At 34.4% G+C, this 71565-nt stretch overlaps 7 protein-coding genes and 1 long non-coding RNA gene across 11 annotated transcripts; 6 read left to right on the plus strand and 2 right to left on the minus strand.

The window, feature by feature from the left end:
- Window positions 1-4419: 4419 nt before the first annotated feature.
- Window positions 4420-7828, plus strand: LOC115972338 (epoxide hydrolase A-like). Its single transcript, XM_031092598.1, has 3 exons — window positions 4420-4950; window positions 6851-7092; window positions 7317-7828. Exons 1-3 carry the CDS (start codon window positions 4486-4488, stop codon window positions 7561-7563), a joined length of 954 nt encoding a protein of 317 aa, XP_030948458.1. The 5' UTR covers window positions 4420-4485; the 3' UTR covers window positions 7564-7828.
- An 11563-nt stretch (window positions 7829-19391) lies between these two features.
- LOC115971611 (60S ribosomal protein L18-2-like) lies at window positions 19392-22835 on the minus strand. 2 transcript variants are annotated; one of them, XM_031091610.1, is made up of 5 exons: window positions 22667-22835; window positions 22501-22590; window positions 22291-22419; window positions 21915-22097; window positions 19392-19803 (listed from the first exon to the last, which is right to left on the minus strand). In XM_031091610.1, the coding sequence occupies exons 1-5, from the start codon at window positions 22667-22669 to the stop codon at window positions 19648-19650; spliced, it is 561 nt and encodes a 186-aa protein (XP_030947470.1). In that variant the 5' UTR covers window positions 22670-22835; the 3' UTR covers window positions 19392-19647. The 2 variants fall into 2 exon arrangements, with proteins under 2 accessions (XP_030947470.1, XP_030947469.1); XM_031091609.1 differs by having other exon boundaries at window positions 22291-22590; window positions 22667-22777.
- A 5035-nt stretch (window positions 22836-27870) lies between these two features.
- LOC115971048 lies at window positions 27871-29941 on the plus strand. The gene is made up of 3 exons (XR_004087210.1): window positions 27871-27930; window positions 28824-28885; window positions 29842-29941. It is a non-coding gene; the product is annotated as an uncharacterized LOC115971048 (long non-coding RNA).
- A 5269-nt stretch (window positions 29942-35210) lies between these two features.
- On the plus strand, window positions 35211-40220 carry LOC115971097 (exocyst complex component SEC15B). 3 transcript variants are annotated; one of them, XR_004087231.1, is made up of 3 exons: window positions 35211-37767; window positions 39671-39843; window positions 39941-40220. XR_004087231.1 is itself a non-coding variant. In XM_031090788.1 (2 exons), the coding sequence occupies exon 1, from the start codon at window positions 35298-35300 to the stop codon at window positions 37752-37754; it is 2457 nt and encodes an 818-aa protein (XP_030946648.1). In that variant the 5' UTR covers window positions 35211-35297; the 3' UTR covers window positions 37755-37767; window positions 39941-40220. The 3 variants fall into 3 exon arrangements, 1 of the variants encoding a protein (XP_030946648.1); XR_004087230.1 differs by having other exon boundaries at window positions 39676-39843; XM_031090788.1 differs by lacking the exon at window positions 39671-39843.
- Window positions 40221-45220: 5000 nt separating this feature from the next.
- LOC115971916 (uncharacterized protein At5g01610-like) lies at window positions 45221-46080 on the plus strand. The gene has a single exon (XM_031092018.1). It carries the CDS (start codon window positions 45323-45325, stop codon window positions 45827-45829), a length of 507 nt encoding a protein of 168 aa, XP_030947878.1. The 5' UTR covers window positions 45221-45322; the 3' UTR covers window positions 45830-46080.
- A 2926-nt stretch (window positions 46081-49006) lies between these two features.
- Window positions 49007-49797, plus strand: LOC115971990. The gene has a single exon (XM_031092121.1). It carries the CDS (start codon window positions 49073-49075, stop codon window positions 49604-49606), a length of 534 nt encoding a protein of 177 aa, XP_030947981.1. The 5' UTR covers window positions 49007-49072; the 3' UTR covers window positions 49607-49797.
- A 9566-nt stretch (window positions 49798-59363) lies between these two features.
- Window positions 59364-60208, plus strand: LOC115970780 (uncharacterized protein At5g01610-like). Its single transcript, XM_031090385.1, has one exon. The coding sequence runs from the start codon at window positions 59497-59499 to the stop codon at window positions 60055-60057; it is 561 nt and encodes a 186-aa protein (XP_030946245.1). The 5' UTR covers window positions 59364-59496; the 3' UTR covers window positions 60058-60208.
- An 8130-nt stretch (window positions 60209-68338) lies between these two features.
- LOC115972612 (indole-3-acetic acid-induced protein ARG2) lies at window positions 68339-69582 on the minus strand. The gene is made up of 2 exons (XM_031092942.1): window positions 69299-69582; window positions 68339-68829 (listed from the first exon to the last, which is right to left on the minus strand). The coding sequence occupies exons 1-2, from the start codon at window positions 69370-69372 to the stop codon at window positions 68607-68609; spliced, it is 297 nt and encodes a 98-aa protein (XP_030948802.1). The 5' UTR covers window positions 69373-69582; the 3' UTR covers window positions 68339-68606.
- Between the last annotated feature and the right edge of the window lie 1983 nt (window positions 69583-71565).

Below are 71565 nucleotides of genomic sequence, written 5' to 3' on the forward strand. Positions count from 1 at the left end.
AAGTTTAATAATGATTAGTTTTTTTGTTTGCTTGATTTTGTTCAATATTAGTTTCTGCACTACTAGTTAATCAAATTATAACATCAATAGGGACTAGAGAGAAGGTGGAGGTTTCAAATATTAATAGTATTGCAGTGTTTTTGTACTGTATATAGGCAGGAGGATTGTTTAGTTGTTTTTGCCTCTGGATGACAATGTGTATTGAGAGATTTGGGGAAATTATTGAGTACCGTCTACTTATTTTTGTTTAGATTTTGTTGTTATTTCCGGGAATGTTCAGTTATTTCTGAAAAGCCTTTTTCTATTGTAACTTCTCATTGGCTTATTTTTATGGTTTTGCTAATATGCTTCAACCTCACTGGTTAACTTTATAGATGGGTAAAAACACAACTTCCAACCCCGAGGCAAAAAAGGCTAGAGCATTATGGGATAATAATTCAAGCTGGACAACTACTTTTTGTAACTTTTGTGTGGAACAGATTCAACTCGGGAATAGAAATAAAGGTGTTGCCTTTAGTACCGAAGGTTGGACCAATCTAGTGACCAAATTTTGTGATGAAACCGGTCAAAATTATGATAGGGACCAATTAAAAAGTAGGTGGGATGTATTAAAAGGTGATTGGAGAGTGTGGGAACAATTGAGGAATCTTGACACAGGTTTAGGTTGGGATGCAGTGAAGGGAACAATTCGTGCTACTGATGATTGGTGGGACTGAAAGTTGAAGGTGAGTTGAGTATTTTATTAATATGTAGTTAGTTGGAGATAGTTTTTTTTATATTATTGTTATATGAATGAAATTACAATTACATTTTGTAGGAATTACCCAAAGCTAAAAATTTTTGAGAGAAAGGTCTACAGAATCTAGAACAACTTGATATAATGTTTTGCATGGACCCCTTCTTCAAATACACTTCCTCCAATAATGCCACAAGAGGGTGCTAGTGATTCAGATGGTAGCTCCGAATTTAAGGATGATCAATGTGACATGAGTTTAGACATTGATAGTTTGCAACAAGGACATACTAGTCAATCACGTAGTTTAGGACAAAAGCGAACTAGCGAATCAATACCCTCACAGAAGAAAAAGAAGAAGAAGATAGGAGGAGCTACAATGTTGGACAATCGTATTAGTCAATTAATAACTGTATGTCAGAATAAGTCTGAAGGTACTTCTCGAGAGTTACCAAGTTCAATTGATAATGTCATGACGATTGTGAGAGCACTTCCTGGAGTGGATAGTAAGTTCGTGGTTCAAGCTTCCTTTATCTTACTAAAAATGTCATGTATGGAGATGTTCCTAACTTTCAAAGAGCCAAAGTCACAGCTGGAGTGGCTACAAGGAATGATTTGTTTGAACCAAAAGAAGTGACCAACCTTATGTGGTACTTTGTATTAGCTTAGGACTAATATTAACTCTATGTTGTATTAGCTTACGACTAATATTAGCTTTATGTTGTATTAGCTATGTTGTATTAACTTTAAACTAAGTTATGTAATATTTAGTATTAGTTTTGGACTAATATATGTGTAATGTAAACACATTTGAAGCAACTGTTACAGTGTTATGTACTTGATGTTCTGAATTGTGTTGGTATGCAACTTGTTTCTAGTCAACTGTTACACCTTTGTTACTTTGTTGATTATTATGTTGATTTATATTAAGTATTAGCAATGGTTGATTATTTGTTACTTTGTTGTGTAGCCTAAACCAATATGGATGATTATAATGGTACTCATGAGAGTGGCAATTTTATGGAACTATTAATGGATGGGGATTATAGAAATTATTGTGATTATCATGATAGTGGTGATTATAATAATGCTGACAATAATAATGATAGTGATAACAATGATGATGATGATGGTGATAACAATGATGATGATGATGATGGTGGTGGTGGTGAGAGTAGTGACAGTGATGATGACAGTGACAGTGATTCTAATGATGATGATAGTAATGACGATTCTGATAAGGAGTTTTACCAGCTTGTGGCAGTTACCTGTGAAGTAGTTGTGACATATTTCAATAAGTACATTAATAAGACTCCTTGTTATGATTCTAAACAAACAGGGTGGGCTTGGGTGAGACGTTGTATGGAAGCTAATGAGAAATTGTGTTACAACATGTTTAGAATGAAAAAGGAGGTGTTTCTTAATTTGTGTCAAGTTTTACAACGTGACTTTAAACTTCAACATTCAAGGAATATAAGGTTAGAAGAGTCAGTGGCAATCTGTTTACTGATACTTGGTCATGGAACATGTAACCGAATGGTTCAAGAAATATTTCAGCATTCGGGTGAAACCATAAGTAGACATTTTGAGAAGATGATCACTCTGTTGGGTGCTCGCTTTGCAGCTACATATGTAAAGCCTTCGGATCCAACTTTTAGTGAAGTTCCAACCAAAATACAAGACCATCCAATTTATTGGCCACATTTCAAAGTATGTGTACTATTGTATATTTGAATAAGTGTTATTGTCTATAAGATAATACAATGCATGTGGAACTGAAAACTATTAATGTTTTTATTAGGATTGCATTGGTGCGATTGATAGCACACATATGACAGCGGTTGTACCTACTGAGAAGTCCATTCCAAACTTTGGAAGAAAGGGATATCCAACCCAAAATGTGATGGCTGCATGTGACTTTGATATGTTATTCACATTTGTTTTGTCTGGATGGGAAGGTGCAGCACAAGACACTCACATTTTTCTTGATACTATTCGTAAACAGAGTAACAGCTTTCCGCACCCACCACCAACTTTGTAATTGGTTAATTAATTGTTCATTATAATGACATATTGTATGAGTGTGTTAATACAATTGAATTTTTTTTTCTAGGGAAATATTATGTAGTTGATTCTAGATACCCAATGATGAAAGGCTATTTGGCACCATACAAGGGGATATCATACCATCTTCAAGACTTTCGAAAGAGAGGTGGAAGCCCTAGAACTAGACATGAAAATTTTAATCATGCTCACTCATCTTTTCGATGTATGATTGAGCGCACTTTTGGTGTGTGGAAGAATAAATGAAGAATTATCAGAAACATGCCATCTTTTCCATTCCATATCCAAATACTTATTGTATTTGCTACTATGACTCTTCATAATTTTATTAGACTAAATGATAGGGATGATAGGGGCTTCATAAACGCCAATCGAGATTTAATTTCTAGAAGAGAACATAATAGTGAAGCAAATAGCAGTTATGAGCAGAACTCAGAATCTTTAACAGACCCTGTGATGGTGGTTCTTCATGATTCCATTGCTAATTCCATTTGGGGGGATAATAATTAGTAGTTGTCTTTTTTTTTTTATATATAATATTATGTAGTACAATTTAAACTTGGGTTATTGGTATGTATTTTATCATATTTTTTACATTTTTGTGATGTACAATTTAAACTTGGCTTATTGATATGTATTTTATATGTTTTTACATTTTTATGTAGTACAATTTAAACTTAGATTATTTGTGTATGTTTTACCATCTTTTTACATTTTTATTTTGTGCTTCATGATGATGGAAATTATTTAGATTTAATTAATATTAATAAGAAGTCATTAATAGTAATAACAAATAATTATGACATTAAAAAAGAAAAATTGCCCAAACATTATTAAAATAATACCAATAATATATTATTATTATTATTATTATTATTTAGTAAGTATATGAAATAGATGATTTAATAAGTATGAAATAAACTCACATCCAAACAAAAAAAAAAAAAAAAAAGTATGAAATAAATTCCCTTATATATACATTGTCCTTTTTGGTAATTTATCCCTCAAATTACCACTTTTATAAGTGCTAGCCAAACACTCAGCTTTTTCATTATGTACTTTTTAACAGTTTTTACCAAACACTCAATTTTTTGAAACTCCACTTTTTCATTATGCACTTTTAACAAAACTCCATTTTTTCATTATGCACTTTTACAAAAAGCTGAACCAAACTCACCCTAAGTGCTCGTTTGGATAGCACTTAACTTTGCTGCGTCTGCGTTTTCACTTTTTTTTTTTTTTTTTTTTACATTTCACACGTTTTGCAGAAAAGGGGGACAAACAACACTCTAGCGGTACTGTAACAGTACTGTTTATGGGACCCACAGCCACTTTATTCATTAAAAAATATTAAAAATAGGTCCCACGGTACTATTTACACATTTAAAAATTATTTTGTTACAATATTTTCAGTTTTCAATTTCAGCAACAATAAATTCAATCCAAACAAACCCTAAATCAACTTATGCAGGTTCATAGTGCATCCGCATTATTTTATTGTCTTATAATCTTTTTAAAAAGTCAAACCGGAACCAGATCAGTTAGATAAATAGGCTGAACTGAAGCCTCCAAAAAAACCACCTTCTCTTTTTCTAGTGAGGCACCAACTCAAAGCAAAAAAAAAAAAAAAAAAGGAATACCCAACCTACACTATCTGCCTCACATAGAGATTAGAGAGTGGAAAATCGATGGAAAAGATAAAACACACAACCATAACCACAAATGGCATTAACATGCACGTCGCGTCAATAGGGACAGGTCCAGTGATTCTCTTCGTCCATGGCTTCCCTGAACTTTGGTACTCATGGCGCCACCAGCTTCTCTCCCTCTCTTCCCATGGATACCGTTGCATTGCCCCTGACCTCCGTGGATATGGTGACACTGATGCTCCGCCCTCCGCCGCCTCCTACACCGTGTTTCACATCGTCGGTGACCTTGTTGGCCTTATTGACCATCTGGGTATCGACCAGGTCTTCTTGGTTGGCCATGACTGGGGAGCTATCATAGCCTGGAATTTTTGCTTTTTCAGGCCTGACCGAATCAAAGCACTGGTCAACACGAGTGTGGTGTGGTTTCCTAGGAACCCAACTATAAATCCTGTGGATGGATTTAGGGCTGTGTTTGGTGATGATTACTACGTTTGCAGGTTTCAGGTAAGTCACTTTTACTCTCTAATTGATGCAGCAGTTACTTTGTCCAAGTGTACGAGGGGATTGAGGGATTTCTCTTCCTCATTTTGGGAAATCTTAGATCTGTGGTGAATGAGATTTGGTGAAGCTTTCAGAGATTTGTGGGTTGAATAAAATTTGGGGAGGTAAGAAAAGCAACATGAGAAGGGTGGAGGAAGGTATTTTGGTTTGAACTTTGAACTGTTTGTTGCAGAGAGATGAACGGGCTTTGCAGAGAGAGTGACAAAGTAGAGAGAGACGAATGAAAGGTGATGAGGAATTGTCAAATTGGAATCATTGGATTCTGATGGAGTGGGAATGGAACAATAATGGGTGGAAGAAGTAAATGTCAAAAAAGTCAAATAGTGGGTGACTATTAAGTGGGGTGGGTCTTTTTCTTTTTTTTCTTGGTAGAACTTATAGAGTCTAGTATGTGTGATGCATCTTTAGAGTTTTAACAATATTTGTAAACATACATAGTATATTACTTTTAATATTTAAATTATAAGTTGTGCTAAAAATTGTATTAACATTAATAAAATTATAAAAAAACTATTAACATTATCAAAGTTAAATATACACAACTAATTGGCAACACATTATATTTTTATAATTTAAAAATTATTAATTAAATTATATATGATATCTGTAGGGACTCAATTTTTAACGATCCAAGGATGACATTGGGCTCGTGTGTAAAGGGCCTGAACAATATATTTTGTAGAGAGTGGGTTTGGAAAGGCTGGACCTTGGTCGTTGGGCAACGGTTTAGTCAGGATTTTCATGGAAGCCCATTCGAAGGTGGATTTGGCCTGTATGGCTAAGCCTTACACGGATGTGGTGCGAAGATCTATCTCCTCGGAATTAGTCCGAGGAGCGTCTCGTTCTCGTCGTCCTTCTCTTTTATGAGTTCATTCTCCCCCTTTTCTCTGGTTCCTGGGAAGACCCCCCCTTTGTCAATGCAACGAGCTTCCCTTTTATACTAGTATTTCCTTCCCATTCTTCACCTACGTGTCCGTTTCTCCTTGTTCGGGGTGGTTACTCGTCTTGTCAATCCTCACATCAGAGTGGTTGGGAAAAGCTGAACAGCATGGTATGAGTATGGGTTTGTCAGGCGATGGGCTCCACATTAAGGCGTTGGCAGCCTTCTCCCTTGTGCTGCTCTTGTACTGAATTTGTCATTTTCTCCAGGCTTTTTTGTGAGATGTTGGGCGTAAAGTCGTCTTTGGCCACATCCTTGGACCTTCAAGGAGCTTTCATTGCACGTTCTTAGCAGTAGGGCTCCTCGGCCTGGGCTTTGGGCTTTTAATACAAAGTGGGCTGGGACCTCAGATTTCGGGCCCACAATATCAGTTCAACATGTTTGAACTATAAAATCAGTAACCACTTCCTTTACTGGTTCTTTGATCGTACCAGATTTTTAAATCGTGTATAAAATACACTTTTGTGGTTTTAAAACTCTTGACTTTCTTTAATATCTACTATGCTTAATAAAAATTGTCAAAACTCTCTTAAAAGAATGGTTTAATATCGATTTAATCTTAATCATCACACTAGAAAATTGGTATACTGTTTGAGAATATTGGTTAATTGAAATTTTTTTTCTTTTTTGGCTTTTTGGTTAATTGTTTAATAAATTCATCATTTTGACATTCTCTAAGGGATTAAAGTTTTGGGACACTCTGTAATTTATCCCAGAATTAGAATTGAATTGTGTATTTTCCCTTGTAATTATCTTTATTTGTTTGTCTTTAAATTCTATTAAAAGTATACTAATCATGAGTCATTGCCATGATTCTCAGATCTTTATTTTTTTTTTTTTCAATCTTCTCTATATGTAACTCATCTTGATTCTTACATGAAGTTATTTAATTCTCTCCTGCAGGAACCTGGAGAGGCCGAAAAGGATTTTGCTAGCATAGATACTGCACAGCTATTTAAGAATCTTCTTTCAAATAACGATCCAAGTCCTCCATGCATTCCTAAAGAAACTGGATTTAGTGGTCTATTTAAAACTCCAGAGACCTTGCCCTCTTGGTTGTCAGAAGAAAATATTAACTATTATGCCAACATATTTAACAAGACAGGCTTCACTGGAGGATTGAATTATTATCGAGCTATTAAGCTGTATATTTCATGCTTCTTTTTTGTATGATTTTGAAAGCAGTATATTATGTACAATATATATGGGTAGTATATAAGTCATATGAGTAAGAATTTTTATCTCCATTGACTTTTGAACAAAACCAAAAAAAATTTCTGGGCAACAATTTTGATATTGAGATTAGCATCTACGAGAGAATCTATTTGCTTGAAACAATAAAAACATTAACAATTTTCTCTTCTTGTAGATCCTGGGAGCTCACAGGACCATGGACTGGACTTCAGATCAAAGTGCCTGTAAAGTTCATTGTGGGCGACCTGGACCTCACGTATAGCATCCCAGGTGTAAAGGAATATATTCACAGTGGTGATTTCAAGAAATCGGTGCCAAATTTGCAAGATGCAGTTGTAATTGAAGGAGCAGCCCACTTTATCAATCAAGAAAGGCCAGAGGAGGTCAATGCACGCATCCATGAATTTATCAGGAAGTTCTAATTGTCATTAGCCATATTATTTAGCACGCTAAATTCTTGTATGTTTCTATGTGCAACTGATACTTTACCTTGCTTAGGCGTGCTAATTATGTGTCTGATTGATATTAGTCTTCTTAGAGTTTGGACCTCATCATGTGCTAATTATGTATCTGTTTACTTCTGGCTTGAAAATTAAATAAGCATGTAATATTGCAGAGTCAATAACATCTTCTGCACATGGTGAGATCCATGTTTCATGTGATGTAAGGCACATAAACAGATTTAATAAAAGAATGCAATTAGATATCTTTCTCCCAAAACCCAACATTAAGCTTTGCGTTTTTTAGGATGAATTCGGAACAAAAACCCTGGCATTTGTTTTTGATTATCAGTAATGTAATCTTGAGATCTTTAAGTAATATAGGCAGTCCTCATGTATCTATACGTAGTTTTAAATGAATCATGTAACTTGTTAAAATAACATGATCACATTCTGTTTTAAGCGAGTAATGAACTTAGGAATTTAGTTACCACTTTTGCATACCCAGCCAAAGGCAAATAAGTCTTAACATATCCGGTATTAGGTCTAGATTTGTTATTTGCAGTTGTTACTTTGTTGTCAAGGATGTGCTTAGGCACCCACACATTTCAAGTAGGACAATATGAGCTACTGATTTCTAGTTACCTAGAAACGCCATTTTCAGGTCTCAATCATTTGTGATTGTAAGGGCCCGTTGGGATTGAGAAAAAGAAAAAGAAAAAGAAATAGAGAGTAAAGTTAATTGAAAATAAGATAATGGCGAAAATGCACTTTTGATCCCTACATTTTGGGCCTATTCTCAATTTGGTCCCTAAATTTATTTAGCTCCTAGGTCAGTCCTTGATTTTTAAAAATTGTTTTTAAAATCATCCCTACTGTCAATCTGGTTACGGAAGAAGCTGATGTGGCAAACGGATTGCATACGTGACATGTTAATTACTGACGTAGCAAATAAAATAATATTAATAAATTTTATTTTGCTTTTAAAAATGACAAGTCAGCATTTTAATTAATAAAATAATTAAAAAAATTAAACTAAAAAAATTCAAAATAAAAAACAAAACAAAAAAAAAAAAACCTTTTTTCAATTTTAAGTAACAATTTATAGTTTCAATTTTTCTTGAACTTTCTTAAGAAACAAACATTAAGTTAACACCCTTCTCATTCTAGGTTGGCGTGTCTGTGTTTGTGTTTGTATCTATTTCATTTTCTTCTTTCGTTTTAAGATAAACCAAAAAAAGAAAATTCAAAATAAAAATAACTTAATAAATATGTGTTTGTATCTTTTTTTGTTCAAATCCTTTTTCCTTTTTCCTTATTTTTCAGATCCTCTCTCTCTGTCTCTTGGTGCGTATATGTGTTTGTATCTTTCTTTGTTCAAGCTTTCAATCACTCACTCTCTCTAAACCTGACTCTCTAATCTTTGGATTTTTCTAGTTTTCCATGGAGTAGTTGGTAATGGAGGTGGAGATCGGTGATCGGGGTGGAGATCAATGTGGTTAGGGTGGTCGGGGTGGAGATCAGTAATCAATGGGTCTTGGATTATGGGTTTGGTTGGAGATGGAGATGGAGATGGAGATGGAGATGGAGATGGCTGGGTTTGGTTGAAGAGGGCTGGGTTTTTCTGGGTTTGGTCGGGGTGGAGATCGGTCGTCGGGGTGGTTGTTTTTGCTGGAGAGGGCTGGGTTTTTCTGGGTTTGGTCGAGGTGGGTGGAGATCGGTGGTTGGGATGGTCGTTTTGTTGGAGAAGGCTGGGTTTTTCTGGGTTTGATCGGGGTGGAGATCGGTGGTCGTTTTTGTACTGTTTAGTTGACCATGACTCGAATTGGGCTTCAACCAGGTGGATTCAGTTCTGTTGATGGCGAGTTGATGGTGGATTTGGGTTCGTTAACGGCGGATTTGGTGTTGTTGAGGGCGGATTATTTGTTGTTTTTTGGATCGGGGTGTTGTTTGATAAAGTTCTGGGTTGGAGGTTTCTGGGTTGGAGGTTTGACGATTTTTCTGGATTGGTTTTCTCATGTTGGTTTGGGTTTGATGAATTTTTCATGTTTTGGAGGTTTCGGTGGAGGATAGGGATTTTGTATGAAATTTTGCATTGTTCTGGGTTTGATTATGCACTTGCTTTGGGTTTAATTGTTCTTGGATTCGGGAAGAACATTCTTGTGTTCTTAGTTAAAAAATAATTAAAGCAATAATAATAATAATAATAATAATAATAATAATAATAATAAAAAATCAAATTTAAAAGTTTGTTTTTTTTTTTAATTTAGTTTGAATTAAATTGAAATGAAAAATATAAATTTTTTTAACCAATTTTTTTTTTTAATTAAACTGACGTTGCTTTTTTTAATTTAAAAAATGCTGACCTGCCATTTAAAAAATATTAAATAAAATATTTTTTTATTATTTTATTAGTTGACTTTGACACCTGGCACTTCCGTTTGCCATGTTAGCTTCTTCCGTAACCAGGTTGACGGTAAGAACTATTTTAAAAACGATTTTTAAAAATCAGGGACTGACCTAGGAGCTAAATCAATTTAGGGACCAAATTGAGAATAGACCCAAAATGTAGAAACCAAAAGTGCATTTTCACCTAAGATAATTTAAGGCAATTTAGACCCCGTTTAATACATAAGTTTAAACACATGTTTTCAATTTTTAAACAATATTTCATCTATTTCTACACTTTCTCATCACACTTATTTCCAAAAAAATTTAAAACTATTGTTTAAAAACATACGTACTAAATGGACCCTTAATTCCAAAAATTGTTTGATTGCATGACTCAAAGATAATTTAGAATAATCTCATATTTAGTGTGCATTTGTTTAGCATCGCATCTGCATTGAAACTGGTGTTTGCGTTTTCTGGCTAGTCTCATGGCACTGTTCATGGATCAGCCAAAGCACAAAATCACGTGGTGAACAGTGTTTTACCTTTTAAAAAATATTTTGCTAGTGTTTTGAGTAATAAGTTTTCAGTTTTTAGCAAATAAGCAATATCCAAATAAACCTTAAAACTATTCAAGAATCATGTTTTAGAACCACTATACTTAAAAAGTACCCAATAAAAATTTCAAATCCAAACGATTTTAATTCTAAAAAGAAAAGACATCCATATGAAAAAAGGGAAAGGCAAAAGAAAACTCTAGAGATAACTGATCCATAGAGAGGATGAAAAAGACAAAAAGGTAACCACAATTGCAACACCATTCGAACAGATTTGGTAAGTAAAATTGTGTTTACGCATGCGTTTAGCCACTCAAAGTCTGAAGCCCTTGCTGTTCCTTTTTCCTCTAGCCCTCTCAAATTTCCTTCCTTTAGCACGTACATAGGGTTTTGTGTGGCCGTGTGGCACACCAGGAGCAGGACCAAAGTGCTTCACAGCTTCACGCTTCTTATGACCTCTAAGGAGAACCTGCATCATATTACATTGATCATTTTCCAAACCATTACTCTCACATAACCAAAAAGGAAATGTAAAAAGTAAAAAAGCCTTGATTTGAAAAGGATGAAATCAGTAAATGTAAGCCATAAATAAGCATATCCATTATATATTTATATTTGTTTAAGATTAGACTAATTAAGTTCTATGAGCTTCCAGTAGAACCCACCCAGCTTTTTATCCAAAACGACAAGTTCACAAATTTTTTACAGACCCATCATGTCCTCTGACGATCCTTTTTCTTTCAGCTTAAACTAGCCAAACCATACAACAAGCACAAAAATAGAAGCATACTCCAAATATTTTTCAGCCTTCAACTGCAGATCAGAGATGTTTAGAATTGTCAACAAAAAAGAGATCCCCGTGCAGCCCCATTTCATACAATAAGATATCGTTTCAATTCAGCTTTAAAGTTTTAACATTATTAAACTTTCCCAGCAATCCTATGCTGGGGCAAATGAGTCAATTGAGATCTATACAGCCCCGACACAGATTCTAGAAACCAAAACCAAATGGGACCATCCAGCTGTCATATTATATAGAAGAACAAGAAATTGTATTCTATGGAAAATTCCATCTTTCATGCTTCTGTCCAAAACTTCCTCAAAAGTTCCCTTTCTCAAACAACCCAATACAAAGAGGGCGTTTGGGCTCTGCGTCTCACGTCCGCGTTTTCTCAAAGCGCGTTTTCTCCTTCTTCTTTTTTTTTTTTTTTTTGGGCCCGCATTTGTTGACTTTGGGAGACAAATTTTACTGTTATGAACAGTATATATACTGTTTACGTACTGTGTATACACTATTTACGTATTAAAAAATATTAAAAATAGGTCCCACGGTACTATTTATACGTTTAAAAATTATTTTGCTACAGTGTTTTCAGTTTTCAATTTTCAGTTTTCAGTTTCAACAACAATAAGTTCAATCCAAACAAACCCTTTAAAATAAGTTATTAAACACCGTAAACATTTGACATCAAACCTAGAACTACAAATGGACAACAAAATTTAAGGAGGACCTACAGAAATTACATGTGAAACAAGTGAAAGGTAGATTATTCAGCTAAGATGCATAGATACGAGACACAACGACACAAAAACTTAAAAAATTAGGACACCACACGGTGGTGGGGAAACGAAAATCAATTAAATAATTAATATATATATATATATATATATTTAGGTTTATTTTAAGTTTTCAAAAGAAATAACTAACAAAATCTTTAAAACATAACTAAGTCCAAAGGAAAATTTTCAAAATAACTAAAAATAAAAATATTTTTCCTCCCAACACACTAAGGACACGCATGTAGGATGTCAAACACAGACAGGACAGGGGTTTGGAGTGCTTGTGCTTTTTAGTTCTTCAACAAGGAATCTGCAGAACTTGCAGACATCCCCGAAAATCAGAAATGTGAAGATACAAAACTCCCTTTGGAACTTACCAATATTGAAGGAATCTGGACATAGGCAGCATGGGAATCTCCAAGGACAAGCGATACACACATGAATAAATAAGAAATGCTGCAAACATTTCTAGAACTACAACATAAATTAGTTGGGATAATGGTTTCTTTTAAGGTAGCTTACTGTGAATGACAGAGGTTATCACCGATGAGCAGCATTTCTGCTAGAGAAGCACCAGGGTGCATATAAGGTGTTCAAATAGAAAATTACAATAATGCCCTTGCTAATCTGGACATTTTTTTATATAGCTCACTGTTCTTTTTACTTGTTTAGTTTTAAATGGTCACATTGTACATTGCTTGTGCCCCATGGACGACATCCCCTAGGCAACTTTACAATAAACCAACCACAAAAAACTTTGCGTTGAAGGCATCAAGGGCTTTAACTGCTTCAAACGAAACATCAAGAAACGAGCCATTTCTTAATAGCTGAGAATTAGAATCTTCTAAATCTTTTCTTATTATAACCCATAGACTAGTGCAAAAGTTTCAACAATCAACAGCATAAATCACATAGCAGTTTCAAAAAAAAAAATGAACTGAAGTAATCACTAAATAAAGTCGATACAACTCCAACAGCCACTATAAATTATATAAACCAAAACAAAGATTGCTGGTTCCATTTTCTAATCTCTAATAAACCACATTCCAACCATCCATGCTGACAGCATATTAATCTACTTGCATTTTTTATCTCACAAAAATATCAACATCATGGAACTTTGACTATAAAGTGGGGTGGGTCTTTTTTTTTTTCTTTTTTTTCTTTTTTTTTCTTTTCCTTTTCTTGGTAGAACTTAGAGAGTCTAGTATGTGTGATGCATCTTTAGAGTTTTAACAATATTTGTAAACATACATAGTATATTACTATGGGTACCTAAGGCATGCTTAGGCATGCTTGCAACGTCCTAGGCATGCAAGCAACGTTCTCGGCCGTCCTCGGCATGCTTTGCAACGTCCTCGGCATGCTTTGCAACATCCTAGGCATCCCACATCGAAGAGAAATCCCCCAACTTTCTACCTTATAAGCTTTGAAGCGAAGGAGTAGTGTACCACTACTTCTTTAAAGAAGTAGTGGTACACTACTCCTTCGCTTCAAAGCTTATAAGGTAGAAAGTGGGGGGATTTCTCTTCGATGTGGGACGCCTAGGATGTTGCAAAGCATGCCGAGGTCGGCCAAGGATGTTGCCAAGCATGTCGAAAACGTTGCTAAGCATGCCGAGGACGTTGCTTGCATGCCTAGAACATTGCAAGCATGCCTAAGCATGCCTTAAGTACCCACAATAAACTATTGTGGGGCCAAAAAATTTGTGATCCCGGCCCACTTTACATTAGGGCCCAAGGCCCGCGCCGAGGAGAGACGATGTCGAGGACATGCAACGAAAGTCCAAATGACCTAGAAATATAGCTGAGGAGTGTAAGAGTGGATGGGGAAAGGACCCCTAAACAGTGTGGCAACAAAAGAGCCAGGGAAAGGCTGCCCTTACTGCAATTAAGTACTCAGTGCCAGACAGAGCCATGTTTTTCGGTTTTTACAACCACCCCCAACCACTTTGGGTATGGGCTGATGGGACAAGTATCAGCCCTATAAAACTGAACCTACACGTGGATGTTCGAGAGAGTGGAAAAGCTAGTATAAAAGAAAGAGGAAGCAGTCAAAAAAAAGGGGGCACGAGGGCCAAGAACCAGAGCCACCCAGGCTGTGCCGAGGAGAAAGTCCTCTTGGGTAAGCACAGTTCATCTCTGTGCGATCATCTTAAACACCATGACTAACAGCTGTCCGTTCACCAAGGCCTAGTCTTTTAGCCCACTCTCTACAAATTTATTGTTTGGGCCTTTAACGTTCGAACCCACTACGAATTTGGGATCGTTACAAATTGAGTCCTTACAATTGACACCGTTTGTGGGAAAGGCTTGTGCGTTGGCGCAAACGACGGTTAGTCATGGTAGGATCAAGCCCCTGTTGATAGGGGTCCCTCGAAAGAAATAATTTTGGCAGCGGTGCAAGCTATGCGAAAGCCTCTCCATCATTCCCAGCAGCGCGCGGTTGTTGCCCTAACCTAGCTCCCACTCAGGGCTACACTTCGAAGTACCAATGGCACGAGCAATCCTAGGGGCTTCTAACATCAAGTCTAGGCCCCACACATTTGCCAAGGGGCTAATCCTCGCGGGCCCAGTAGCCCGATTCACTGAATTCCCATAAGTGCTAAACAGAACCAAAGTCTTGCATAGTCCTCAGACTCAAACCTATGGGGAAACTAGTCACTAGAAAATATAAGTGTTGGACATAACCAAGGTCTTGCATGGTCCTCGGACCCAAACCTATGGGGAAACCAACTACTTCAAAAAGAAAATGTTGGACAGAACCAAGGTCTTGCATGGTCCTCGGACTCAAACCTATGGGGAAACCAGCTACTTCAAAAATATAAGTGCTAGGCAAAACCAAGGTCTTGCATGGTCCTCGAACTCAAACCTATGGGGAAACTAGTCACTAGAAAGTATAAATGTTAGACAGAACCAAGGTCTTGCATGGTTCTCGAACTCAAACCTACGGGAAACTAACTACATCAAGAAAGGTTTAAGTCCTAGACAGAATGGAAATCCCGCGCGGTCCTCAGACCCCTAGCTCTAAGGAAACTAACACAACCAAGTGTTTAGACCCAACCCAGTCGTGCCTCGGTCCTCGAACCAGATGCCCAAAACAAGTTAAGGCTATGAATATCATCTGAAACGTGGCGAAGCACCCTAGTGCCCGGTGACCCCCTCGGACAGTTCGTTTTAGGTTATACATCCTCGGGTGATCACCCCATATGCAATACAGAACATTCAGCTGTTATCCCGGTTAGTCTCATATGGTTAACCTATTTTAAGTCGGCATTGTTGTGCCCGTCAGTTTTGAGAAGTTCAAAGTGATAACTCTTTGCTAATAAGGGCATCGGCCCTAAGTACTGTTCAAAAGAAAAGGACACTAGCACATCCATTCACAAAATAATTATTGCAGAAAAGAAAGAGCACGCAAAATGGGATAAAATCATCTTTTATTAGGCAAAGAAGGAGGCTTAGACAAGCCTATACCAGAAGCTAACTACAGAAACAAACAAACAAAAAAAAAAATGAGATACACGGGAATGATAGATCCTTCAATTTTGCTCTAGCAGCGACTGAGCAAATCTGGGTGGCACCAGTGATGGAAGAGATGATGGAAGAGAAGAAGAAGCGGAGGCACTCAGCTGGCACCAATGATGGAAGAGAGGAAGAAGCGGGGATGCCAAATCCCCATACCAGCTCTAATAGCAATCGAGAAAGCATCGTATTAGCAGCAATCGAGTGAGAGCGGATGGTACCGGCGATGGGAAATCTCAGTGCTGTCACACCAAAAATCTGATGCAACCTTCGCCTGCTTCGGATTTTGGTTGAAGGAAGAAGAGGCTCCTTTCTTGCCTTATTAAGGGGAAGAAATGTCTTGAGTCTTTGTCTCCCTTGCCCTGACCGGGCCATCTTGAGTCTCGAAGATACCCAAGGCTTCTGAAGAGGGTGTGGTCCCTTCACCCTCATCCTGGCCTTGACCATGTCACTCCCTAAGGCTCAGTCACACTGGTAATGGGGACTTTGGGCACAACTGGAGGGTTAGAGATTTGAAAAACTTAAAGGGTCTGCAAATAAAGGAAATGACCTCCCACCGTGCTTCTTATATGGGGGGCAAGCCTGGCAGCATTTAATCTGTAGAAATCTCCAAGAAAAACTACAAACGAGATGAGTCCCGCCCAATTTCCAAAGCAGTCTTCAACCGTTGGATTTGCGTCACCTCGTAAAGAGACCTTATTAAAGGCGCACCTCGTGTACCGAAACGGCAGAAACGCGGCGTGGGTAAACTAAAAGAATGTCTCACAACTAGGAGTGTGTCCTAGGCAAACGAAGAGGCTCCGACATTGATGAAAGGCAAGACTTGGCAAGCCATGACATAGGCCCAACGTCACCAAAACCCTCCTCTCCATCCAAGGAGCCAGACAGCAGGATTTTAAGAGCCTATTGTGGGGCCAGAGAATTTGTGATCCCGGCCCACTTTACATTAGGGCCCAAGGCCCGCGTCGAGGAAAGACATTGCCGAGAACATGCAACAAAAGTCCAAATGGCCTAGAAATATAGTCAAGGACGATCCTGTCCTCAGCATCCCAAAGCGTTCCCAGAAGAAAGGGCGAGTACAGTAAGACACGCACGGGGGTATAGTGTAAGAGTAGTTCAAGGAAAAGCTGTCACATCCGCATTGAATGCGCCAACAAACGTCCTGGTAGCATTAATGGGGAAAGGACTCCTGAACAGTGTGACGACAAAAGAGCCAAGGAAATGCTGCCCTTACTGCAATTAAGTACTCAGCGCTAGACAGAGCCATGCTTTTCGGCTTTTACAACCACCCCCAACCACTTTGGGTATGGATTGATGGGACAAGTATCAGCCCTATAAAACTGAACCTACACGTGGACATTCGAGAAAGGGGAAAAGCTAGTATAAAAGGAAGAGGAAGCAGTCCAAAAAAGGGGGCACGAGGGCTAAGAACTAGAGCCACCCAGGCCGTGCTGAGGAGAAAGTCTTCTTGGGTAAGCACAGTTCACCTCTGTGCGATCATCTTAAACACCATGACTAACGGCTGTCCGTTCACCAAGGCCCAGTCTTTTAGCCCACTCTCTACAAATTTATTGTTTGGGCATTTAACGTTCGAACTCAAAACAAATTTGGGATCGTTACAAATTGAGTCCTTACAATTACTTTTAATATTTAAATTATAAGTTGTGCTAAAAATTGTATTAACATTAATAAAATTATAAAAATAAAAAATAAAAAAAATAAAAAAAAAACTATTAACATTATCAAAGTTAAATATACACAAGTAATTGACAACACATTATATTTTTATAATTTAAAAATTATTAATTAAATTATATATGACATCAGTTCAACACTGTTCGAACTATAAAATCGATAACCACTTCCTTTATTGGTTCTTTGATCGTACCAGATTTTTAAATTGTGTATAAAATACACTTTTGTGGTTCTAAAAGTCTTGACTTTCTTTAATATCTACTGTGCTTAATAAAAATTGTCAAAACTCTCTTAAAAGAATGGTTTAATATCGATTTAATCTTAATCATCACACTAGAAAATTAATATAATGTTTGAGAATATTGGTTAATTGAAATTTTCTTTTTCTTTTTTGGCTTTTTGATTAATTGTTTAATAAATTCATCATTTTGACATTCTCTAAGGGATTAAAGTATTTGGACACTCTGTAATTTATCTCAGAATTAGAATTGAATTGTGTATTTTCCCTTGTAATTATCTTTATTTGTTTGTCTTTAAATTCTATTAAAAGTATACTAATCATGAGTCATTGCCATGATTCTCAGATCTTTATTTTTTTATTTTTTCAATCTTCTCTATATGTAACTCATCTTGATTCTTACATGAAGTTATTTAATTCTCTCCTGCAGGAACCTGGAGAGGCCGAAAAGGATTTTGCTAGCATAGATACTGCACTACTATTTAAGAATCTTCTTTCAAATAACGATCCAAGTCCTCCATGCATTCCTAAAGAAACTGGATTTTGTGGTCTACTTAAAACTCCAGAGCCCTTGCCCTCTTGGTTGTTTGTCAGAAGAAAATATTAACTATTATGCCAACATATTTAACAAGACAGGCTTCACTGGAGGATTGAATTACTGTATGTTTCATGCTTCTTTTTTGTTTAATTTTGAAAGCAGTATATTATGTACAATATATATGGGTAGTATATAAGTCATATGAGTAAGAATTTTTATCTCCATTGACTTTTGAACAAAACCAAAAAAAAATTCTGGGCAACAATTTTGATATTGAGATTAGCATCTACGAGAGAATCTATTTGCTTGAAACAATAAAAACATTAACAATTTTCTCTTCTTGTAGATCCTGGGAGCTCACAGGACCATGGACTGGACTGCAGATCAAAGTGCCTGTAAAGTTCATTGTGGGCGACCTGGACCTCACGTATAGCATCCCAGGTGTAAAGGAATATATTCACAGTGGTGGTTTCAAGAAATTGGTGCCAAATTTGCAAGATGCAGTTGTAATAGAAGGAGCAGCCCACTTTATCAATCAAGAATGGCCAGAGGAGGTCAATGCACTCATCCATGAATTTATCAAGAAGTTCTAATTGTCATTAGCCATATTATTTAGCGAGCACGCTAAATTCTTGTATGTTTCTATGTGCAACTGATACTTTACCTTGCTTAGGCGTGCTAATTATGTGTCTGATTGATATTAGTTTTCTTAGAGTTTGGGCCTCATCATGTGCTAATTATGTATCTGTTTACTTCTGGCTTTAAAATTAAATAAGCATGTAATATTGCAGAGTCTATAACATCTTCTGCACATGGTGAGATCCCTGTTTCATGTGATATAAGGCACATAAACAGAGAACCAACATTAAGCTTTGCGTTTTTTAGGCTGAATTCGGAACAGAAGCTCTGGCATTTGTTTTTGATTATCAGTAAATGTAATCTTGAGATCTTTAGGTAATATAGGCATTTAGCGAGTAATGAACTTGAGAATTTAGTTACCACTTTTGCATACCCAGCCTAAGGCAAATAAGTCTTAACAGATCCGGTACTAGGTCTAGATTTGTTATTTGCAGTTGTTACTTTGTTGTCAAGGATTTGCCTAGGCACCCACACATTTGAAGTAGGACAATATGAGCTACTGATTTCTAGTTATCTAGAAACGCCATTTTCGGGTCTCAATCATTTGTGATTATAAGGGCCCCTTTGAACTCAGAAAGGGAGAGTAGAATTGACTGAAAATAAGATAATTCAAGTAATTTAATTCCACAAATGTGTTTGATTGCATGACTCAAAGATAATTTAGAATAATCTAAGATTAAAACTATTCAAGAATCATGTTTTAGAACCACTATAATTAAAAAAGTACCCAATAAAAATTTCAAATCCAAACGATTTTAATTCTAAAAGGAAAAGATATCCATATGAAAAAGGGGAAAGGCAAAAGAAAACTCTAGAGATAACTGATCCATAGAGAGGATGAAAAATACATAAAAAGGGAACCACAATTGCAACACCATTCGAACAGATTTGGTAAGTAAAATTGTTTTTACGCATGTGTTTAGCAAATCAAACTCTGAAGCCCCTGCTGTTCCTTTTTCCTCTAGCCCTCTCAAATTTCCTTCCTTTAGCACGTACATAGGGTTTTGTGTGGCTGTGTGGCACACCAGGAGCAGGACCAAAGTGCTTCACAGCTTCACGCTTCTTATGACCTCTAAGGAGAACCTGCATCATATTACATTGATCATTTTCCAAACCATTACTCTCACATAACCAAAAAGGAAATGTAAAAAGAAAAAATGCCTTGATTTGAAAAGGATGAAATCAGTAAATGTAAACCATAAGATGGGATAAATTTTGATAAGCATATCCATTATATATTTATATTTCTTTAAGATTAGACTAATTAAGTTCTATGAGCTTCCAGTCGAACCCACCCAGCTTTTTATCCAAAAAGACAAGTTCACAAATTTTTTACAAACCCATCATGTCCTCCAGCGATCCTTTTTCTTTCAGCTTAAACTAGCCAAACCATACAACAAGCACAAAAATAAAAGTATACTCCAAATATTTTTCAGTCTTTCAACTGCAGATCAGAGACGTTTAGAATTGTCAACAAAAAAGAGCCCCATTTCATACAATAAGATTATCGTTTCAATTCAGCTTTAAAGTTTTGACATTATTAAACTTTCCCAGCAATCCTAAGCTTGGGCAAATGAGTCAATAGGGATCTATACAGCCCCGACACAGATTCTAGAAACCAAAACCAAAAGGGACCATCCAGCTGTCATATATATAGAAGAACAAGAAATTTTATTCTACGGAAAATTGCATCTTTCAGGTTACAAATGAAAAAATAACTGCATCTTTCATGTTCCTGTCCAAAATTTCCTCAAAAGTTCCCTTTCTCAAACAACCCAATACAAAGTTATTAAACACCATAAACATTTGACATCAAACCTAGAACTACAAATGGACAACAAAATTTAAGGAGGACCTACAGAAATTACATGTGAAACAAGTGAAAGGTAGATTCTTCAGCTAAGATGCATAGATACGAGACACGACGACACAAAAACTTAAAAAATTAGGACACGACACGGTGGTGGGGAAACGATAATCAATTAATTAATATATATATAGGTTTATTTTATGTTTATTTTAAGTTTTCAAAAGAAATAACTAAAAAAATCTTTAAAACATAACTAAATCCAAAGGAAAATTTTCAAAATAACTAAAAATAAAAATATTTTTCCTCCCAACACACTAAGGACATGCATGTAGGATGTCAAACACAGACAAAGACGGGTTTAGAGTGCTTGTGCTTTTTAGTTCTTCAACTAAGGAATCAGCAGAACCTGCAAACATCCCCGAAAATCAGAAATGTGAAGATACAATACTCCCTTTGGAACTTACCAATATTGAAGGATTATTGATATAGGCAGCATGGGAATCTCCAAGGACAAGCCATATACACATGAATAAATAAGAAATGCTGCAAACATTTCTAGAACTACAATTAAATTAGTTGGTTTAATGCTTTGTTTTAAGGTAGCTTACTGTAAATGACAGAGGTTATCACCAATGAGCAGCATTACTGCTAGAGAAGCACCAGGGTGCATGTAAGATGTTCAAATAAAAAATTACAATAATGCCCTTGCTAATCTGGTCTTTTTTTTATAGAGCTCGCTGTTCTTTTTACTTGTTTAGTTTTAAATAGTCTCATTGTACATCGCTTGTGCCCCATGGACATCCCCTAGGCAACTTTACAATAAACCAACCACAAAAAACTTTGCATTTAAGGCATCAAGGGCTTTAACTGCTTCAAACGAAACATCAAAAAACAAGCCATTTCTTAATAGCTGAGAATTAGAATCTTCTAAATCTTTTCTTATTATAACCCATAGACTAGTGCAAAAGTTTCAACAATCAACAGCATAAATCACACAGCAGTTTCAAAAAAATGAGCTGAAGTAATCACTAAATAAAGTCGATACAACTCCAACAGCCACTATAAATTATATAAACCAAAACAAAGATTGCTGGTTTCATTTTCTTATCTCTAATAAACCACATTCCAACCATCCATGCTGACAGCATATTAATCTACTTGCATTTTTTATCTCACAAAAATATCAACATCATGGAACTTTGACAAAAAAACCAATGCTTGTCACTAAAAACTAATTTCAGCAAGTAAATACAATAAAAACAACTCAATTTCCGAGAAATAGCACACCAATTTCAAATTTATGAAATCCAATTATCAACTACCAACAAAGCACAGACAGAAAAACTAGTTAAGATGGCACAACAATAAATCCCAAACCGCATACCGTGTTCTGCCCAAGAGGAGCTCTTAGTGCCAGCTGATCAAATGTCAAGCATTCTCCTCCGGCCTTCTCGATCCTAGCTCTTGCAGTCTCTGTGAACCTCAGGGCTGTAACCTTCACTGCTGGGACCTCATACACCCTAATGTCATCGGTCACAGTCCCAACAACCACAGCAATCTTACCCTCCTATAAACCAAACCATAAAACCCATATAAATCCCAAACGCAGAAACAATTCCAATCAACACAACACTAAATTTTACATCACAAAAACGCAAACCCAGTTCAGTCCTCATTCAAATATAGCAAAATTGAAAACCAATTAAGAGAGTCTCCTCGGTTCTTCTTAGCAACCAAACAGAACCTATAAAAATTGTTACCTTGCCCTCCATGTAACGAATCAACTTGGAGAGAGATAGAGGTGGCTTGTTGACCTTGCTCATGAAAAGCCTCTTCAGTATCACCGCATTGAATTTACTCCCGGTCCTCCGCACCAGAAAACGGTACAGCTGATCACAGATCCACCGTACACGTGTCAACCACAAACATACATACATATATAGAGATACAGAGAGAGAAAGAGAGAGGACCTTGACGAGGAGCTTGAGGTAAATATCATTTGATTTGGGGGCGGTCCTGATCTTCTTCTTCCTCTTACCACCGGCGACCAAATCGATACCCTGAAAAACACAGAAGAAACGTGAAAACGAGAAAAGGAAGAAAATGGTGATATGGGTTTTGTGAAGAGATACGAACCATGGCTGGTGATGAGGGTTTTGGTGCTGAAGCTCGGCGCTAGTGACCAAAAATGTGAAGGAGTTTGCTTTTTAGAGAGGGAGCTAGGGTTTTGGGTCTTTAAAAGAGTGGTTTCTGTGTGCTCAGGTCCATGATGGAGTCTGATCTTTAGCCGTACACGTGGTTTAATTTGTGGACTGATTTGAAGGATCCGGATCTTGTGCTTGATTTGAAGTAGTAGTGTTTGCCAATGAGGTTTTCCTTATCCCTAACCTGGGGTAGTAACTCCACACAGTGAATAAAATTCTTCTTTTTTTTTTTTTTTTTTTGAGAATCCACACACACAGTGAATAAAATTAAAAAATGAAGAATATATTTTTTATTATGCTTAATTAATGTATAAAAAATAAAACTAACATTTACTCAATGTTAACAAAAATATAAATAAAAATTATTGTTCTTCAATATGATTTAAACCAATCCTCTTACATTCTTTTGAAAAACCAAGTTGATTGTGTATTAAATTTAACAACAATTACTCTTTTATTGTATAAATTCAATTAATCTTTTTGAGAATAATGATTCATTTTATTCAGAAAACAAATTTTGACAATATTCATGATTGAAATTTGTTCATGCCTATAAACATCCCATTTTACGATCTTTGTTTAATCTCATCTTAGCACAAAATTGTAATTTTACTTCCCAAGGGAAAAATTGTAATTTGAACCATATATATTTTTTTTATTACTTTTGATCAAATCAATCTAGAGGATTTAACAATCAAAACAATATGTCATGGGCCAATTAGATTGTCCAATCAAAAGATATTACAAAATCAAGTTTTGATAGCTAGACTTGAATGTTTAAATGTTAATGAATAATTGTTAAATAAAACAATAATTTGAATTTAATATTGAAATAAACAACTTTGGGCTATCAAACAATAAAATCATGAGATCTCTCTCAAATCAAGTCATTTACAACTCAAACTTGTGGTTAAAGATTCATACTTCAAAAGAATTTGAGCTAGAACTAGGTCTAACCACCATAATTAGATTTTTCCAGTTTTCTCTTAATAGCTCCTACCATGTCTTTTCAATTTTGAATCAAATTCTTCTATCTATGTGAGAAAACTACTCTAGGGGTTCTAGAGCCTTGTGCCCCCGAGTAAATCTAGTGCCACAACCTAGCTCACAACTTTGTCCACAACTTTCACATGTGGCAAGCCACCTCATCACCTTGGGCCTACCAACATAACACAACACTTAAAGCTTTGCAAATCCGATAGTAAACATTAGTCATTTAGTCTTCTTCTCCCTCCCAAAACCCATATGTGAAAAAGCTTGAGCGCCAAAACAAATTGCAACTGCTGGAGTACTGGAATTACGGTGCGAAAATGAAAAACTCACTCCAAAAAACACCATCCCATACCAAAAAATAAAAACCCAACCTTGAAAGACATTACCTCTCCACCGAAAAACCAAAACCCACTACTCTCCAAACCCACGAAAACCATCGTTCATATCAACTCCATCTATTGTGGAAAAAAAAAAAAAAAAAAAAGTTCTCTTCCAAATCTCAGAGCTAATCACCATTTGCCATCCAAGGAGGTGATTTTTCATTCCGCTTTTCCTAGTATTTTCTCTAGATTTCTTTGTTAGTCGTTGATTCTTTGTTTTCTCCTGTATTATTGCTCTCATTCAGTAAAAATTATTGTGCATTTCTATTAGTTCACTATGTACTATTGTGCTATTAGTTTACTTTGTCAATTGTTTGTTGTGTTCTCAACTAAATTATTGCTGGGAGGTTCCTTGTTTTAGGGTCCTCTACTGCTTTAGATACTCCCCTTGTACTCTGTTCTGTTTCAATGAAATCTAAATTGAAATATCAACAAAAAATGCAATCTTGAAGTTGTGAATTTGTTGCTTGTAATAATTGGGTTTTCCATTTTTCTATTGCATTAGGTATGTGACCATTGCTTGTAATTATGCTGGAAAGCCAAGGATTTGATTAAATCGTCCTGGAAATAAAAGGACTAGATCTACCAATCTAGTTAAATTGAAAACCTCAAACAAAAACAGACTGCAAGGCTCAACTTAGGTTGGTTCTATGCCTAAATGGAAAGTGGATACTTAGATCCATGGTACCTGACCATAATCATGGATTGAGTCCTAGTAAGACTAGATTTTACAAATGCAATAGAATAATAAAAGCACATGTGAAGAAAAAAAAAAAAAAAAAGCTTGAATTAAATGACAAAGCTGGTATTAGAATGAACAAGAGTTTTAATTAATTTGCGGTTGCAACAGGGGGACATGAGAATTTGTCTTTTCTAGAAAAGGATTGTAGAAATCACATGGAAAAAGTCAGACGTTCACATCTTAGGGAAGGAGATGCTAGTGCAATGCACCATTACTTTTTAAAAATGCAAGCTGACAATTTTGAACTCTTTTACACAATGGATTTTGATAACGATGGTCGGTTAAAGAATGTATTTCGGACTGATGCAAGGAGTAGGGCAGCATTCAAAGAGTTTAGTGATGTAATTACATTTGACACTACATATATGGTTAACAAATATGAAATGCCTTTTACTCCATTTGTTGGGATGAACCATCATGGGCAATCAACATTTCTAAGATGTGGATTGATTTTAAAAGAAGATACAAATTCATTTATATGGCTATTTAAATCTTGGCTTGCATGCATGTCAGAATGTCCTCCCAATGCAATTATTACGGATCAAGACAAAGCCATGAAAAAAGCGATAGAGAGTTCGTTTTCCCTAATGCACGACATCGATGATGCTTGTGGCATGTCATGAATAAGTTGCTTGACAAATTTAAAGGGTTCAAAGACTATAAATCAATAAAATTCTGTATAAAAAATGTTGTTCATGATTCATTGACAAAAGAAGAATTTGAAGAAAGTTGGGGCAAATTCATTAAGAAATATCAACTTGAAAGCAATGAATGGTTATTTGGGTTGTATGATGAGCGGCATCATTGGGTGCTTGCCTTTGTGAAAGATATGTTTTGGGTAGGAATGTCAATAATGTAGCGAAGTGAAAGCATGAATGCTTTCTTTGATAAATACATTAATAAGAAAACTACTATAAAACAATTTGTTGAACAATATGAGAATGCTTTGGCAGCAAAGGTGCATAATGAAACTATTGAAGATTTTAATTCTTTCAATTCACGCATTTCCTGTATAACTATTTATGATATGGAGAAACAATTTCAAAGTGCTTACATTTTGAGAAAATTTATAGATTTCCAAAATGAGATAGTTAGTAGTATTTGTTGCAGTTTGTCTTCATGCAGGGAACACGACAACTTTTCAGAATATGAAGTATGTGAAGATGTATCACGTAAAGAAGGTAAGTGAAGTGTAATTTTTCATGTGCATTTTAATGAGGATAACAGTGAAGTTAACTACAAATGCAGGTTGTTTAAGTTTAAGGGGATAGTATGCAAGCATCAAATATTGGTGTTTATTCATAAGAAAATTTATCAAATACTAGACAAGTACAGCTTAAACAGATGGAATAAAAATGTCAAAAGGAGGCACACTAAAATTCGAATAAGTTATGACAATTGGTCTTTGAAACCTAAAGCATGTTGCTATGAAAAGATGTCTAATGCCTTCTATGAGGTTGCTAATTTGGTAGCAAATTCTGAAAATGCATATAAGAATGTAATGACGCAAATATGTGAAATGAAAGGGGAGCTCAAGGAAGGGGGAAATGCTTGTGGTAGCAATAAGCCTATTTCTATAGATATTCAGAATGATTCCACCTCCTGTGGCAATGGTCTTGTAATATCAAAAGAAGCTAAAAAAATTATTGATCCAGTGGTTGTTTGTCAAAAGGGGTGACCATCGTTTACAAGGAAGATGCCAAAGGTTAAACAAGTTGTTAAGAAAAAAAAAAGGAAAAGAAAACGAAAATGAAGACTATAATTAATGAAGGGAATGTAGTTAACCAGGTTGAGACTTCAATTCTTGAGGAAATTTGTGAGAAGGTTAAGTTGTAATTGTATTATTTACTTATTTTTTGGATAATTAATCATTATTATTACTATTATTAACTTTTGTACTTTGTGCTTTTGTAGGATTCTGCCAAGGTTGGAAATGTGTATAGTACAAATTCTACTATGGGATTTGGTATGCTTGAAATGCATGAGAGTTTTAACTTTAATGTAAGACTCTTTATTTTCTATTATTAGGATGTTGCTAATAGGTTTAAATTAAGTATACTAAAATGCAATTATATTGTATATAAAATGTAGGATTTTGAAATGCAACAGTTACAATCACAACATATTGATGATAAGAGTTGTCAATTTTTTCCCCAATCACTCGTGTGGCCAAACATAAGTGGAATTCCTAATATTTTGGCCAACAAAATATGTTACAGGGAGGAACTTTTTCGTTTCAAACAAGTATGATAAAGTCAAAAGTTTGGCATGCACCATTTTCTTTACCATGATAATGTATCTCAGGTATGCCTTTTTTTAGTTAGCTACTTTTAAATTTTTAGTGAAATTTACGTTGCAAATTTGAGTGTATTTATTATAATACATATTATCATTCATTTTATTTTGTAAGGTCATCACTATTAAAAGGTTGTATCTCAAGTAAGCAATGGGTTTTTGTTTTCGGCAATGGATTAATGTTTTACAAGGATGGGTTTTCATTTTCCGATTTGGGATGGTGTTTTTTGGCGTGGGATTTCCGTTTATGAGCCACCGTGCCAGTACTCCAGCAACTGCAAATTTGAGACGAACGATGCTTTTCGTGGATTCAAGGAGCAGTGGGTTTTAGTTTTTCGACGAAGAAGTAATGTTTCTCAAGGTTGGGTTTTTTATTTTCTGGCATGGGATGGTGTTTTCCGGAGTGAGTTTTCCATTTTCGCACCATCGTAGTTGCAATACTCCAACCATTGCAATTTGTTTTAGGGCTCAAGCTTTTTCACATATGGGTTTTGGGAGGAAGAAGAAGAAAATGAGTAAAGTAAAGTTACGGTGGTTGTAATATTCGGAAAAAAAATATATATATATATATATATATAAAAATAAATAAAAGGAGGGGTATTTAAGTAAATTTCGTTTATGGGGTCAACTTTTATAACTAATATTACTAAGAGGTTTTTTAGAAAATAAGGTTGAAACCCTAGTTTATATAGTCTAATTTTTATGTCAGTGTATACTGGCTGAGATATTTGAGAGAGGAGACTACTCAAAGGACTGAAATAGAGAAGGATTTACTACACAATTGAGGTAAGAGCTTATAAATCTCTTTATTGTCAAATCTAAGCTTTGCTAGGATTTAGAGTATATTTTATGTTGGTAGTTCTGGCCAGTAGCGGAATTATCTAAAATTTCTATGGGTTTTACAACTTAAGTGTAAACAGGGAAGGATTGGATTTGGGCGATAAATCCTTTTTTTTTTTGGTAGCACGTCTCTCTCTGTAACATTGTTATTTCTGGTGTTTTGTTGGGCATGGAGTTGCTTTGGGTGTATAATACTTTTTTGTGAATATTTAATTATGAGAAACAGTGGATTATTGGTTTGACCACCATTAGTCCAATAGCCTTAGACTATAGAGTCTATGGAGATAAGAGACAAAGGCTATTTTGTTAGAGGGATTCACATCAGGTGCAATACCTAGGGTATTGCACCTGGTGCAATACCTCCACTTCCCTTACAATTTTTTTAATTTTTTTAACTTTTTAACTTTAACCTTTTTATTCTTTTTAAATATATTTTATTTAATGGCTGAGATTGAAAGTTGCTTTTTCAATCTTTCAATCTCAGCCATTGATTAGGTATTGCACCAGGTGCAATACCCTAAGTATTGCACCTGATGTGAATCCTTTGTTTAGAGATTGTACTCAGCTTTACTGAGTATTCAATGAATGCTTTTAATTTTTTTAGCCTAAATAATCGTGTGAGGTAAGTCTCATATTACACAGCGCTTGGGATTTGGCATGAAACAAATTTTAATTGGAGTTAATACAAATGATAGAATATGGAATATAGCCATAGAGAAACTGTAGGAGAATTTATAATAAGAAATTAGTGGGTACTTTAGAAGTTTCTCATCTGGTCAAGTAACTTGAGGTTATTCTTATTATTTGATTATTGGGTAAATGGTGCTTTAAATTGTTAGGTGATATCTAAGGATTTTAGAGACAGTGTTAGGGAGAAGTTCTTTGCGTTGAGCTAGCTAAGGTAAATAACCTTATCCTAATTGGTTATATTTTACGTATTTTAACTCCTGAAATTTGTTTACAATTATTACAATTTTATTTCTATTGTATTACTGATTTCAAGTAAACAATTATCACAAATTTATCTGATTACTGAATATATGATGTATTTTATTTAATTGATATTTGTTAGTTATATTGATTTAAAATAAGAATATAGAAATATCACAAATATATTTGATTATTGAATATATGATTATATATACATATTTGAATAAGATATATTTTGTTAGAAACTATGATTTTATACATATGATTATGGACAATTTGACTATGAATTGATTTTGATACCCAAACCAATGAAGGTTATTCATTGGTACTCTGATACCCAAACCAATGGGGGTTATTCGTTGGTATTCTGATACCCAAACCAATGTGAGTTATTCATTGGTACTCTAATACCCAAACCAATGGGGATTATTCATTGGTACTCTGATACTCAGCCAGTGGGGGTTATTCATTGGTACTCTGATGCCCAGTCACGGGGATATAGCGTGACCATAGTCATAAGATTTCTAAGAATATAAATTGCATTTGAGTATTTGAACCACTTGATTACTTAAAACTACATATGTGATTTTGGAAATGTTTGAGTATTTAACTATTTTGAGTCACTTAAACTGCTTATGTATTTTTGGAACCTATTGTAAGTTATAGCTTCTGATATATGGAAAATTGACTAATTTCTAAACCATCTATTATATATATTTGTAAGGTTAAAGTACGTGATCTATTTGCAACTTATTATTTTAAGACTATAAAACTTCTTAGCTATTCTTGGAAAGCCATATTATAGTATAACTTTTGAAAACTCATATTACATCTTATTACTTTACAGATTTATTGCTTGATAGAATTTATTAGGATTTTGGTTACTTATTGAGTTGTCAACTTACCTCCCCCTCTTTCTCCTTTCAGATTTTGATCAAGAAGAGTAGCATATGTTTGGGCTTCCACTGGGATGTGCGCATGAGTGAAGTTTAAGAAATTAATGGAATAAGATTTGAACTTCTATGTTTAAGATTACTATTTGTGTAGTCCTTTGATTTAAAGGATTTAGTTATTTTTAATAGATGTTGAAATATTATTATTTGGAGATCTTTTGAGAATTTCTTTATTGAGGATATTTTTAATTTATTGATGAAATTTTCTTGAAGATGATTCTTTAATTGTTAAGGGGGTCTTACACACTTATAGGGTGTAAACTTAATAAGTGTGTGGCTATTGTCACGTGCCTAGCTCTACTTGGGTTCAGGGCGTGACAGTGGTATTTATAATTGAAAATTTGAAATAACCAAAGCTTTAAGTGTTGTGCTATGTTGGTGGGCCCAAGGTGATGAGGTGGCTTGCAACATGTGAAAGTTGTGGGCTAGGGTTTGGCACCAGATTTACTCTTGTGCCCCCTCTATAAATTGAGGGAGGCACTCACCGTTCAAGGTACCTCGTCCCTTAACGTCCTATAAAAAGTCATAAATGTTTGTCATATTTTGATCTTTCTAGATTGAGTGTGAGTGATTAATTTTTATTTTTTATTATTATTATTATTATTATTATTATTTTGTCTTTAAGATCCTATAATAATTCCTTTAGAGTTATAGAAGAAGCAACAAATCTAAGCACACATGATCATCTTCCTAGCTAATCAACGTCACACAGCACCTTGTTGCCTCACTCATCGAAGCCTCTAAAAGAATTCCACCCCTCTCGTATGTAGTTAATTATTATACGCATGTAATATGCTTGTTCTTTTATTATTTGTATGTTGTTACTCTTGTTTTGTGTTTAGCATGTTTTGTTGCATTGGTTGTATGATAATTAGAATCAAACATGATAGGATTGATGATGTGGGAGGGGGAAGCCCAAAGAAAGAGGATTATTGGGCAGAACCTGCCCGAGGGACAATGGGGCCTAACCATTCATCATATTAGGCCTAGCCTAGTCAGGCTAACATAGTCAAATAAACTGACGAAAGTGACTCACTTGAGGAGCTTAAGGGGCAAATGCTCCTTAGGAAACTGGGGACAAACCACCAAGCCATAGGGCTGAAGGCCGAAGAAGGAAGTAGAAATGTGCAAGTAAGGAAAGGAGGAAGCTTTCAGTAAAGCACCTATCACCTCTCACCTCTCACCTTTGCATTAAATGCACTGTACCAACTCAGTCTACCGCATTAATGACAGAATGACCCTTGAACAGTGCCCTTACAACTTGCAGCCTACATTACCATCCCCAGCAAGGCAATGATAGGACAAGTATCCAAGTAAGAATCAACATTGGTCCAAGTGGAGGGTTGTGATGCAATCCAAGCAGCTACATAAAGGAAGGAAACTCCTCCAAGAAAGGGGATCGGAAAAAGTAGGGAGAGGAAAATAAAAGCAATAGAGAGAGAAAGTAATCACTGTAAAACTGAGAAGTGTGTATCCCAAATAACTGTTGATCCTTGGCTAGCCCAAGGAAAATTTTGAATAAGAATCTTTATCTTTCTTTTTGTTATTTTCTACTTAAACTACTGTCTTAGCCAACTTTATTTCTTTAAATTACTAAGTAAAGCTATTAAGGCTTGAAGGGTTGGCCTTGTTAACCTACCTCTACAAATTAATTGTTGGAGCATGCCCTTTTCAAATGATATAAATTTCATTCTTCGATTGTCTTGTTGTCTATTTGTTCTTAATAAAGCTTTGTCCAAACATGTTCTTTTTTTGATTTTCAAATTCAAATAAATTCACATGTTCAAATATTCATACCCTAGATTCAAATTTCAATTTCCATCCATACTTGAAGACCGGTTTTGTAGGTAAAGTGGGTGACTAACACTTTCTTACTTTATAACTTTTCGAACTTATATCAAAAGTTGTAGACTAGTGCTTTATCATATAATAATTTTTACATTTATTAAGATGTAACTAGGACCTAAAGCCATGTGTTTTCTTAAATTGTATATAGGACTAAGGCCTTGTAATTTTATATTTAAATGCAAATGCAAATGCAAATTCAATCATTCAATGAAGCATGTATTTATAAAGTTTATTTATTTATTTAAATTAAAATAAGTAGCAACTTGATTGAAAAACCCTTCATTTAGGGGGAAAGATATTTTAAAGTGAGCTTTCCATTTTGAGGGACATTTTCATGAACTCACCAATTCACGTAGGTGTGATTGTTGTGACTTGTGAACATTCTGCAGTGACAAGTTTGGTAGTGGCGGAGGCAGTTTGATTCTCTCATCATTGAGGTGGTGATGATTTTAGTAGTTTGGCAACCGATTCTCTCGTCATCAAGGTGGCCAATTTTGGCAATAGAGAGCAATGGTGGAGCTATTAATATATACAGCTCATGGGTTTCTAATTCATGATGAGCATGGCTTAGTTATTGAGGGTAGGAGCTTTAAGTAGATTGTCTGCCTTTAGAAACCGAATGGTTGCTTATGTTTTTTGCTGATGTGGATGCTTTGAGTTTTTGTCTGCAACTTAGCATAACTAATATTGTGAGGAATGGGACGATTGTGCTTCAATTAAGGTTGTACATAGAGGCCTTAATCCTACAGCTTATTATGGACATCTACCTGAAGATATTAGGCTGCTCCATTCCCAGTTTCACTTATGTCAACATGTATTTGTTAATGGTGCTGCTAATTTTGTAGCTTATAAATTGGTTGTGTTTATTGAGACCCATGTTGGTTTCTCAGTTTGGTTTGAGGATCTTCAGTTTTTGGGCCTTGATGTATTGTTGCATTATTATTCAATAAAGTTCCTAAACTTTTACTAAAAAAATAAAAATAAATTAAGAATGAGATTTTTAGCTTTGCAATGATTTTGGCTTGAGATTTGCAGCCACTTGTTCCATTTGCAACGATTTCTTCAACAATTTCTCATTTGTGAAAGGTATTAACACAGAGAATATTGTAGGGATATATAATATAACGGTGTTTACATGTTGTATAATGTACAAGCTCCGTCTATGTAACAATTTAATTTCTTGGCTCATATTTAGATCAAAGAGAATACGTAGGTTTTAATTAGTTTAACTGATAAAGTATCTGATAATTAGATAAAAAATTTGACATTCAATTTTCATATACACTAAAAATTAAGTAACATCTTTGTTCAATAATAAAAGTTATTACCAAGAGCAGTCTCAAAATGGAATTAGTAAAGCTGTAAAGATATATTTTCATCGGCTCTTCTACTTTTCAAATTATTAATTAAAAAAAAAAAAACTGAGTCTGTAATGACTGTCCTAACGGTACTATCCTTGTAATCATATACCAGGCAAGCAAAGATCTAGGCCCAATGTTAACGAAGTCACAGTTGGCTAATAGAACTTTACGTACGTTTCCTAGATCTCCTCCAAAATTTACTGTTACAGTTTTACACACGGCCAATATGCGAGTAAAAGTGAAATTCACTTTCTTTTTTTTTTTGAGAATCGAGTGAAATTCACTTTGAGATTCAGAATATTCTTCCACATTCGTCGCTTTTCGTCAACCCAAATACTACACGCCTGCCCCGCCCGGTCCAACCGCCGTCCCCCAACAATCAATAATCGAATCCCCATCCCAATTCCTTTGTCAAGTACCAATATATATACCCTCATTCAATCTCTCAAATCCTCACTGTCCTTTTCGTCAATTTAATAAAAAATCCGTATTATGAAAAACAAGTAATTAAATCAATAAATAAATAGAGAAAACCAATAAGTATTGATTTGTTCCTTCAATTATTAATTAGAGTTTGAAATTTGGTTTAATATTATCTTTGTCCACATTTACCGTACAAGTCAATTAAAACTTAAAAAATCATACACATCTTACGGAAATTTTAAGTGTTCTATTAGGTTGCGTTTGTTTTGGCTTCAAACCATTTTAGAAAATCATTTTACACCTCACTGTGTGTTTGGTTACACATGGAAAATAGAATTTTCCGAAAAATATTTCATTTGACCGTAAAATAAAGGCTTTGACCTGAAAATTGTTTTACATTTTTATTTTCACTTCAAACCATTTCCGGACTCAGACGCGCAAAGAGAGAGAGAGAGAGAGAGAGAGAGAGAGAGAAGAGAGAGTAGAGAGCCTTCGACTTCGCGCAACCAAACACGCCGGCGAGATCGCACCCCAACCCCAGACGCACTGGTGAGATCGCGCCTTCGACTTCACGCCGCCAATATCGTCCCGCCGAGATCGCGCCACATGAAGCCTGTCGTTGCTTGACCGGTCTCGTCCTCCTCTGGGTCAAATCATCTCCTCCTTTGGGTCGAGCTCGTCGTCTGCCACTCGGCGATCTATCTCCTCCTCTAGGTCGATCTCGTCGCCGATCTGCTTTCTCTCTTTGATCTTTGATTTTTTTGTTGTTGTTGTTATTGTGGTGGTGTGGGTGGTGGCGTTTTGGTGGTTTCTGTGTTGTGTAGTGGTGGGTTTTGTGTGGATAGTGGTGGATTTTGTGATATAAAATTTGTTTAGAAGCTGAGAAAATGACTGAGAAAATGTGAAAAATTTGAAGGAAAATAGTATTTTCAGAATGTTACCAAACACTAAAAATTGTTTTCTAATATAATTTTTAAAATGCAACCAAATACTAGAAAATATTTTCCTTTCTGAAAAATATTTTACACTGAAACAAACGCAGCCTTAGTAAGAATCAAAGTTAATAGCAAGAGTGATAAATAGAAAGTGTGTAAATTTTTTTTTTCTAAGTAAAATAAATTATACTATCAAACTTTACTGAAATAATTAGAAGTTTTTTTAATTCAATTAGATGACATTTGACACTTACTGTTATTATCAACAACAAAAATTTGAAATTTAAATTATCTTATTAAACTAAGTAACAAAAGAAGAAATCATAATAGGATTAACAATTTAATACTATTTCTATGTAGTCACATGGTCCAATAACCACAGAATATTTTTGTCTGTGAAATTTTTTGTGATAGTTGTGCACTTGAATCCCCTTGATAATTTGTCAAAAAAAAAAAACCCATAATTAAAGCCTAAAACAACTTGACACCATGGATGAGTTTATAACTTTCTTTACAATCTAATTATTAAAAAGAACTTTATTTATTCAATTTATAACAAAAATATTGAAATTGGTTTTAAATTTTCATGAATTTACCAAATTGATACAATTCTATCTACAATCTGTTAAAATAATATTCAATTTTTTTTGAGAAGAATAAACAATATTTAATTGGTTTAACCAAATTGTTACCATTCAACACCGTGATACAACTGCTTCAAGTCTCCCCCTTTATAAAGACTAAAATAAGCCAGCCGATCTAAACCTGTTGTCCAAAATTCCAAATAGCCCAACTGCTACAACTCTCCCTCTCTCTCTCTCTCTCTCTCTCTCTCTCAAGTCTCAACCACCACACGACTTACGATGCAGCCCACGAAGTCACGCCGGAAAGTGGCGCCAAATACCGCCACAGGCGCCAAAACCACCGCAACCGATAACGGAAGCGCCGACTCAGCAGACAAGCTAGACCAGCTCCTCCTTTCTTCCGCCATCTGCAACAACGAGGACATAGGACCCTTCATCCGCAAGGCCTTTACATCGGGCAAGCCTGAGACTCTCCTCCTCCATCTCCGCCACTTCGCTCGCTCGAAAGAGTCCGAGATCGAAGAAGTCTGCAAAGCTCACTACCAGGACTTCATCCTCGCCGTCGACGACCTCAAGTCTCTCCTCTCCGACGTCGAATCACTCAAATCCTCTCTCTCCACTTCGAACTCCAAGCTCCAGTCCGTCGCCGGACCGCTTCTCGACTCGCTCGACTCGTTCCTCGAGTCGCGAACTGTGTTGCAGAATGTCAATCTCGCCCTTGGCTCAATCTCCACCTGTATCCGCTTGATCGAGATCTGTTCCCGATCGAACTACCACTTGTCTCGGAACAACTTCTACATGGCGTTGAAGTGTTTGGACTCGATCGAGACCGAGTTGCTGGACAAAACGCCGTCGTCTACGCTCAGGCGAATGCTGGAGAAGAAGATCCCGGAGATTCGCGCGCATATCGAGAGGCTAGTGAGCAAAGAGTTCGGCGATTGGCTCGTCGAGATCCGAGTCGTGAGCCGGAACTTAGGTCAGTTAGCCATAGGCCAAGCCTCCTCGGCTCGTCAGCGCGAAGAGGATCTTCGAATCAAGCAGCGCCAAGCAGAGGAGCAGAGTCGGCTTAGTCTTCGTGACTGTGTTTACGCTCTTCAAGACGAAGATGAAAACGAAGACGATCAACACGGCCAACACGACGGCGTTGGGCTCAGTAACGGACTTGGAAACGACGGTCATAGTGGTGGTTTCGATTTGACTCCTCTGTACAGAGCTTATCATATAAACCAAACCCTAGGACTCGAGGATCGGTTCAAGCAGTACTACTTCGAGAATCGGAAGCTCCAATTGACTTCAGATTTTCAGGTATCGTCTATGACTCCATTTCTAGAATCTCATCAAACATTTTTCGCCCAAATAGCCGGGTTTTTCATAGTTGAAGATCGAGTTTTGAGGACTAGTGGAGGTTTGATTTCGAAAATGGAAGTTGAGAATTTGTGGGAAACTGCTATGAGTAAAATGTGTGGGGTTTTAGAGGACCAATTTTCTAGGATGCAAACCGCGAATCACTTGTTGTTGATTAAGGACTATGTGAGTTTGTTAGGTGTCACATTGAGGAGGTATGGGTACCCGGTTGATGCTTTGTTAGATGTATTGAGTAAACATAGGGATAAGTATCATGAATTGTTGTTGTCGGATTGTCGGAAACAGATAGCCGAGGCACTTGCGGCTGATAAGTTTGAGCAAATGTTGATGAAGAAGGAATACGAGTATTCGATGAATGTGCTCTCGTTTCAGCTTCAAACGTCGGATATTGCTCCTGCATTTCCTTACGTGGCGCCATTTTCGTCCACAGTGCCAGATTGTTGTAGGATTGTGAGGTCTTTTATTGAGGATTCCGTGAGTTTCATGTCGTATGGTGGGCAGTTGGACTTTTATGATATGGTTAAGAAGTACTTGGATAGGTTGTTGGGTGAGGCTTTAGATGAGGCTTTGTTGAAGCTTATCAATACGGCCGTTCATGGGGTTTCACAAGCAATGCAGATGGCGGCAAATATGGCTGTCATGGAGCGTGCTTGTGATTTCTTCTTTCGTCATGCTGCACAGCTTTCAGGGATTCCCTTGAGGATGGCTGAGAGGGGTAGGAGACAGTTTCCATTGAGTAGAGCCCGTGATGCAGCAGAAGATATGCTATCAGGGTTGTTGAAAGCGAAGGTTGATGGGTTCATGACGTTGATTGAGAACGTGAATTGGATGGCCGATGAGCCACCGCAAAGTGGGAATGAATATGTGAATGAGGTGATGATATATTTGGAGACTCTGGTTTCTACTGCTCAGCAGATATTGCCAGCTCAGGTACTTAAAAGGGTTTTACAAGAAGTTCTTTCTCACATTTCCGAGAAGATTGTGGGAGCTTTATATGGGGATTCAGTTAAGAGGTTTAATGTGAATGCGATCATCGGGATTGATGTTGATGTTCGGTTGCTGGAATCATTTGCAGATAATCAAGCTCCTATTTTCTCGGATGGGGATGCAAATCAGTTGAAATTGGCACTTTCTGAGTCCCGGCAATTGATTAATTTGCTATTGAGCAATCATCCGGATAATTATCTAAATCCAGTAATCAGGGAGAGAAGTTATAAAGCTTTGGACCACAGGAAAGTTGTGACTATTTCAGAAAAGTTGAGGGATCCTTCAGATCGGCTATTTGGAACCTTTGGGTCACGGGGAGCCAAGCAAAACCCAAAAAAGAAGTCTCTGGATTCTTTGATAAAAAGACTTAGGGATGCTAGCTAATCGGAACAGAGCTGTATGTACAAACCTTCCATCTTTTTCCTTTACCTGTGCTGATTGTGATTTGGATTCATTCATAGTGGTTCATTGCTAACTTCATTTGCTTAAGGATAAGTTCCATCTTTTGCTGTCCTCTATTGTATTGGAAAATTAGCACATTTTATTCTGTATGTATCATTTTCATAATTACATATTGGTTTTTGTAATGAATTTGTTCGGGCCATGATATTTTGATTTGCTTATATATTTTACGTTGACCTCCTTGGGCATATCTTTGATCTATCAATGCAAATGTAACTCTATCCTTAAATGCAAGACTCTCTAAGCATCACAATGTCAGCTGTGTAAGAGTGACCTAATTCAGGGGAAAATGGGCTTCTGCCCTTATTTTTTAAAGTATTCAGTAAATTGTCCTTGTTTTGAAACTATTAAGCATCATGTCCCTATTTTGAAACTCGATTTTAAAAAAATCAAGATTCTTATAAAACTCGATTTAAAAAAAATCAAGATTCTTATAAAACTCGATTTTAAAAAAATCGAGTTTCTTATAGAACTTGATTTTTAAGAAATCGAGTTTCCCATAGAACTTGATTTTATGATTATCGAGTTCTAGGTAAGTTTTTGCCACGCTAGAGGAGCACCCTTAGATGATTGAAACTTACTTAAAACTCGATTTTCTAAAAATCGAGTTTCAAAACAGGGACACAATGCATGATAGTTTCAAAATAGGGACATTAAGCTAGATATTTTAAAAAATAAGGGTAAAAGCCCATTTTTCCCCCTAATTCACACCAAAATTACGTGCACATTAGGATGAAAGTGTTCAATGAGGTTTACTTGCGATCTATGTAGTTTATATTAACCAATCCATATGTCATTAAAACTGTTGAGTCTCAGATATTTTGCATTTTCTTTTATCATTATGTTAGTTTGGACTTTGGAGAGAAAACGTAAGAGTATCAATTAAATGCTGTTTGAATCTTCTAAGGGAGTTCTTGAATTTTATTTTATTTTATTTTTAAAAAAGGAAGAAAGAAAATCAGCTTAGGCCATGCAAACTTGGTCTTGAATGCTTTCCATGCGAACAAGGCAGAGGAGACTTGACTCAGGTCTAGGATCAGGGGAGTTGTTATTCATGGTGTTGTGAATTCATTAGGTTTGATTTGTGTAATTTGGATGATGTGAAATTTTATACGCTGTAGATGGATCTTTTCTTTTCGTAAATGATGATTTTAGACTCTAGATGAAAAATGGTGAACCATTTTTGTGTTAAAAATGGCAAGGAAAATGACGTCATTCTTTATGTAAAGAAATTTAGACCATTTTGTGTTTTGGCACCAGTTAAATAGGGTGATCTATTTTAGACGGAGATCTCAAAAAGACGGGAAGATTTTGTGTACGACTTTGATTGGGTAAACCAGTTGAGTAGGGTGACCCATTTTTGATTGGGTAAACTCAATATATCAATGCTTTCACTTACTCTTTTCATGCTGCACAGAATAACCAGAAATCGTTGAACTCTTCTCCCTCCCTCCCTCCCTCTCTCTCTGTTTCTCACACACCCAAGCACAAGCATGATATTTATACTTGTATGCTGTATTTGTAAGCATTTGAGCAATTTCATGCCGGCATTCTGGCATCATCACCTGGTCTGAACCTCTTTCTTCATACCTTCATCTCTATCCTCAACTCAATCCATGGAAGTTAGCCAGGTAGAGATATCATGACTAACTTGAGCTTAAAATGCTTTTGAAAGGCTTGAAACAGTCAGAGCTTAATTTAAAGTGCCATACAGAAAAGCTGAGATGAAGCAGCATTGAGTATTTAACTAAAATGCATGTCTTCTAAAAACTTGGGTTAGGTAGATTTATATATAAAATTTCTGCTATTCTCATTCATTCCATTTCTTTTGTGGAAAGGGAAGATCGTGTGGATAAAGGAGGTCCAAATGGAAGTTCAAATGATTGGGGTTATTCGCCAAACATGCTGAGCTTATGACTGAGTAAAAGAAGAAAGAACTCGCTCACTATAATTACCCCATCTCATGCACAAGAACCTTAAGAAGCCTTAGTTAAATATTCGATTTCTTGTAGTAAGAATGTTCAAATGTTTGCCTTGTATCTTCTTGCTGCGAGTAGGTGAGGAGTGTCTTGGGTGTTTAACCATTAAATTTTTCTCACTTTTCTCAGCAATGCATTTTCTTTGGAAAGAGGAGTAATTCTGAGTAGTGACCCATACTACTGCATGTCAGTGAAATCGCTTGGGAAAACCGAAAATGGATCAAATTCCTTGGCAGAGGAGGATGGATCTTCAGGATATTGTGCAGCAGTGCCAGCCTTAAACTTTGCAGATTTCCATCCTATGATTGGACTCAATTTGGGTTTGTTTGGTGCACAATTTCTTTTGTAGATCTTGCTGTTATATAATTAGCTTTTGCATATAAAAATAAAAATCAATATTGGAGGTCTATTCTCTCTTTTTCCTCTTATTTAGCAGGGAGTAAAAACTGCTAATAAATAGGCATACATATGGTTTGTTTTTGTAGCTAACTGAACTATTATCGTGGCTGGTTGATTCAGTAGATTAGGGTGGTATGTAGGATTAATACTGTGTTTCTCACGTGATTTCTCTTTAACAAACTGTATTTGTTGGAGAGAAGTATTTTCAATTTTAATTAACTAGTCATTAACCCGTGCGATGCACGGGAAAGGTATTGAGTACAATATAAAATTTAATTTTGGTTTATTTTACTACAACACCAAAATTGAATTTGTAAAATAAAATCATGTAGCTAAAACATTTGCTAACAGCTATACGTTTCAAACATTTATTAAACTATATATTATTATTATTATTATAATTATATCAACTTAACAGTATTTAAATATATGATATTCATTGAAATCTTCTTGTATTGAAAGGTCCAATATTGTTTTGCCATGTGGGCCTTAGAAACCTGGAGGCAATACTATGGTTGTGTTCATAGCTATATCCAAAGTCCAACCAAAAGGATCCAACGAATGCCGTTGTGTTCAGTAAAGCAGCCATGCAAAATCAATACATCAAACTAAGAACACAAATGCAAATATGGCTAAATTTTATCTTTTAAAAATCCATGAAAACAGAAGTTGGTCACTTTTAGAATATGAAAAATGTTTTGTTTGAACCAAGCTCTTTCGCAACTTCTCAAAAAAAAAAAAAAATGTTCTTTCCCACCTACCATATATGCAAGAAGAGCAAAGACACAATAAGGCAATGCAACTCAACCTCCAAATACCATGCATGTACAGATTAAAAAATATATACAACTTATTTCAACCCCATTACAACTTTATTCTCCTTGAGTATATCATGTTCCAAATTCAAATGCAGCAATGAAAACATAAACTAAAGCAATAATATAGCACAGGACCAAACTCAATTGGTAGTGGAGGTTAGAGAGAATTTACTGTGTTGCATAAGTAGAGAAGATTAAATTTCAATAACAAAATTTTATTCAAAAATTGAGTCCTAAATCTGAAAAAGGAAAACCCAAGATTCAGAGAGAAGAGAAAAAAGTTAATCTAAGATTCTAAATCAAATTATTCACTGGGGAATTTAAACAAACACATAGAGGACAAACACAAAGATGTCAATAACAATGAACCAAGACAAAATCTTTAAACCCACAATGCTAATTGCTTACACACAGACACTTTCATGAAATCAAAATTTGATGAAGTTACCAAGTCTTATCCAAAATCACAGAATAAAGATAGTTTTTTTTTTTATATATATATATATATATATATATAAATAAAGAAAAAAGAAAAAGAGAAGAAGAGGTTTGTTCACCCAAATTATAAGCCATGTTCACCCAAATCCATTCATGTTCATTTGATCTGCCTAGGAACAGCCATTTGCCTTCTATCCTTAATGCATTACAGATATGAGTACAATATAAAATTTAATTTAGACCGATAACTTTCAGCATAGTACTCCAAATGACACAAGGCTGGAACCTATGGAAATTATCTTGTGAAATCTTTCATGGACACTAAGAACATCAAAATTGGAGTCTGGAAACATTGTTTTTTTCTATCGCCAAAGCAAACATGGCGTAATTTAGAAAATTGACTAACGTTGTATAAATCAAAACATACAATGAAAAAACAATATTTCTACCAAATTAGTGGAAGGTTACTGTAGTGATTTTGTGGGTTACTCTATTTTTTTTCCACAACCTGCGCTGGGTTACTCTGTTTTTTCTCCACAATCTTCGCTGTAAGTAGTTACCCGCTGAAACGGTGTAGGTTTAAAAGAGTTAGACCAACTAATGCAAGAGTAAGCAAGATCAACTAATATTTGTGAAGAAAAGAATTACCAATAGCAGTAGCATCAAGGACACTCTGTTTTTGGTTCACAACGTTCGCTGAGTTTGTTCTCGCAACAGGGGAAAAAAAAAAAACAAAAAACAGAAAGAAGAAAACACAACATAATCAGCATATATAAACAATAATAAGTACCCACTGAAACTACATAAGTCACCACCGAAAAAATACATTGTTCTACTTTTTAAAATGGTAAACGTAGCATTAATTTATGTAGTCACATGGTACAATAAGGTAAGGTCAACAAAAAGTCAAACGTTTCGGCTATTAGTTATTATATAAATGGGTTTTCTTTGGACACAACCATTATGGAATAATACGTGTGTTTAAATGAGAATACAGTTACTTCTTTTAAAACTAGGTATAAAAAAAATCATGAAACAAAAGAAACAATTAGGAAAGTCAATGCAACTTCTTTGTAAATGGGTCAAGGCCGCACTAAGTCAGAAAATGTAGAGCGAGAATGTATGTATATGAATGGGCACAATGATTGGATGTCTATGCGGGGTGGGTGGCCGCCCCTACACATGTACACATTTTGTTTGTTGAAATCATGTGCACGACAATTATTGCAAAAATGACACCTATTTAAACCATCGAATACTTATTGAACGTATCTATTAAAAGATCAGAGGTTTGAATCATTCATGATTACACCATAATAATAAAAGTACTTATGGAGTAGACCCCTAATGGTGTTTCTCCATGTCGGCTCTCATAGAGTGGGCTATGAGATACCGAGATAACATAATAAATTTTACAATATTTTTTATAATATTGAAGTATCTTATCATGAATTTTGAAATATCATTTTTCCGATAGATTATTATGATTATTATTGACATTATTTTTGTTGTGCAAATCACAATATATTATCTTAAAGATTATGAAAAAAAATTATAAATTTTTTTCATTTGTAGATAGACACTGATACCAAAAAGGTCTAAAGAGTAGTCCCAAATCAAAGTACGTTTCTTTTCCGTGAACCCCTTAATTCCTTTCCTTTTAACAAAAAAAAAAACACTTAATTCCAAGGGTTTTTTTTTTTTTTTTTCCTCTTACAAGAAGAAGGGTTTGGAACTCAAGTTTTCGGTCCAAGAGAACTGGGTTGTCACTAAATCAGTAAATCACAAGGCCTTAATAAAAAAAGTAAAAATAAAAAATAAAAAAAAGAGGTAAATCACAAGGCTTTTGGCAATACCTAAATTACAGTTGTTAATATTATTGCGATGTCATATAAATGTCCCAACTCTCCAATATATAATAACCTATATATAATGGACATAATATATTTATTTTTAAGAAAGAGGATAGTGCATAAAAATAAAACTAAGAAGAAATGAATCTGTTATTAGAGTTTCTAGCCTTTTCAACGGCCAATAAATTCTCCACCATAGTGGGTGAGTTATCAAAAGTAATATAAGCACACATGGAAGAGAAGTTCTTAGTTTGACAATTGTTTCTGCACATTGATTAGCTTCACATTAGATGTTGCTCTGTCCACTTACTAAATAAAGGATCCAAGAAGCACATATTTATTTTTAAAATGATTAGAAATACTTACATACAAAATATGTTATTCTCATTATTCGAATTCATACTCTCTTCTTGTTTCTCCAAACACTTAGTATTTAAGGAGGTACCAACTCACAAATTTGGAAAAAAAACCCTTCAAACTTTTCCAATTTCCACTTAAATGGATGGATCACAAAGAAATCATATAGGCGGAATTCTTTGTTTGATTGAAGTGGATATTAGTGGCTATCTTAAACTCTAAACTTCCAGAAGACGAGGAAAGAAGATGGGTATAGCCTATTGGTAACTCTTGCCCATCAATATTATATCCAGGACCACTTGATAATCTGTCTGCGGATGCTAAATCATCTTTTATTTTCTGTTCTTATATTATAGAATGTGTTGGCCTGGCTTTGTCAACTTTGAGACTCATTTTTCTGTGCATTATCTTTTTGTCTGTTTTCAATGTGTTTGTTCCCATTTTTGTCCGGTATCCTTTTTCCAATGCATGAATCAGACAGTAAGATTTCTGCCAGATAAATTTATAAAAAAAAAAAAAAAAATCAGACTGTTTTTTAGTTTGGAAGGGCATTGGAAATTTGAGGGTAAAGGACTAAAGGGTCACAGTCTGCTTACAACTATGCATGCGTGTGCACAGATGTTTCCACCAAAGTCTTTCCACTCCCATCATCGCTTTCGGACTTTTTATGAGCTACTTTTGCATGTGCACCTTGCATTTTTAATAGATTGTTGTTTGTAGGAGCTCAATTCCTGGTTTATTTCAATATTTTGTTCCTGGTTTTTGAGCTACAGATGTTTAAAGAGCTCTATACTTTCTTATGCCAATTGCCTATACATTTTTCCTTGTTGCGCACGGTTTCTTTACAATAAATCAGAAAGAGGAAAGTAGGGGAAAAAAAAGGGAAACAAACAAGTTTGTTAAAGTAAAGCGTCAGAGCCATCATAGGAGTAAAACTAGTTAATAGTTCAGAAGAGCAATTTTCTATGATTACTATTGCCTAGAAAGGATTCAATATTAGTACATAACTGATAACACACACAGGTACATATGATCTCTTTGGAATGAGATTGGAATTCATGTTGATGAATCAATTCACAGTGCAATTCCATCAGGAGTCCCCCCCAATAATTCTTTCATGCTACATGTAGGACTCTTTTTCTTTTTTACACACATGCATGCTATAGGACTTCCACACTTGAATAACTGAAAGATGCATGTTTTTACTGAATTACCATAAGATATCATCTTTACACAAAAAGCACAAGGCCATAAGCAAAGATAGGATTTGAATCTTAGAAGTAATTTCAGTAAAACAAATTCAAATCTAAGAAAAGTCGGAACTTTGAAATTAACCACCCCCACCCAATCCCTCTCAATTTCCCAGAAAAACAAAAAACATTTTTGTTGGGACTCGTTCATAATTGAGACTTTAAAAAATGGTATAAGCACAGGTGTCAAACTAAGCAACACGCGGCACCCAATGGACCTTACAGAAAGAGTGAGGTATAGCCAAAATTACTGTCAATTTAAAGCCTTTGATGACCAACGTGACAAAATGGTCACCTTCAACCAAGTTGCATAAGACATCAACACGTACAATCAACTCCCACCACCACCACCACTCACCCTGAATTGGAAAGAACACTTATCCAATAAGAGAAAATATGGGTTTTCTTTCCCAGCCAAAACCCATCTCTTCAATGCCATTTCTTTGTGCAAGTTTCTTAATTTTGTTATACTTCTCAACCCCATTTGCCTTTGGTGATGATGACACACCCTCAGCTTACGAAGTTCTTCAAGATTATGACTTTCCAATCGGCATTCTTCCTGAAGGTGTAACTGGCTACGAATTAGACAAAGAAACCGGAGAGTTCTCAGCCTACTTGAATGGAAGTTGTAGCTTCGCAATTGAAAATTCATATGATCTCAAGTACAAGTCCACCATAAAGGGTGTGATATCCAAAGACAGGCTCAAGAATTTGAAGGGTGTGAGCGTTAAGGTACTTTTGTTTTGGCTCAATATTGTGGAAGTGGTTCGTGATGGTGATGAACTCCAGTTCTCTGTTGGGATTGCTTCTGCTGACTTCACAGTTGATAATTTTGAGGAGTCTCCCCAATGCGGCTGTGGATTTGATTGTAACAAATTCAATGCTTTTCTGTCCTCTTCTTAATTAGGTGGGACAATTAATTGTATTAAGGAGTAAGCAATGCGCTGATGCATTGGCCAAATTGGGAGCTACCTCCCTATTTTGTTTTGCTGTTTTTTTGAGTTCACCGCCTGTGGTGGATAGTATCTTATCCTATGATAAAGCTAATATGTGTTGTAACAAAATAGTTAATTCCTAGTTTTGTGCAATTTCTATGGTTTACATTAAAAAATAGAAAAGGAGTAACTAATTGCCACTTTTTTTTCAATACCTAATTGCCACCGGAAGGCTATTAGGTGGGTCTTAAGTTTAAGTGCAGCTTCCTTGAGTTTTCTATTTTCTTTCTGTAGTTAATAAAGACTCTGGACTCCCTTTGAGGTTTTTAGTTATTTTATATTTTTTTAAATAATTGGATTGTACAAGTTCAATTACAAATCTTTGGCCTGGTTTTTTTTTTGGTTATATATATGTTTAGTTAATAAAAGAGCATTAGAGAGAGCAAACAAAATAAATATTAACTATAATTAATGTATGGTTGGTCTCTTGTGTTCTTTTCTTTATTATATTTTATACTTCTACTTTTGCATCTATATTAGAGTACCGAGTGTGGGGTTTGGGATTTTTGGGTGCTTTGACCCTGTGACATCCTAGTCCCACATCGGTAAGAGATGCATCACACTCATGGTTTATAAGCACTTGGAGCAACCATGAGTGTACCATGTGTGGTACACTCATGGTTGCTCCAAAGACTTATAAATCATGAGTGGGGCGCATTTCTTGCCGATGTGGGACTAGGGGTATTGAGTAAGGATGTCAATACCGTATTTCGGGTTTACCGTTATACATATAAAATCCTATATATATATATATATATATATATTGGCTGAATTTAAATCCTATGTCTTTAAATATATTTAGGCCCAATTCATCATTATCTTTATCCTTCTACAACATATATATATATATATATATATATATTTTTTGGCTGAATTTAAATCCTATGTCTTTAAATATATTTAGGCCCAATTCATCATTATCTTTATCCTTCTACAACGGCCCAATCCATCACATATAAATCTAAATTATTTAATCATTATATCCAAAAAAAAAAAAAAACTTGGAACAATTGTAAAAGATTCAAACCGTCAAAGATCCCACCAAATTCACGTGAATTCTAATAGAATTCAATGCCTTACAGCCTTAGTTTAACTTTAACCACAGCCACACGTTATTTTCAAAAAGAATAAACACAGCCACATGTTTTGAAAATGCATTGAGAAGCCAAATGCTCAGGGACGAGAAGGCTGGTGTTAAGCGAAATGCGCAAAGACGAGAAAGCTGGTGTTAAGCGAAGAAGAGGAGAAGATAGAAAAAAAAAAAGTAAGAACGAGAGATGCAAATTAATAGAATGAGGCCAAGATGCAATGGTAGTCTCCGGCGGAACTTCGTCATTGTCTCAGTGTCATGGATCTACTGGTTTTTGCAGCTGTAGGCTCTGCCGGAACTTTTGGCCCGGTATCCATTTACCGGCCGAAAAGCCGGATTTCACCGGTACGGCCGGTACGCGACCGGTACGGCCAGTATTTTTTCGGTACGAAACAGAGGTAGTATCTGTACCGGTTTATTGGCCGGTGCGGTATATTCCGGCGGTACCGGCCGGTACGGTACGGAATTGACATCCATGGTATTGAGGACAAAACCTTACGGGCTTGGCTCCCCAAAAAGGATAATCAAGCTTATGGAGCGTGGAACAAAATCCTCCTTAAGTATTTAACCTAGTGTATCAATATTAATATTTAACAAAACTATAAAGATTTGCCCAAATTAAAGGGACAAGGACAACATATAAATATGTGCACCTACTTTTTTTTTTTTTTTGAGCAGAAAAGAGGGATTGGCTTGACACTTAGGTGCCTGACTTGGCTTGAACGAAGACACCTGTGTCACTTGTTTTCAAGGTTGGTGGTAGTAAATTAGTAATTGTGTAGACTAATTAATAATTATCCAGTGCTCTGAGAAAAATGTTACCTGTTTTATCTTCTCTCGTGTAATAGTCATGGTTTAATAGGTAAAATTACAGTATAGGATACTCCTTATTCTTGAAAAAAAATAAAATTTTGAGGATGTGGATCCTGTTAGGATAATATCCTTGATGGATGTTATTTTGGACTGGTGAATTTCCAAGCCTTTTTTTTTTTTTTTTTTGAAAAATAATACAACATGCTGCTAACCCTGCAGTTCAAACCTTTTCCTCCCTAGACTTCCAAATACTTTTTTAATTCTTCTTTATGATTGTTTGTTTCCATGAAAATTATTTCCGACAATAAATTTACCCTTGATGGTAATTATTGAATTCTTCAAAAAAAAAAAAAATACTTATTAGTATATTTCAATTCTTCAAACAAAAAAAAAATAAAAAATTAACCTTTGAATAAGATTATTATTAGTATTATCTAAATAAAGTAAAGAGGTCATAAGAACATTGTAAATTAATCCAATAATTTTTTTTTTTTAAACTTCAAAAAAGAAAAACTTTCTATTGTCACTTGCTCATCTTTCTGTTTGGACTCACACATAATGTAGGGCTCAACTAACTCCTTAACTAATAATCAATCTTTCATATGATTAACACAGAAGAGAAACTATTCAATTGATAATAGTTGAATAATGTTAAGAGTCTTATAATTTAACTGTCATCTTGTAACTCAATTAGTACCTTTTAGGCATCCAAGAAAGACGTCTAGAGTTCAAATCTCCTCCTCCCCAATCATAATAATTACATTATAAAAAATTAAAAGTTGAATAATGAATTTAGTTCAGAATTCCACTTTTATATATCATCAGTTGGTACTGTTTTGATCCAATTGTAATTACCATGAAGTGAACATAGGTTATAAAAAAAAATATTTTTTTAGGAGAGTTTTAATTTATAGCATCCACTTCTGATAATAACTCTTTGTTATCAGACCAAAACACTATTCAATTTTTGGTATAGGTGGAGATTAAACCTTAGATCTATTATTCAACCATCAGAAACTTTATCAGTTGAACTGACTGGAACTCACATGTTATAAAAAATATTAAATGCACTTAACAGTATATAAAAGGAATATCCTTCCATTTATCCAAATTTATTTCCATCTTTAGCCCTTGCATGAACTATATATATCTCCCTAACCTAAACCTCCTACTCCTACTACAAGCCTCAAGACATACCAAACAGTCAAACTCCATCTAACACCTAGAGTTTCAACACAAGACAAAAAAATGGTTTCCATCTTCCAACCAAAACCCATGTCTCCAATGGCTATTCTCTGCCTAATCCTCTTCTTTCTCATCTCTTTGTCAACCCCATCTGCCTCCCTCAAAGACTCATTGACTGCATACGAAGTTCTTGAAAAATATGACTTCCCAGTTGGTCTTCTTCCCAAAGGCGTCTTAGGCTATGAACTCGACAGTTCCACAGGTAAATTCTCAGCATATTTGAATGGTACTTGTACTTTCACCATTGACTCTTATGAGTTGAAATACAAGTCCACCATAACGGGTATAATAGCCAAAGACAAGCTCTCAAGCTTAAGTGGTATCACAGTTAAGGTGCTATTCTTCTGGCTCAGCATTGTGAAAGTGACTCGTGAAGATGATGAGATAGCATTCTCTGTGGGGATCGCATCAGCGGATTTTCCAGTCAGTAATTTCACTGAGAGCCCAACTTGTGGATGTGGTTTTGATTGTGTCACTGCTGGGAATGGAAGGAAGATTAAGCTCAATAATCTTGCGTCCTCTTCGTTAATCAAGTGAGATTGATTATTTTTAGCTTCAAAATAAATAAAAATTGCAGTAACATGTGGTTAATGGAGAATTAGATATAGCATGAATCGGTAATCACCTTCATTACCAGTAACCATTTGGGCAATAATCCAAAAAATGTGGTTTTGTGTTAATGTACATATTATGTATTATTATGATATAATCATCTTTGATATCTGAAATGACTGTTTTCTTCGCAAGTTAGAATTGTTGCATCTAAATTAATGAGTTTCAGAGTTTGTGACATGCAACCAACGTTTGCTCAGCTAACTGTGTTGGCTGAATTGTTGGTGTAAGTATGGCACTTTGACTTATTGCTGATTATAAATCGCAAAGTGCAAATGGTACATTCTTTTTTAGTAAATTAAAATTGGCCTTTTAAGTGTGTGTTTGCCTCCAAAATAAAAAACTAGTTTATTTTACTATTTAGTATATTTTTGTTATTATTTATGGGCTCCACTGCACTTTTTGATACTATTCATAAGTCTTACTGTACTATTTCAGCTAACTTTTACTTTTATTTACAGTACTTTCAGCAAAAAATTTTCAATTTCAGCAAAATAAGCTGATAACAAATAGACCCTAAGTTTGAAATTGTTTTTATTTTGAGAAATATCCATAATATTTTTACAAAAATTTTAAGTAGCACTTTATTTCGTTGTTACTTTCTATTACTGGTAGGTAAGGAAGTAATTTTAGTAGTGGATTCATATTCAAACTAGTAACAATTTGCCACATAAAATTTGTTGTGACAATATTGTCAAAAATGTTAAGGATATAACACTTCTTCTTTATTTTAGTTCTTTAAATTGAAGACTTTTTACCATTCAAAAATTTTAGGGCTTGTTTGAGATCCGCTTATTTTATTGAAATTGAATTTTTTTTGTTGAAAGTATTATAGATAAAAGTAAAAGTTAGCTGAAATAATACAATGAGACCAATGAATAGTTCCAAAAAGTGCAATAGGGCCATAAATAGTAGCAAAAAAAAAGCTAAATAGTCCATAAAATTTTATTATGTTTTTAGAATGGTCATTCAATCAATTTTCGTAACTAATCCAACAATTTAAAAAAAAAAAAAAAAAAAATCCCCTAATCCGACAGTTAAGTGCCAACAAAACATTGACTTATCCCTTTTTATTTCTACCTTACTCTCTTTAAAGAATATTTAACTATTTATTCAAGAGACGTGATTGTAAAAGCAAATTTTATATATTTCGAAAATAAGGTTGCAAGTAGGGGCAAATGGGCTGCTCGAAAATTAACTGCTTTCTAATCAAAGGATTTGAAAATTGAAACTCTTAAGTCTTAACTGGATTTGTGTAAAAACACGAACTTGTTCAAACCCCCAAATAAAAATTATGGCTAAATAGTTTTTACTCTAACTTATACTATGGGTCCGTTTGGATTGAGCTTATTATTGCTGAAATTGAAAACTGAAAACTGAAAGTACTGTAGCAAAATAATTTTTAAATGTGTGAATAGTATTGTGAGACCCATTTTTAATATTTTTAATGCGTGAACAGTACATGAACAGTACGTGAACAGTATGTGAACATTGAACCCATGTGAGGTTACTGTTCACGTGCAAAAAAAAAAAAAAAAAAAAAAAACATGGAACTGAAAACGCAAGAATAAGCACAATCCAAACGCTCACTATATGCGGAATAAGAGTAAATCTATATGCAGAATAAGAGTAAATGAACGCAAATAACCGATATCACTACCCTAAGTCATATTCATCCATTATCAACAATAAAAGGAAAGCTTAAAGAGTAGGAAAGAGAGATGCAAATACAAGATAATACCGAGACGTCTTATCAAAGAGGAAATCGAAGAACTCGGCAAAAAACCTCTCCACGACCCTCCAAGTCGAACTCAATCCATTAGAGAATAAAATTGGAGTACACGAATAATAAAAGACCCTCCAAGCCTAGTCTACCCCCATGCACTTGAGCCCTCCAAGCTCTTGCTACCAATTGACTTCTCGGAATCTTGTCTTTTCTAGCTTTTCAAATCCCGCAATTCAACCCAATTGCATTCGCCAATGAATGGCTCCTTCCAATGCTTCGCAACAGCACCAAATTCTTACTTTACACTTTGAATGGGTGTGATAAGTGTTTGGGCTATCAACCTCTCAAGGATACAGAGATGGAGAGGTAGGAGTTGAGGAAAACCATAAGGAAATGTGTAGATGATTGTGGGTATAACAATCTCTAACTCTCAAGTGTATATTTTAGGGTTTTCTCTCTGAAAAGCACTTCTTACAATTTGTGAGTAATGATGGTATATATAGTGTGAGTAAAGACTTGGTAAAGCAAACATAACATTTTGTTAAACAGAAAGTTTTGTGACTACTTCGCGGGATGACCTTTCCTGCGAGACACTCGCGAAAACCTCCAGGCTGGCATGACTTTTCATCTTCCAGTCATGTGCTCTACACGTGGCTCTTTTACAGGTAGGCTTCTCGCGAGACACTCGCGAAATCCACTTGTTCATCCTTTTAAGCTTGAGTCTTCACATTCTCTCACACTTATCCCTTACAATTAAAACCCATATACATACAGGAAAATATGATTAAAGAAATTACAACCAAATTTGGAACGAAATTAAAACCAACACAAAATAGTTGTAAATTACAACTTTACATTAACCATAATAGTTTGCCCAGCACAAGGATTAAAATTATCAATCCTAAACTCTCCAAAGTCCAACCTAAAGCTAAACTCATGTTACGATGGCTTTAGCTTTTCATACACAGAGCATCCACAATAGTGGTGTTAAAAAGCTAAAAAACTATATTTAACACCACTATACACAAAAAAGGCACTACAATAGTGGTGCTATAGGTAAATATTTTACCTATCTTGCTACAGTGCACAGCTATATATGGTTGTGCACTGTAGCTGAAAGCTAAAAATAAATTAATTTTTTATTCTACCTTTGATTAAAATATTATTATTATTTTTTTTCTATTTCTTTTCTTCTCAGAACTCTCAACTCTCTCTCTCAACTTTCAAACCTCTCACAACACTCACCTTTCTCTCTCAACTTTCACTACCGCCAGCCCACCTTGACACTCAATCATCCTCTCACCGCCGCCAACCCACCCGTACCCAACTCTCACTGGCCCACTCCCTTGACCCACACCGCCGACACACACTGCCACAAACCTAGCTCGTCTGCCTAACTCCGACCCACTCCTTCCGCCGATCCAGCTCGCTGACCTAAGCCGACCCACACCCTCATATATTTGACCCACGCCGACACCATCCTCCTCATCGAAGCCCAACTTTGTTCATCCATTATTCTCACCAAAGCCTAGCTCTATTCATATATCCGACCCACACCAATCCACATAGGCGTGATTGGTGATTTTTTATTTTGTTTGTGATTGGTGATTTTTGATGGTCTAGGTTGAGGAAAAAGATTGGGATTTGGGTTTTTTTTTTTTTTTTTTTTTTTTTTTTTGCTATGGACTGGTGGTGGTGGTTGTGGGTATGGTTGTGGCTAATGGTGGAGGTGGTTATGGTTGGTTACTGAAGTTTGCTATGGATGTTTTTATTATTATTCTAATGAGTTATTTGTATTATTTTAATCAAATAGCTAAAAATATAGATCCATTGATATTGGATGTGAAGAGATAAAATGACTTTTGTACGTGCCAAATAGCTAAATTTTTAGCTCCACTGCTGTGGATGCTTTAAGAGCACCCACATTGGTGGAGCTATAATTTTAGCTATATTGATACCACAAAAACTACTTTATTTATTTTATCTTCTTACTTTACAAAACATCCATCATCAATGATTTTATTTTAGTTTTCAACTCAATAAAATAATATAAAAACACAATAAAATAATATATCTACTACAATAAAATAATATATTTACAAACAATAAGCACTCATCGTAACCACAACCTCCCTGTGCACATAGACAATTCCCAAACAAACATTTACAAGCTGAAAAAATAATAAGCACAACAATCTATCTCTTTATAATATTTTCCTCAATTCAATCTCAGTCTGATCAGAAAATGCAGGAAAAATACCATTTGACCCAGCAAAACCCAATTTCAATTAACAATCAAATTGTTAATATAGCCTTTGTTTTCTCATTAACCAAACAAAAGGGTTGCATGTCCCCAACCCAAATCCCCAATCTTTTTCCTTAACTCAAACCATCAAAAATCACCAATCACAAACGAAACTTCAAAAAATTTAGGATCTTTTCAATAACTCCAAAGCAGAATCAACAACAACATAAATAAACACACACAAAGACGGCGATGGGGCATGGCTTGCGTGGGTCGATGATGGAGTGTGGGTCGAAGATGGCTGATTGAACAAAGAGCTTCGATGAGGATAATGGATGAATGGAGCTGGGCTTCGAAGATGGTGAGGAGGATGATGAATCGGGTTGGTGATGGTACATGCCTACGTGGGTCAGAAAGGGTGAGATGGGTCACAGAGAAGAATGGGCGAGATGGGTCAAATATATGTTGGCTTGGGTCTATGGCAGCTGGGCTCGTGCAGATCGGCGACGGAGGCAGAGAGAAACTTAGAGTGGAGATGGAGAGAAAAAGTGAGGAGAGAGACGAACGAATAGACATGAAAGAAAAGGAAGAGAAAAAATAAGGATAATGAGAAAGAAAAGAAATTAGTAAAATAATTAAAATAGTGTGAACGCAGAAATAAGAAATGTTTTTTTTTTATTTTTTTATTTTTTACCTTTGAGCTATAGTGCACAACCTTCTTTGGCTGTGCACTATAGCAAAGAAGTCAAAAATTTTAGCTATAGCTCCACCAATGGAGCCTCACTTTTGCATTTGGTGGTGCTAAAAATAACAATATAGCTTTTTAGCACCACCAATACATAGCTCAGCCTTAAGGCTTTGGTTGAAAATTGCTCATTTCTTTTCCTATTTATTTAAAGACTTGTTCCATAAAAAGAAAAGAAAAAAACTCTACTCATATTCTACTCGAAATCATGCTGAACCATTTAAAATTATGAGACAAATCTTGTAGTTTAATGCAATCGAAATCATATAACCCAAAATGGAAATTCAGCACCATGCATTTCCTACATAAGTCTTACTCTTGTATCCTTTGGTGAAATTATTCAGTTGTATTATAAAATGACTTACTCCATAAGCAATGCCCATTCTTATACATAAATGATGGTTTTTACCACGAATTTAATTAATAAAATCTACTATTATGTGAGAGGAAGTAGCATTAATTCCAAAGTATTAAATAATTACTATGGTACATAAAACTCATATTCATATATGAAAGGAAGGATGTACCCCACCCCACTTAGAAAAGGATCCTCTTCATCTCATCAGAAATGTATAAAGTTCATTTCATAATTCATAAATGTGTATCAACTATCATGTTATTTAAAATTTTAAATAATGTGGGCCATGCGATATGGTATGTACATATGTGTTATGATATAATAACCCAAAGGTGATTTTGTGTTAATGTACTACGTATGTATGTATAATTATGATATAATTATCTTTTTTTGAGATGAAAGATAGAAATTTTATTATTGTATGAAGTATACCAATAATAAACAGCCCCTAAAAACAACATAACAGGGGTAGGACAATGGTAATAGCTGTACAAGAAAGTGAAAAACCAGGGCATACACAACACAGTTCGGTGCTACTGGTTTGTTTGAGCAAGTCTGTGTTACTGGCTTGTCTGAGCAACTACAAGTCTCTGATATCACCCCAGGAAACTGACAACCCTAGCCAAAATAGATTTAGGATGGTCTTGAACCTTTTCTAAGTAAAATCTGTTCCTAGCATTACATATTGCCCAACTGATCACAGCCCACCGTTCAAGTTCCAAGCGTGGGAGCTTGTCCAATAGGCAGCGGAAGAGGAAGAGAATCTCCTGAGCATCATTCGAGAATTTCTGTATTTTGCCTCTGCATAGTGCCACACGTTTCTTGCAAATGGACATTCCTACAAAATATGCGCAACAGATTCAACATGCTGGCAGCAGACTTCACACTTTGGATAGATTTGGACCTTTCGCTGATGCACATTAGCTCTAGTAGGAAGAATATTTGAACATGCGAACCTTTGGGGGAGCATTCAAGGACCAAATATTTTTTCCATATGATTCGATCCAACCTTACACTAGAATGCTCCTACATGACTTGTTCTTCAATCACAGCGCAACTTGGTATGCAGATTTTACAGTGAAAATTTTGGACTGTCTTCTTTCAAAACAATATGTCACGTGAGAAGGCATTTGGCAAAGGTATTTGCAGAATTTCCATTCGAGTCCTAAGGGCAAAGAGATCGAAAACTCTCTCTATCCCACTAACCGGTGGCAGTATCAATTAAATCCTTCACAAACAGGTTAGGCTGAATCAGGAACGGAGCCAGAACTTAGAGTTAGGGGGGCGACTTTGCTGTCGGCTGTGTGCTGCGACTTCGGCCTTCGACTTTGTTGCTACTTAGTCGCTTAGTTGCTAGTTGTTTAAAATTTTTTAAAGGGTCAGATTGTTTGTTTTAAGTAAAATTGGTTGACTAGGCTTAATTTTGTTTAGTTTTACTATTGATAATTTTTGCTGTTGTATTAATTTTTTTGGGCTTGCAAATTTCTTTTTTAGATTTTAGACTTGTAAATATTTTTTAATGGTCTTTAAAATGTGGAAAATGTTTGAACTATAAACTTTTTTACAAATTGCTGATAATGTAAGTGGTGAGCCTAAATGCAAACCAATAAAAATTTGCTTCCTTAACCGTTTGTAAAAATGTTATAGAAAAATTTGTGACTATAACAATACTCTTAAAAGAATCAATGATATTTTTAAGGGAGCAAAAGTGTAATTTTCTAAAACAAAATTGCTAAAATTAGAACACATATATATAATAATATTTTTTTAAAAAAAAATTTGGGAGTCCAACCATGGCTCCGTCCATGGGCTGAATCTCCCCTAGGAAAAGTGGTTTATGGGATATCCATTTGTGAGTTGAAACTTCTATACGGCTCCCATCCCCAACCTCCCATTTTGAAGCTTCAAAAATGACGTCCCTAGCTGCCAAAAAACTCCACACATAGGATGGGTTGCTGCCCACCTCAGCATCCATAAAAGAACAATGGGGAAAGTGTGTCGATTTATACACACGGTAAAATAAAGAATGGGTATTATGGATCAACCTCCAAGCTTGTTTAGCCAGCATGGCTAAATTAAACACTTGAATATCCCTAAACCCCATCTTTCCTCTATTTTTCGGAGTACACAACTTCTTCCAATTGTTCCAGTGAATTTTCTTTTCATCCTTTGTTTGTCCCCACCAATATTTTGTAAAATTAATAGTATTGCACAAAGTCGCTGGGATTTTGAAGATGATCATAGAGTATGTGGGGATGGCTTGTGCTACTGTTTTGATTAATACCTCACGTCCAACTTTCAAAATATATTTTTCCTTCCACCCTAGAACTCTTTTTTTAATCTTTTCCCAAAGGTCCTTGAAAGAGCTAACTTTTGATCTTCCCTCAACCATTGGCAGCCCAAGATATTTTTCACAATCCTTCATAATTCTCCCACCCATCAAGCCTTGTATATCCTACTTAACTTCCGCTCTTGTATTTCAGCTAAAGAAAATAGGCGTTTTTTTTTTTTGTCTATTTATAGCATGGCCTGAAGCCATTTCATATCACCAAAGAAGGTTCATGAGGCGTTGGTATTCCTTTGTGGTAGCCTGACAAAAGATAAAGTTATCATCTGCAAATAGGAGGTGAGAAATACATACCCCATTTGTACAAGATAACACACCATGGAGACTTTGAGTTTGCATTGCCTTTTTAATCAAGAGAAATAGATATGGTGGTAATGGATCACCCTGTTTGATACCTCAAGATGGGGTGACATACCCTTGAGGTTCTCCACTAATAAGCACTGAATGAGACGTAATACATACTGTTTCCATTGCCAGGTTGACCCAACTACCATCAATACCCAATTTTAGCATAATTCATTGAAGAAACTCCCATTCGACGTGATCATATGCCTTGCTAATGTCCAATTTAATAGCCATTTGTCATTTCTTCCCTATTCTTTTATTTCTCATCCTGTGTAATATTTAAAAAGCTGTAGTAATATTATTAGTAATTAACGGGTGATGTACCAAAGCACTCTTTGAGTCCGATATCACATTTGGCAGGATGAGTTTTAGCCAGTTGGCCAAAACTTTAGATACAATTCTAAAAACAACATTACCTAAACTAATAGGGCAGTAGTTAGCAACATTTTTCGGGTCTTTCTTTGATGTGGGGATAATTTATTTTATGTAACACGTGATCAGAATGGAGTACAAATAACACTGCATTAGTTACATTACTACCAACTATATGTCAATATTTTTAGAAGAAAAAAAAGGGGACATAACATCAAGTCCGGGTGATTTGGAGGGGTGCATGTTGAATAAAGCTCACTTGAAAGCCCTGTTCTTTGATATATGAAAGGGCTGTTTTCTTTGCAAGCTAGAATCGTTGTATCATAATTAATGAGTTTGTGACATGCGACCAACGTTTCCTCAACTAACTATATGTTGGTTGAATTATTAGTTCTTTAAATTGAAGAATTTTTACCATTCAAAAATTTTAGTCCATTAAATTTGATTCTATTTTTAGAATGGCCATTTGATCAATCTTCATGACCAAAAAATCTAGTATCACAAAAAAATGAACAATTTTTGTTACAATTAGTGGACTATGAGTAATGAAAAAAAAAAAGTTATGATCCATTTAAAAATTTTAATAGGCAATTAATTACAATATGTTACATAAGATAATTGTGACACGACTTTTTATGTGATAATAGAATTATTTTTTCATAATTAGTCTAATATTTTTTTTTGTTTGTTTGAGGAAAGACTAGTCTGATAGTTAAGTGCAAACAAAACATTGATTTTCCCCCCTTTTTTTCACCTTAATCAAATTTATTCTGGAGACGAGATTGTAAAATCAAATTTTATATATTTCAAAAATATGGTTGCAAGTTGCGAGTAGGGGCAAATGGGCCGTTCGGAAATTAAATGCGTTCTAATAATATGTTAGATAATGAATAAAATAATTTAAAATGAATAGTAAAATAATAATAATATACTTTAAAATTGTTCAAATGTTTAATAATAGAAATTTAATGGATATAAAATTTGAACCTATCTAAAATTAATAGAGTTTCACACCTCAACTATAATTTTAATTTTAATTATTGTACACGTAACATAGGGTAGTATCCATCTTTTTTCTTTTTTTCTTTTTTGTTTTTGTTAAAAGTTACAACCAGGAATTTTCAGGACCAATATTTATTATATACGACTCTCTTTTTTTTCATCTTTAAAATAGCTATGTTTTTTCTAGCTTAAAATATAAATTGCACACTCAAATTTTGTTTAAAATTCAGTTTGGTCTTTTAATTTCACTTTCACTCAATTCAATCTTTAAACTTTAAATTTTGTTTAATTCAGTTCTTTCATTTAACTATTTAAGTCTCAATTAGAATTGCATTATTAATTTTCAACTTTAGTCAATACAAAATTATTTTGAATATAACTAAAAATTGCTGGACAGAAATAAATCAAAGTAAAGTTACTAAATTAAAATTTCAACAAAATTAAAGGATGTAATTTGTAATTTTTTTTTTTTGGTTGGGGTTGGTATCATCCGATCAACGTCATTAAGTCATGGACTCGTTACTATTTCTTCCTAGAAAGTCTTCTATATCATCCTAAGCTACCATCGAAATAGAGCCGTGCTTGACCATTTCTCCCAGAAAACAACAAATACTGAAACTCTCCACCATCAGACTCCAGACACAGAAACAATCACACGCACACACAGAAAACCAAATGGCAAAGCTCTCCTTCTCTATTATGTCTCTCATGGCAACGAATCTCACCCTCTTCTTCTTCTTCTTCTTCCTCCTCCTATCACCACTCGCCACGTCATCCCCTACCCCCATAACCATCACCAACCCCATCGAAGATGATAAAAAGTCGGCATACGATGCCCTCGCGGATTTCAACTTCCCACAGGGTCTACTTCCAAAGGGTGCGTTGGGATACGAACTGGACCAAAGCACAGGTGGATTCAAGGCCTTTCTCAACGGTTCCTGCAGTTTCTCTCTTGAAGGTTCCTACGATTTGAAATACCAGTCAACCATCTCAGGCTACATATCGCAGAACAAGCTCACCAGCCTCACTGGGGTCAGCGTCAAGATCTTGTTCTTGTGGCTCAACATCGTCGAGGTGGGCAGGGATGGCGATGACATTTACTTCTCTGTTGGGATTGCTTCCGCTTCTTTTCCTATCGATAATTTCTACGAGTGTCCTCAGTGTGGCTGTGGATTGAACTGCGGTAGTCAGCAAGTAAGGAAATTTAGATTCAACCCTTTTGTTTCTTCTAGTTGAAGATCAATTATTTTGAAATTGTAAAGTAAAAAAAAAAATCTGGGTTTTGTTTTAAATGAGATTATTGGAACTGGGTTTCAGTTATTTCATCAATATGATGGGATTTGATACTTGTTTAAGTTGGTTAAAGATCGAATTTTTATTTTGTGCTTGTCTTGTATGTCTTTAATTTGATATGTCATTGGTAATAATTGAGTCGAATAGTTTTGTTGAATTTGATCAAAGTAGATCTGTTTGAAAGACTGGTGAGAACTGATGGTCAAACTCCCTCATATAGGGAGCTGTGAAGTGCCATTGGGTTAGCTATACTTATGAATTATGATCTGATTGTACTTCTTAGCAGTTAGCCGATATGTTAGATTGATACGGAGGCTTTAGGATTTATCTTGTTGTAGTACATACTGGTTGAATAATTGGTTGTTTTCTGGGACTGTCTTGTTTGTTTCCAAAGTGTTTTGACTGAAACTGTCCAATCAGGGAAGCAACCTTGCAGCACTACTTCTTGCACGGAATAGTGAGGTTATTTTTGTACTAGAGACATGCGTTCTTGTACCTATATTCATTGGCAGTATTGCCAATGAGCTCTATCTTAATTGGCACCTCCTCCCGTGTTAGGTGGAGGGGTGAGATCATGGATTCAAAACCCATTGGGGGGTGGGGGGAGTGTGTGTAATTTACGAGTGTGTCTGTGGCTTGGACTGCGTTAATGGGCAAGTAAGGAAATTTAGAATGAACCCTTTTTGTTTCTTCTAGTTGAAGATCAATTTTTATGGAATTGTTATAAAAAAAAAAGGAAGAAGAAAAGGTCTTTGTGGGATTTTGGATGTTGGGTTTCTTTTGATTTGAGATATTGGAAATGTGTTACTGTTATTTCTTCAAAATGTGTTTTTAGTTGGCTAAAGGTTGAATTTTTATTTTGTGCTTGTTTTATGTCTTTCATGAAAAATCTGATTTGTAAACAGTGGCCAAAAGGCCATTGGCTATAATTGAGAAGAATAGTTTGTTGAATTTGATCAAATTAGCTACATTTGAAACAATGTGAGAACAGGTGTCAAAGTGCTATAAGGTTAGCTCTACTTATGATGTGGTTATACTCCTTAGCAGTTAGCAGATATGGGGCTTTAGGATTTATCATAGCTTATTAGATATTGGTTGATTTTTGGGACTCTTTTGTTTGTTTCCAATGTGTAAGAAAACTTGCAGCACTACTTCTTGCACAGAAAAAATAAAGTTCTTTTTTTACTGGAGACATGCTTTCTTGTAGCTAAATTCATGGGGCACAGTATTTAGGTACAATTCCATTATCATGATCAACTTGTGAGTATTTGGGTAGTTTTAGCTGAATTATGGCTTGGAGTTCAGTGTGGCAAAAAGGTTTGATACAAATAGCTCAAGCTTGTGACTTTCAAGCTACTTACTGTGAAGCAAACGAATCCCTGCTTGATCTAATTTTTATGTTTTAGCTGTTCCCATAAAAGTTTCAAGTCCTTCATGGCTATTGGATATTTGGATTAGTTGTAAATGGATGTGATGGTGGTGATCAGCAGTTATTATTACCATTAAAGTAATGCATGATAGGAAATTTTTTTGGTCTTATTATCATTTATCAAGTTTCTTTACTGCTATATATGGATTACCAACTTCTCATTGAATATTGCTCGTTTCCAACCAAACCTTGATAGTGTGTACACATGCTTGGCGCTCATTGAACCGTATGTTATTTTACCCGCTTCTACCTAGCAGATAGTCAACTCTGTCCATCTATGATATAAGAATTTTTTAGGATCAGATATATAGCCCATAAGGAATATAGATGAATGTTACAGTGGTCTGTAAATTCAAAGGATCTCTGCCTTATGTTAAAGCTAGATTTTAGAGTAATTGTCTTGAGCTCAGATTTGAATCAAGTAGCACAAACACTTGGAAACGATTGTAGAATTTAGAGACCAAAATTTATAGTAACTCACAAATGTGAGACAATAGGAACTGGTGTTGACTGAAATTTTCACGTGCTGTGGCCCTAGAGATTAGGGCAATTAGGCGATTAACCTTTGCTTATCAGAATATTGAGATTAAATTAAGTAATAAAATAAGTGTGGTGGTTGCCTTGGGTTAGGACTTAGGAGTTGATTGTGATATTTTCTCATCAGTAAGTTTAGGAGTTGATTAGGATATTATCTCATCAGTTAGCCGATTGGCTATATGTTTAAACTTTTCATTGGATAAAAACAATAAGAAACCACTTTTGACTCTCTCCCTCTAACCTACCTCGAATTGGACCATACTGTAGAGCTGAAATGAATATAATCTTCTCGTGATACACCCTTCGAAGCTGTTTTCTTTGCTATGTTATTTTAAATTGCTGATTAGAGATGGGATTTGAAACTCATCTGGGCAAGTTCTCGAAGTTGGAGCAACCGAGTCCGCATTTGATCAGTGTTTACATTTTGTATGAATTGCGTTGTGTTGGTGATGCAAATAAGTTCCCAAGTTTGCGTTTCAGGAGAACTGCATTTGGCATGCTTGTGGAAGAGACAAAGAATCGAGCTGTAAAGCCTGTAATGACTTGTCCTGTAAGTCAATAGTATATCCAGCAATAGGTTGGTAACCAAGAAGCCCATTATTGCAGTATTAGACTGTTTCTTTTTTTTGCTGAAAAGTATTAGACTGCATCTGTGGTATAGATTTTTGCCATTTGAATGAGACTATATTCATTTATTTTCTAGGGGGTTTGGGCTTCCTTGCAGCCCATCTTTTATAGATATATTTTTTTAAAAGACATCACCATAAAACTTAAACCTATGATGTACTGTTCGTAATAATTATGATTTTTTTTATTTATTTATCAAATCAAAATATCAATTGATTTTTGGTATATATAGGATTTAAACCCCAGTCGAATAAGAGATTTTACCAGTTGAAGTATTTAAAACCCACCTCACTTATAGAGGTTAGATTTCAAAAGACTAATTCTCATAGTGGTTAGACTTTAAAGACTAATTCTTATGATGTTTTTTAAAACTCCTTGAGACACTAAAAACACAACCAACCAACGGTCAAGAAAAAAAACAAATAAATAAAAATGAAAGTGATCTGATTAGAATCAAATTACATTTGATGTATGCTATGTTAATGATATTCTATCCGTTCGATACCTTTGAAAATCATTGAACCAAGGTTTTGAATCATAATCTTGGTTTCCAATTCCCCATTCAAAATTTCAAACCAGCATCATCTTGCTAAAAATTATCAAAATCTTGACCGAATTTTGCAATTTCTTGTTATATTGAAGCAAGCACTGACAATTGAATTAGACCTCAACGATGAGACGAAGACATGGCCATCAAAACGATCGTAAGATGCAGAACATTCTACAACCTTCACAACCAAAAATTTACAATACGTTTTGTACTCCGCTTCCAACAGATTCTTCTTCTATTCTAATGTACTAAGAAAATAATTTGAAGCATATAGTTAAATATAAATATGTACGGGCTCTCTCTCTCTCTCCTTTTACGTTCGCAAAGGAGTGTAATGTAATGTATCCAATAGAATTTCGGTTCAGAAAGCTAGAAATTGGGTTCTTTCAAAGTTTAATGTGTCCTCTTCATCCAAAAGCATGCAATATCTATGATATGATCCCTATTTATTCAATCGGGCTCCTATTGTATATCTTCCAGATAAATGGTTATGAATTGTTATAGACACGTAGAGGTTAGAAATTGAGAGAAATTATTCATTCTTACAAGAGCAAGGATATCAACTATAGGTGTGAATAATTTCTCTTAAAATGCTAGTTGGCTCATATTCTTGTATTTATTGATAAAAAATTATAGGCTTTCAACTTTGGGCGTCTAAAAAAAAATTATTTTCAAGAATCATTCATCAATCAAAATTGGCGAAAAGTTATTGATTTGAATTCATCAATGAAATTACTTTTTTGCCCACCATCAACAATTAGTATTAATCTACCACTTAGGATTTGTTATGAAAATACTGTCATCTACTACTATTTCATTGAAGCATTGCATATTTGATTATTTTGCCTGTGTTGAAAAAATATATATGTTTACGGTTGTTCAAATAATTAGGCAATATTGAACCACATAGAAAACTTGACATGACAGATGAGGTGAATTATGAATGTCTCTAGTTTTGTTTAATTGTTTGTTTATTTTTGTTTTTGTTTTTGTCTTTTTTAATGGTCGTTGAGTTCTTAATTAGTTTCTAACCCCTTTTTCATGAAAGAATTTCCTGAAAATTGCAGACATCGGTAGGCATCCTGTACAAGCAAAAAGAGAAATAGCAGTGCAAGTTACACTTTTACATCCATTATTAATAATAAAGTGCAAAACTATCCTTCCCCTACACTTTTAATTTCATTTATTTAAGACTCATCAAGTCTAATTGATTTTTCTTCTCAAAAAAAACAAAAAAGTCTAGTTTATTTTTATTTTTTTAAAATAGATACAATAGGATTTAAAATAGCTCCATAAAGATTGTTTTTAATCATCATTTCAAAACACATAAGCTAATTATAACTCTTGATTTGTTCTTTCATTATTTCTTTATATTTTAGCTACAAAGTCTTGTTGAAATTGTATTCTTCCTTCGTTTGTTAAACATAAACTACCCAATCAAGCCCAGTAGTATATCAATTGTTAAACGTAACTTAGATTCATGTGCATGGTAGTGTATTAGAAACTTCCTCTATTATATGTACAAATTGATGAGGCTGAGTTCTTCATATATAGCAGACAAGTTGTTGCACATGTTCTATTACAAAGTTGTGCACAACTTGTCCACATGTGCTTGTTGTTGTCAACACCAGTTGTGTCTCTCTCATTTTTAAGGTGTCGGCAAATCACCGCATCTTGCTTGCAACACATTGTCACACGCTTGGGATGTTCATTGCTTTGTCTCATTAAAATATAAAAAATAATATATGTATATGGATATGAGGATGGAATTCATTATATAATAATTAAATAATACTCCCCCCTTTTATCTTTTTTTTTTTTTTGGAGAAACCTTCCCCCTTTTATCCCAAAAAAAAATCATTATATATGCAGAATAATAAGAACGAGATTTGATTCCCCGCATGATATTTAACATGTTTTCTTTTCTTTTTTTACTGGTAAGCTTTATCAACTTAGATTACGTCAATTGCTCATAGAAGCAGCCACTTTATTCACAATTAGGGATAAGTCCTAACAAAATAATAATTTATATTAACGTAACCCAATCCTTACATTGTAGTGTTCCCCATTATTCCTTTAACCAGATCTATCTCGTCGACCATGGGATTCTCAAATATCTATATATATATATATATATATATATATATTTATATGTTTTTTATAATTGTTTTTTATCATCTAACCAAGACACAATTAATTTTGGTATAAGTGAGGATTGAAATCATTGAACCCTATATCTCTTTATCATACATCAATTGGTTTTTTTTTTTTTTTTTATAGGAACTTCGCAACTTTCATTTAACAAATCAGTTCAAACACAATACATCATGGTGAAGAGATTGCTCAATAAAACAAAAGTTCTCCTCCAACCAAGCTATAAAATCGACAATATTAAAATTTAAATATTTTATTTTATTATAAAAAAATTTACTAGTTGAGTTAATTACAACTCAAATTTATATATATATATATATATATATTATCGTCGACTATGGATTATTTTATAATATGGCGATGGAAGCAAAGCTTAGATTATTGTTCGTGGAATCTTCATGAAAACATGCCGGCAGATACCAACCGTGAAAGTAAAAATCACCTAATTTCTTTTTTTTCTTTTTTTGGGAGAAAAAAATGACCTAATTTCATGTTAGGTATGGAGGGACGGCTTATAGACTATAGAAAAGATTTCCATTTATTTATTTTTTTTTTTTAATAGAGAAGATTTCCATTTAGAGGGAATGAGGGGGACACAATCATTAAGTAAATAAATGGCCATGATTAACACCGAAATTACACTAATAGTAGGACATAATATAATTAATTAACACATTCCTTAAGTGAATAGGCAAAAATAAAAATAAAAATTTAATCCCTCATGGGAAGATATTAAGTTAAGAAGAGGTTCAAAGTGATAATCCAATAATATTAGCATCTTTTGTAGTGTGACATATTTCTGGTTCAAAACTCTTCCGGTTTCACCTCTCGCATTATCTACCTATCTATAAATAATAATAATAATAATAAGAGCCAAATATTTTTTTGGTATCCTATATAAGAAGAAAACATACAACTGCTTTGGGACAGAGGAGCCATGGGCCATGGCCTCCTTAACCTCCAATTTTGTTTTATAAATAATATATATATTTTTTAAAAATTAATACATATAAGTAATACATATGGTTTAAATTTGAAGCTGAATTTTCAAAAGTTACATTTGATTCCCTTAAAAAAAAATTAAATTGACCCAAAGTGACCACAAAAAAAAAAAAAAAAAAAATTGTAAATAGCCAACCTGCTCACACCTATAGCCCACATTCTAAACAAAAATCATTTTTATGCATTTATGGTATATTTGGTACACTAAATGAGGATTATGACATGAATTGTAATATTTATTATTAAGAATAAAATGTATTATAATAAAATAACTAAACATATTAATAAGTTTGGTTGTGAGTTGTAAAATTATAATAAAACTTGAGATTTATTTTAGGAAATATCTTACTCATACAATTATATTTCCTTAAATATAATATTTTTTAAATTTGAGATAGAAATGAGTTATTTTTTGTGATTTTTTATTTTTATAATTATTATGTGTATATGGAAAGTTTGTTTATTTGAAAATATATTAAATTTAGAAATCATTGCATCTACTAAGGAATAACTATTACAACCATTTTAGAGAAGAATAGTTATTCTTCATTTTGAATAATAGCTATCAATAAACAATAACTATTCCTTGTAATAATAAAAATATAACTAAACTAAAGAATAGTTAAATTATAACAATAACTATTACGTTACAGTGCCTATTATAGTCTATCGAACATGCCCTAAACAAAGGATCTCTTTAAGTGTAATGAGAGGTAAAATGGTAATTATCATAATTATCAAATTTAATATAAATACAATCATAAATTCTTATTAATAATCATCATCATTATCGAATTTCATATATAAACAAAAAGAGAATAAAAACTATATTTTGTTAAACTTTATGTGTTGCACAAATTATTGACTAATATGTATATATCAATATGGATATATACTATTACGATAATTTTTTTTTAATGGAATCACAATGAAACTTTGGTTATTAATAGTCCATGTACATGTTGAAAATCCTAACTTTTGTATTCCACTCTTTTTCAACAAAAAAAACACTCAGAAATTATTTGTTCTAGTTCTTTTTATTATATAGCTAAGTAAGATGTTTTTAACTTTTTATTAAATGACCAAAAGCAAAAAGTCTATCAGAAGATAAGTCTACAAATTTCTCCAAGGAGGGAGAAAAAATGCGTGCGTCAGCCATTCAATCATACAATAGCTGTAATAACAATAGTTTCAGCTGTAATAAAGAGACGTCTCCCCAACCATTGGCTAATCAAAAAATTATTGTTCTAGTACCAAACAATTTGTGTATATATTGTCATCATTATATTCGCATAAGTTATGACTTATGGCCTTGAATTCTGACCCAATTTTGGAAATGACAGATTTCTCTTCCAAGTGATTAGAGGAAGTCATTCTTTCCACCCATTTTATTGTTTTCCTTTTTTTTAAAAGGAAAACTAAGAACTTTTTTAATTAAAATAAACCGGCTATATGTATTAGCATGAAAAAAAACCTAAACTTGTGGAGTAACATTCTCCATCGTTGAAAAATCTGGACATTTAATGCCAATCTAACCAGATGATGAGACACTTAACTTGGAAATAAATGATTTCCGAAATAAATAGCCACCTTGATTAACTAAGACTCCAACCTAATTTGAAGGCTAGGTGGACAACTTTTTCAATTTAAAAATATCATATTGAGCACTAGTACTAAAAATTAGAATAGTTCTAGTATCACATAAACTACCATAATTTTGCCACAACTATCTTATTTAATTAATTGTTTGACACTTTTATATAGACCTATCATTTTTTCTTAACCACTCATAATCTGACACGTAGACAATTGTGATACAAATTATACCATTCTATGTGTTTCCAAAATTTTCCCGAAAATTAACATTATGTTGTAGACTCATAGACACATAGCATAAGAGAGGACACATATAGTCGTTTAGCAAATACTAATCAATAATCATTACTATTTCATTCCTCAATGGAACAAATAAACAAAAAAGTTACATCCTTCAATTTCCTTCAATTAGCTAATCGTAACCACAGAGGAGATACAACAACAATAGTTTAAAATCCTTTGTGGTCCTACGATGATGTCAGAACCAACCTTAATTCTCTGTTTTTTTTTTTTTCTTCTTCTTTTGGGGTTTGGTTCCAAGCAATGACAAAGAAGGTGTGTTTGTTACATTTACATGGCCTCAAAAAGCCATGAATTTTAGTTCTTGTTGTTTAAGAAAATTGCACGTAGCTCAGCCACGTCGATCTCGTCGACACGATTCTCAGGTCTGTAGTAGCCGGTGACGGGGTCTGGGACCCACGAGACCTTCTCGGTGGACCCCACAATCTCCTCACCTTGCTTCTTCACCATACTTGATCCTGAATTACCACTTCTTGCCACGCTTGAAGCAACTCCTTGTGAAGCCGCCGCATATCCACGTCTGCACAAAACACCACCATCAAAAATTAACATCAATATTTTTAATCAATGGATCTCCACCGTTCATATATATATACTTGTGCACCGAAAGTGAAATATGCTAAATGATTGATTTTGATTGTGTGCGCACTTTTCGAAAATCACGGGCTTTTCCTTTCTTTATGTCAATGTTCTGGGTCAACCTAGATTTTCTGAGTTGAGCTTAAAAGAGCGTTTGTAACTCTCATTTTAAACTATTAAAACAAAACAGCTTATACAAATGCACCCTTAATTTAATTATACCGAGTATTTTTTTTTTTTTTTTTGAATTCACATATTATGAAGGAAATTCGGATCTGTTTGGATGTTCAAAAAAAAAAAAAGAGGAAAAGAGAAAAACCCTCTGTTTCCTCATTCCTGTATGTTTTTGACAGCCAAACAGGCATAAAATACAAGCAAAATAAGAGAAGAGAAATGGGTTTTTGGGTTACCTGGTAATAGTGTTAGAAAAGCCATCAACAACGAGAGCAGAGAGAAGCTTAGCGTTGGAGAAAGAGCGAGCCATTTTAATTCAAGATTTTTTTCTTTTTCAAAGACAAAAAAGAGATTAAAAATCTACGCCGCCGCAGAGAGATTTTTTTCCTTTTCTTCGGAGAGAAGAAAAATTTTCTATCGAAGGAAAGAAACCTTCCACAGCAGCGAAAAACTCTTTTCTTTTTTGGAATTGGCTCTCTCAAACTTTGTCTAAGCTTCTTCGGAATTTGCTGATGTGGTTTGAAGCGTTAGAGAGGGGGGTTTATATAGGAATATAATGAGAAATTATTAGGGTAGGAACACACACGGAAATACAGGGCAATAGGCGGCCCCACCGTTTTACACGCTAAAGTTAATTATTAGTGCGCGACTGTTTTTTTTCCCCACAAATAGTGAACAAATAAAATAAAATTTGTCGGCATTTTATATAATAATATAATAATAGTATAAATAGTATAAATTTTCATTAGATATAAATATATATCATTAATTTTTATTTTCTTCGTCTCATGTCAGTTTTTTTTAAGTTTTAACTTTTTTTTGAGGGGATATTTTAAGTTTTAACTTTTAACTTGAAAAACAGATTTAATTTTTAGTAATATTCTATACGGGTATATATATATATATATACAATTTTTTCTTAGTTTCATTTTTTTTAAAAGACTAATGTTGTGATACACAATTCTTCTTCTTTTTTTTATTCTTTTTTTTTTATCATAACTAACTAATTTTTAATCTATGTTATTGCCTATATTTTATAATAATAGATTAACTATTAAAGTCTTATAACTCAATTTATTCAAAATGAGACATTTAGAGTTCAAATATCTTATTTTTTAACTATCAAATTAAATAATAATAATAAATTAAAATTATATAGGTATTGTGTTGCGACGGTTAATAGTAGAACCTCAAAATATTACATATTATAAAGAATACTAAGTATGATACATTAAGTATATTACATATTATAAAGAATACAAATGATATTACATATTGTATACCATGGTCATTCTTTTATGTAATTTATGATACATAAAAAAATAAAATAAAATAAAAAAAATAGAAAGAAAAGTGTTGTGTGTCATAGTCATTCGTTTAATAAAAATAAATTTCATCCTATAAGCCTCATTTCATATATTAAAAAAATACTTCTTTAACTAACCAATGTGTTATGCACGCATTCAAAAGCTAATCAATTATAAATATATTAAAAAAAATTAACTTTTTTGAGGGAAAAAAAGAAAAGAAAAAAGGAAGAGGTTGTTGCCTAAGAACCTTAATCACTGCATTTGGACACTCTTTAATTAGGCCACAAATGAATTATAAAAGTCATTAATTTTACTTTTGACTTTAATAGCAAGTAGTGGCCTAAGAACTCGTGGCATAAAAGGTTGTTTAAAACGCATGCTTGTTGGTTTTGTTTTTTCTTTTGCAAATTACAATAAATTAAATAAGGGTTTTTTTTTTTTGTAGGTATTTGATTATAGTTACATTGAGGAGTGTACTTAAAGTAATTGTTAATAAATTATATTAAGAAAATTTTAACATCATTTTTATAGAAAGTATAAAAAATTGTCAAAAAATTAATTTTTTAATCATTTTCTCTTAAAATATTTCTAAAAATACTTTATAAATTAATTTCCTTAAATCATTCGTTAATATTTCCCTTGATTATAAACTAAAAAACCAATGTAAGAGATGCAACAAATCTTACAATTTTTTAAAAAATATTTATTGAGGTGAAAAATTATAATTAGAACACCATCACTTTCAAAAAACTATTAATGATTGTACACCAATTATAGAATGATTTTTCAGTGGTTATGACAAATTATGTAAAAAATTTTGTATCATTAAACTTATTGAAGCTAAAAAAAACTAATCTTCAACCACGCTTGTCGAAGTTATAAATTCACTTTTTTTATAATAAAAAAAAAATCAGTTAATATATAGCATTTTAAAATGCCATTTTATTTTAAATATAGATTTACTTTATTTTATTTTATTTTTCATGCCAAATAAGTTGTTCCAAACGGATACTTTATTAAATAAATCTTAATATTAGTAAGATAAAAATGGAAAAGAAAAAAAAAAATCACATAAGGCTTAAAGTAAAATTATAGAAGATGCAAAAAGTAAAAAGAAAAGGTTCAATTTATTTGAAAATCTGTATAAATAAACGAGGAGGGAAAACCGATATAAATATAAGAAAAAAGCTTGT

Source organism: Quercus lobata, chromosome 12, assembly GCF_001633185.2.
Source record: "Quercus lobata isolate SW786 chromosome 12, ValleyOak3.0 Primary Assembly, whole genome shotgun sequence".
Taxonomy (NCBI): Eukaryota; Viridiplantae; Streptophyta; class Magnoliopsida; order Fagales; family Fagaceae; genus Quercus; species Quercus lobata.

Excerpts from the sequence above, each read along its gene's own strand:
- LOC115972338 (XM_031092598.1), top strand. The coding sequence starts at position 4,486 with ATGGAAAAGATAAAACACACAACCATAACCACAAATGGCATTAACATG. Across the intron at positions 4,951-6,850 it reads ACTACGTTTGCAGGTTTCAG|GAACCTGGAGAGGCCGAAAA; the intron begins GTAAGTCACTTT and ends TCTCTCCTGCAG. Across the intron at positions 7,093-7,316 it reads TATTATCGAGCTATTAAGCT|ATCCTGGGAGCTCACAGGAC; the intron begins GTATATTTCATG and ends CTCTTCTTGTAG.
- LOC115971611 (XM_031091609.1), bottom strand. Across the intron at positions 22,098-22,290 it reads TTCGTTACATGGAGGGCAAG|GAGGGTAAGATTGCTGTGGT; the intron begins GTAACAATTTTT and ends TTTGGTTTATAG. Across the intron at positions 19,804-21,914 it reads CTCCTCTTGGGCAGAACACG|GTTCTCCTTAGAGGTCATAA; the intron begins GTATGCGGTTTG and ends AATATGATGCAG.
- LOC115971097 (XM_031090788.1), top strand. The coding sequence starts at position 35,298 with ATGCAGCCCACGAAGTCACGCCGGAAAGTGGCGCCAAATACCGCCACA.
- LOC115971916 (XM_031092018.1), top strand. The coding sequence starts at position 45,323 with ATGGGTTTTCTTTCCCAGCCAAAACCCATCTCTTCAATGCCATTTCTT.
- LOC115971990 (XM_031092121.1), top strand. The coding sequence starts at position 49,073 with ATGGTTTCCATCTTCCAACCAAAACCCATGTCTCCAATGGCTATTCTC.
- LOC115970780 (XM_031090385.1), top strand. The coding sequence starts at position 59,497 with ATGGCAAAGCTCTCCTTCTCTATTATGTCTCTCATGGCAACGAATCTC.
- LOC115972612 (XM_031092942.1), bottom strand. The coding sequence starts at position 69,372 with ATGGCTCGCTCTTTCTCCAACGCTAAGCTTCTCTCTGCTCTCGTTGTT. Across the intron at positions 68,830-69,298 it reads TTTTCTAACACTATTACCAG|ACGTGGATATGCGGCGGCTT; the intron begins GTAACCCAAAAA and ends TGTTTTGTGCAG.